This window comes from Lepisma saccharinum, chromosome 15 (genome assembly GCF_977018435.1).
Source record: "Lepisma saccharinum chromosome 15, izLepSacc3.1, whole genome shotgun sequence".
In the NCBI taxonomy this organism is placed as follows: domain Eukaryota; kingdom Metazoa; phylum Arthropoda; class Insecta; order Zygentoma; family Lepismatidae; genus Lepisma; species Lepisma saccharinum.
In genome coordinates this window covers 16,866,137-16,938,225 of record NC_139243.1, presented here as the reverse complement: position 1 = coordinate 16,938,225, position 72,089 = coordinate 16,866,137, and the positions used below count along the sequence as shown (strand labels likewise).

The following is a 72,089-nucleotide window of genomic DNA, read 5'->3' as shown; positions in this document are numbered from 1 at the left end:
TAGAATTGGAAAATGCCCTTTGGACAGTGAAGAAACTTTGAAGAAGAGGGGCCGTGGAAGTCAAGACTGGAAAGTGGAACTGGAAAACAATATTGCTTTGGTGCGGTGGTATGATAAGAAGGCGATCAACTTTATTTCCACCTATGCAGCTATTGAACCAGAAGGTAAAGCTAAGAGGTGGTGCAAATCTGAAAGAGCACATGTGGAAGTAAGTCAACCGTTTGTTGTGAAAGAGTATAACAAATTTATGGGAGGAGTGGACAAAGCGGATATGTTGCTTGAGCTCTACAGAATTGATCTACGGTCAAGAAAATGGTACATGAGGATTGTGTATTGGTGCATTAGTGTAGCTGTGGTGAATGGTTGGCTCATCTATAGGCAACAACGTGCACAATTAGGTCAAAAGAGCGAATACTCACTGTGTCAATTTCAGTCAGAGATTGCAAGTGTCTTAGTGAAAGTAGGTAAAGCAGAAAGGAAGAGAGGCTCCAGTGGCTGAAGTGAGACATGATAACGTTGGTCATTGGCCCGAATATGATGCAAAGCAGGGAAGATGTAAATTCTGTCCAAATGGTTATGCTCACATAATCTGTAGAAAATATAAAGTTAAATTGTGTTTGACAGCGAAGAAGAACTGCTTTCTCAACTTTCATACGAAATAATTGAATGAAACTAATAAAATATTAAGATTGTGATTATGTTTACCTGTTATGTTAAATGCAAATAAATTGTGAATCATTATTAGTGTCACAATAATATTTATACATGATTTGTACTTCATTTTGTAATAAAGAAACAATTTGCTCAAAACAGAACATTAAATCCTGAAGTTGTTTCTGAACAAGTAAATTATTGACAAAATGTACCTTAAGGTCCAATGTTGTTCAGGAACAACATTACGTCACACCCCACCTTTTGATATTTTGGGGGAAAAAATGTTATTTTGCATTAAGGGGACCCAAAGTATAATGAAAATTCAAAAAAATATTTTTTTCACAAATACAATCATTGTTTGGTCCTGAAAGGGTTAATCTGTGTATGACATTAAATTTTAGAATAAATAGCATCGTTTGACTAAGTGTAGTGTATTTCTTTGTATGCAACGCAAGGCCACTACAATAAGTTTCTCGCATAACTTAGCATTGTTGTATTCAGAACTGAGGTAATGTAAGATGACGTCTCGTCGCAGTGTATGTTATTCTCTAATTTGTCCTTGTTTCCAAATAACATGAGGGGTATTCAAAGGAGCCTGAAGTTACGTCAGTAGGTGAGAGTTTTGAACATGGCCATTATACAAAACTATATGTGTGCATGTGGGATGAAATATTTGTTTGTAAAGTAATTTAACACAAGCTTTAATTAACACAACAGAAAATTACTTCTTCGTTAGTGGGGCCGATCTCCGTGACGGAGACGTTAGCACATCATGGCTACGATGCCGGGGGTCGTTGGTTCGAATCCTGGCCTGGATATGGGTGTTTTTCAATGGCGGAAATTTGGTTCCAAAACTGCAGAGACAAGGTGACAAAACTTGGGGGAGGGGGGCAACAGTCTACTTTCCCTTGGTAGGTAAGGTTTTGCATAGTGCGGGGCAAAAGTGGCAAAAAGTGGGGGGGAGGCAACTGCCCCCTCAATCGCTGCCACTGTAAATCTTTGTATTTCTTCATAAATTTAATCATATCATTGCTCTTCCTAATCATCGCAATTGACCAAAAAGGAAGAAAAATGATGGTAAATAACAAAATATGATTTTCCGTATCTAGTAAAACAAGTTCCTGCAGCAATCCATTTTTTAAATTAATACACGTCTTGTCGTCTTGTGCTTTGGCATTTTTAAACACGTGAACACGATATCTCCACAGATAACTATATAATCTCTTTCGCACACACATAACAAAGCAAACGAGTACTGATTGACTCCTACAAGCTTTCAGGTGGAAAAGTAAGGGGTGGGTTGGCGTCGTTTTGTCCAAGTATGAGTCGCCAACAGGTTGTCCACTTTGCTTACCCTGATTACGACATTTCAAAAGTTCTGACATCCCTCAGATCTGGCGAATACCAGATTTCAGTCAGTTAAACATCAACAAAAACTTACCTTCTTCAATGTAAAGAAAACCAAATATGCTTAAAAAAATGGAGGAAAGCAAAAAATTGCAGAACGGGCATTTCTAGGCACGATTAAGCTAAATAGGTGCTAACTCTCAAAATAAGCATTTATAGGTACTAAACGTTTTTGGACTAGACACACCATGAAAGGAACTTAAAACATTTAAGCCTACATTTTACTACCAATGAATAAAAAAGGCAAATAGGCAAAAATGCGCAACCAAATCATAATAACACATCCGAAAACCTGGTAATCGGGAGGGGCAATCGCCCCTGTCGCCCTCCCCATGGATCTGCACCAAAAATAATGTAGAATAACAGCACGTGAAAATTTTGTTGAGAATAATAGGTAGAAGAAAATGACAAAGTATCATGGTCTAGTAGTCGGCTTCCTTGGCTGAGTGGTCAGTGCATCATGCTGCAAAGTCAGAACTCCAGGTTTCGAATCCCAGTTCTGACATGAATGTTTGAGTTTGTCGAAAAATTATAAGACAGAGAATTTTGTAACAATTGGCACATGTGAAAACTGAGGAAAAGTGAATAACGGGGGATATTATCACTTAGGGATATTCCTTAAAAAGCAAGTCTGTATGGCGTCTAAATGCCACACGGGCAGATTCGCGAGGTGTGTGATCTAAGGTCTGAATTTTCCAACCTTGACCTGCATAAAGAAACTCTGGAGCTATCCCAGCCTCAAATCAATAGGTACCTGTCGGCAACCCTGAAGAGTAAAGACGGTTAGAGCATGGTGCCCTACCCCCACATCCCCTTCATGGTAGGGTGCTATATACATAGTGAAATTTACCTATTTATATAACAAATAATAATAATAAAAAAAACGTTAGGAATGAGAACCGGTAGATGTTGATTCTACATTTGTAATGTCTTTTTGGGTTTGTTTCGTTAATTTTTTTAAAATTTCGATTTGCTTTATTTTACTTTGCTTTCGTGCCACTTTTGGCTAATTTGCAAAGATGAGGATGAGTGATGATATGATGAAATTGATGAATAGATGCTCATAAACTTCCATGCCCAGTCGGTATTCGAACCCGGGACCCTTGGCATTGCTAACCACTCCACCACAGGGGAATAAGAGTATTATAGTGGTGCAAATACTTGGATTTACTGCATATAATATTACATTACATTATTGATCTAATGGTCAGATATTGGTCTTAATGCATTCTGTTCTATTCTAGGATGCAGATGCGAGTACATATTTCTCAACACATCTGGTTCCAGGTATTTTCGGAACTGGGTATTTTCGAAACCGGGTAATCTGGATCTGAAAATTGTTGGCCATCTTTAATTTAGCTTTAAATACATTAGTCATTCAGCAGTTCTCCAAACAATTCATGTACCTATCACTACCATTCAACATTTAGCAAACTGTTGGGAATTGTTGATATTTCCCGACGTCGGGATCCCGCACACCCTTAGAAAAATGGATCAAAAGGTTTAAACGATGGGGTAAGAACGATGAAGAGTCTGTGAAATTCCATGTCAAACTGCATCAGAATACGGAAACGATAGAGTTCTCATTGGAAGGAATGTAACACACGTACGTAACAACAGTTAGTCAGCCATGTAGGTAGGATGGGAACACAGCTCCTTTAGAAGTATTGTCAAGTCCTTATGGCTTTTTTAACAATTATGTAATTTTACGTCTTTTAATCCAAAACCTTTTCACCTAATCTTGGATTTGTCCACCTGACGAAGTATTTTATGTGCTGGTAAAAAAGAAACCTGAAGAAGCAGAGCATAGCTTTGCGAAACGTCATTTACAAGATTGCCTTAACAACGATACTCACTCACGTAAGTGTTTATTATATATTTTTTCTTTATTTAGCCAGGTCTCAGTGAATATTAAGCAGTCATATTGTATTAACTGACTTAGGTTTATAGCACAGAGAGCTTGCTTTTATGTTCTGATAACCCTAACCCCAAACCAGGGCAGGATTAAGACGAAATTGGGCCTCATGCGTAAAATTGATAGCATTAACTTCAAATCTTCGGTGAACAATAAACACGACGATGTTATAGTTACGTCACATCGCAAAGAATTAATAGTAACTGTATAATAAGTAACGCTGTCTCTAGGCATCCGAAATTGGGGCTCCATATTTCATTCTAAGATTTATTTTCAGGTTAATACAGCAAAAGGAAACTGTTCACCTTTTGGAAAATTCTCGTCCGTTTTCATCTGGACCTATTTCAGTAAGGGACCTAATGCTGCAGCATCAATATATAGCACCCACCTTAATCCATCACTGCCCCACATTTCCTATATGCCTTCATGGCATGGTGCAAAGCACAGGGGAGCACTTTACTTTACTTTTATGTTCTGATAATATACACAGAATAGTTGTGTTTCGTTTTGAGGGACTGGGATTCAGATGGATATTGCTGCACATGAGCGTGAGGCAGGGCAGGTGAAAGTGGCAGGCGACCGTTGGCTTACCTCATGGTTGGTTCCCTTGAGTCAGTGACCACGACTTGGCTGCAGGTAGTCGAGGAATAATGCAAGCTGCAGGAAAGAAATAGCTCCTATTTCCCAGATTCCATCCATCAAACAGAGAGTCAAAATTCAACACTGCCACACTAGAGAACTATTCTGCAGATATATGGTGTTGAACCACACAAATATAACAAAACACAAGCAGAACAATGACACCGTTCGCAGAGAGAAGAAACATGCTTCTACTACATTCTGCCAACTTGACTTGACATGAACACAGTGACATCTTGTGGCCTCAAATTTGGCAGGGGCTTATTTTTTTAAAGAATTTAAAATATAATGGCAATTCATATGAATTACAAAAAATATATATATTTTTCTTCTAGACTACAAAACTGGACTTATTTTTATGAAAGATTTTAAAATACGTATAATGACAATTCACATGAATTACAGAAAAACAGATATTTATCTTCTTCTAAACTACAAAACTGCACTTATTTTCTTATAGAATTTAAAATATAATGACAATTCACATGAATTACAAAAGAAACAGGTATTGCTGTGAAACATACCTTTATACGAACCCTGACTCTCATCCAAACAAGAACTTACTTTTTCGCTGAAGCCCTCTATGTTTGCAATGTATTCTTTCTCTATTGCCTCTTTCTCATAAGCCAAGGCATTGAGTCTGTCTTGTCCCATTCCACTTCTTAAGCAGGTTTTAACACGCTTCAATGTGCTGAAACATCGCTCAGATTCAGCTGTTGCCACTGGAGTTGTTGAAACTATGTTTGTCATTTTTACTGTTTCTGAAAATGTATCCTCTAAATTATTATCAATGAAAAATAAATGCAATGTACTGATAGAGTTTATGTTTCTAAACTGTTCACTACAATAAAGAACACAAAGTTCACTCTTTAGTTTTCCCTCTTCTATGAAGGGATAATATTTGGCACAATTCTTACACAAATCATCGAGAAAATCAGACTGCTGTTTTGTTAACACTGCTTTTTCTTTTCTTCGAGATGTTATATAGAACAGAACTATTATCTCAAGAGTTGGCCAATTAATTCCTAATATCACTGATAAATAGTTAAACTAAAGTAAAGTAAAAAAAAAAAGTAAAGTGTTCCCCTGTGCTTAGCACCACGCCATGAAGGCGTATAGGGGGTGTGGGGGTAACGCCCCACAGGAAGCGGCCCCGGCGCCCACCCAGCGTCGAATAACATGGGTACCTGGGGAAACCTGGGGGGTAAAGGCAGTCAGGGGCGTGGTGCTGATCACATCACCCCCACTCACGACCGGATCAAGAAAGTGTGGGGCATTACCCCCACACCCCCTATACGCCTTCATGGCGTGGTGCTAAGCACAGGGGAACACTTTACTTTTTTTTTTTACTTTACTTTAGTTTAACTATTTAAATTCATTGAGATTATATAGAGGTGTATCTGTTAAATACAGTTTAATTGCCTTCACTTTCTTGTAAGTTTCTGTAATTTGTTTGATGTGTGTGGGAAGTTTGTTATGGTATTTTATTCCTGCAATATGAGGTGATTTGTCTGAAAAAGCAAGTCTGTGTGCTTGCATGTGGAAGTTCTCTTTTTGATGTGTGTTGTGGTGATGGATGGTCGAATTTTTATCTAATTTACGGTGTTTTAGTACATATTCAATTACTTTATAAATATATAGGGAATATATAGAGAAAATGTTATTTTCTCTAAATAATTATCTACATGAGTTTCTAATTGGTATTTTGAACATATACTGTATTTCTCTTTTGTGTAGAGTAAGCAGTCTTTGAGTGTATTCCTGTGCAGCTCCTCCTCATGCTATTATGCAATATTCTAGGTATGGATATACAAGTCCATAGTATAGATTTGTGCTTATTTCAGACACATGATATTGTGTTAGGAGTTTTAGGAGATATAAGTTTTTCCCTACTTTTTTGCATAACTGGTCAATATGATATGCCCATCTTAATTTGTCATCAATAACTTAACCTAAACATTTTCCTGTATTTTCATAATTGATTTGATTATCATCTATTTGTAAGTTTATATTGTCAAAATTGAGTTTACTTCCAGGATTAAAAATCATATACATTGTTCTTTGATAGTTTATATTCAAGTAATATGAATTTAAGTGCTAAGTTATTATATTTACTGATATGTAGGTTTCTATTTATAATTGTTCTTGTGTTTTTGCACTGCAAGTTATGGTTGTGTCATCTGCGTATGTTAAAATATTTGTATTGTCTGGGGCAGGTAAGTCGTTGGTATATAGTATGAACAGTAGCAGCCTAGTATGGAGCCTTGAGGGACTCTTGTTTTTGTATATTCAGTGTCAGATGTTTCTTTATGCGTACCATTGTTGTAATTTTCTACTGCAAAATATTGTAAAATATTTTGACAAAGGGCATTATCCTGTTAAAGATATCCAAGAGAAAAAGGTATTCCTCATTTTTAAGGAAATATATTGGTCCAGTTGCATCCCTAATTGACACAGAATCCCACGAGCCATCCTGCTGAATAATTTCCAAACACTCTATCATGGCTTCCTTGCACTGGAAAACAGTGGACACTACCCTACTCTGGAAACTCCATTTTGTTTGGCATGTTTGCGGTAACCGTTGATGACGTACCTCCTGCAGTAAATCTGTTCTCTTATTAGATGAAGTGAAGAATGAAGAAAATGCAGATACATTGGCAAAGAAAATTCTAATAGCTGTGATGGTAGAGCATACTTGTTGCATTAGGAGATTGAGTTGGTGTGCATAACAATGCACAAAATAAGCACATGGATAAACATCTCTCACAAGTTTATGGACTCCAAGCCATACCCCTCGGAATTCAGATACACCATCATATGTTTGAGAAACTAAATTATTTTTTAGTTTGCATTGCTCTAATGCATCTAATATACATTGGGATATCCCTGAAGCAGATCCGTCAGTCAGTTGCACGAAACCATGAAAATGCTCTACTACTTGTGAACACTGAACAAAACGAATCACAATAACCAATTGCGTCTTATTGGAAATGTCGCTGGTTTCATCCACTTGTACAGACATAAACATCGCTTTGCATCCTCCTGGAGGGCCTCACTAGAAACCTAGTGCATACAGTCTAACAACTCATTTTGTATCACGGCTGATGTGTATTTATTTACTTTGGATTCCTCTAATTGTTCATGCAAACTGTTATCTGGCTTAGCAATTTCATTTACTAAATCTAGGAAGATACCTCTGTTTAAAGATTCTTCTCTTTCATTATGTCCTCGTAGAGTAAGTTCATGTCGACCACAGAATTTTAAGCAATCGATAATTCTATTTAATATATGCCTATCTTTCCAGACTAATTCATTGTGCCTTGCAATTGACAGCCTATATGCTTCATCAATTTGTGTTCGAACTTCAACCTTTCCAAACAAACTCAATTTTAATGAGTTTCATGTAACTTGATTCTTTGAGAAATATGTTTGAGATCACTTATACCATGAACTGTCCATGAAGCATCACCACCAAATAAAAGGCAATTAAAACAAGAGAGCTTTCTTCTCGCTAGCTGTCAACAACTGTTTCCTGTTGTACCAGTCTGGATTGAAAGAGTGTGATTGTGAATTTTGTTTTTGTATTATTGTAACACTCGAATGGTCAGGACCTAATTGTTTAACAAGAAGTTTTTCTTGGTCACTCAATGTCTGAAATGGCGTTGCCAACAAGAAATCCACTTTGCTCATAGCGAATAAAAGCCACCACAACTCTACAGTAAAATATGAAAGATCAAATGCAACGCGACTGAACTAGCCCCGAATCTGCACTCAAACCCATTGCACTCTCCCCTTCTCTCTCTGGTAGCACGTGACCTTCACTGTAGTGTAGGCCATGCCTTCCATTGCGACGAGCCCCGGAGACCAATAACTGATATCAATGCTGGTAGGAGCGCTGTCATATGCATTGCAGCAGACGATGCACTTATGTGGGTAAAAATCGCCTTTTAAAAGATTGTGTGATAGTTATGCATTATGGTGATTGATAATTACGTCAATATGTCCGTTTTTCTTTAGGGGCTAAGCCCTGGAAGCCCCAAGGGACGAGATGCAACTGCAACAACATATATAACTATTTTGGGTGTGAAAATACAAAATAGTATCACTCAACTTTTTTATCCGTACTATCCTTGGTTGATTATTTACATGCATATACATAGATCCATTAGTAGAATCAGTTGATCAGGCATCTTATATTATTTGCAACTTAATTAAATTATAGTTAGCATTTTTATTAACATTCACTCAGACTACACATTTCATATTATGAGTTCTTGTATGGATATACAGTTATTTTCATTGGTAAAATCTTTGTTCGAAATAGATTATTAAAAATATTCTCATTGTGAGGAATACCTAAATGTATATTTCAACACTAACCTCAAACGTATCCATAATAAAAAATATAACAGTCAGATATAGTGCTTCATTACACAAAAACACAATATTGCATACAGAGAGTAACATATACATACTTTAAGGTTCTTCCAATTCACAGTAGCCAGTGATTTTGAATGATGATTTCTCAGGAATGGAAATGTTCAAAATATAATATTTTCTTTTTTTACAACCTGTACAAATGATACACAAAGAGTATAACTCTACAAGCAAACCAACCTTGAAAACAAAATAAAATTTTCAAAGAAAATAAACTAATCTCAGACATTACACACTGGCCACCATTACTGCGGTAAAATTTGATCAAACTTTATAAATATAATTATTCAGACGAGTAAGGAATTTGGCAGAAATATTGTACTCAAACTGCAGTGGTCTTGTCGGTAGGGCAACTGACTGCCATGTGGGAGACCAGGGTTCGATTCCCCTGGGTGGATTATCTAAGGTTGGAATTTTTCTAGTTTTGTCCCTACATGAAGTGTCTCTGAGGCTCATCCAGCCTCAAATCAATTGGTACCTGAGGGTAAAAGCAGTGGATGCATGATGCTGATCACATCACCTCCAAAATGGCTGAGATAGAGAATGTGTGAGGTTTTACTCACACATCCCCTAAATGAGCCTTCATGACACAGTGCTATATGCAAGGCGAACTTTACCTTTTACCTTCATATTGAACATACTAAAATTTCACTAAAATTAGATACAATCATTCACACTAATATACTTGACTATGAATAGGACATATACTATGAATAGGACAGTGCCAAAAGTACTTATGATATGAATCATCATTCAAAATCATTCCTTTCTCAAAGTTCAGTTTTTGGTAAAATTTAATTCAAAACTTTGGACACACATAAATGTTCAATATTGTACTGAACCATTACAAATTCCTTTATGAAATTTACATGAAAATAATTTCTATGAAATATCTGGATAACAAATGGGTGTCTGGTAATCCTAACTCAAGTCTAATCTATGTTACAGCTGACAATTTTAGTTCCTATCTCACATTTCATTAACTGTTGCAGTTGCAATCAAAAAACATTCTACATGATAGTATGAAGATTTTTGTTAGTAAATATTTTTTGTAAATTATTTTGAGGAAGTGAGCCTTGTTACATCAAGTGTATTGTTGAATTCTCAAATTAACAGGCACACCAATATATATTACTGCAACATACAATTACTTTTGTTGAGTAACTTAATGTGGGTTATATTACAACAGGTGAAATTCACAATAGTCATGCAAGCATTGTGAGATATTTATACACATGCAGGGTGCAGCAATGAATGGGGGGGGGGGGCTTTTGCAACACTGGATAGAGCTAGTTGTTGTGTAAGAGGTACCACGTGATTATGCCATCTTGTAGCAGCCGCTTTAATATCACTTATGATGGAGTCATAGAAAAATGCACTGAGTATATTCCCTATAAAAGTGTATTACAAAAACAACAATGGGGTTAATCCTTGACCAGCCAGATAAACATATCTGTCTGCCTGTGGTTATTTTCTGTGGGGATATTTGATAGAAAAAGTCTTCCAACCAACCCCCATGCACGCACAATGAACTTACAGATCAAATCCAGGAAGAGGTGGCTTAGATCCCTACCCAAAGACTGAAATGGAGGTAATCGAGAAAGCTATTTTCAAATAAATAAAACTGTAAAGATTGTACTTGTATTTTACTTTGGTACTTTTTCTTCAATTAATAAAGTAGTTCATTTTGTCTTAATTATGTATATTATGTTAGGTATTATGCATTTTACTCTCAACTGTGGAGTATTTAAAATTGGCAGATTCATTACCGCACCATGTATGAATAGTTGTATGCTACATAAATTAAATGAAGCCCAAAAATTATGACAGTGCCATAAGAAGTTGTGATATCATTACTCTCAATGGACTCTTAATCCAAATAACAATTAGAAACATAGAGACGATTCCACACAGGTAAAACAGTGACAGCGAAAAATCGGGCAGGCTTGGTAGCTAAGTGGTAGAGCACTGGAACAGTATGCCAGACACCCAGGTTCGAGTCCTGGACAAGCCTTCATTCTTTGCTGGAAGATCTACGTAAGAATGAAATGTCTACAACTTTCCACCTACGACTTAAGCCAATATGGGCACAATTCTAATATGGCTGATATTCACTGTTTCAGGTTATGCACCCTACTCTGCATGAAGTGCTCTATTCCTAATAATTTGGTGCCCATTTATGAATGATGATGAACATCTTCACTTCCATGTGTCAATTACAGTAAATATTTATTGAAGAACACTTTCGATATCACTGAAATGAACATTCCTAAGATGCTAATGATAGTCTGGGTGAGCCCAAGAGCCACTTCATACAGGGACATGTTCAGAACAACTACCACCTGAAACCGTCCATCCTAGGAATTGAATCTTGGTATTTCATATGGCAGTCTAATGCCCTACCAATTACACTGCCATTTGATTCCCCATTACCCAAATATCTCCCATAATTAGCATCTTGCTATGAGTTACACATGTAGAATTTTGAAACTTTTCATTTCATACTTAAAAAGGGTATTGTTTTGGAAGAGGGATAACATATCCTAGCAGAATATTGGTATCACCTCCATCTACTTATCTTGTTTCTTTCCTGTTGTAGTTCATTCATGTGTCATGTAAACATCAAAGAAACAATATGTGTGAATTTGCCAAAGACAGTTCTAACTACTATTAATCAAATGGTTTCCTAAATGGAAAGGCTATATTTTTCAATTGGTAATGTGACAGTGCAAGATTCTTCACAAGGATCTAATCTGGGAAGCAAGGGTATGGCCTGTAGGGAAGCCAATCAAATCTCATTCTCTCTTCATTTGCTACAAAATTATATACGTAAACATCATATTAGCTAAACTTGAAAAAATAAGAGTAAGGAAGCTCTTAAGTTCCTTTGTGCAAATTGTTGACCTCCATGGCAGAGTGGTTAGCACAGCATATGCTATGATGCCAAGGGTCTCAGGTTCAAATATCAGCCTGGGCATGGATGTTCTTTGTGAGTGTCCATCATATCATCAGTCATCACCCATATTCAATGTCCTGATTAGGCAAAAGTGGCAGAAAAGCAACATTAAATTGTGAAAAGAGGAACGTTCTTTTAACATATCTCTTATGTCCAGATCCTGCAACAATTCAACTTACGACCAATCAATAAATGCTACTAATTTGGAAACTAAATAGAATAAACGTGGCAAAATTGATATTATGTACACAATTATTGCTTTCAGATGCCCAAAAAATGTCTAGAAAATAGAAAATACGAGGAATACGTTTTCCCCTTCTCACATTGCTATTGCTTATAAAATAAGTGGCATTTTATTTCAGTCACAGTTTATTGTCGCTATTGACTGAAGAAACAACAATGATTCAAACTCAGAAGCCGATACCTAAGGTTCAATGTTATTTCACACTACTGTTTCAGTGCTCTTAGTTTTGATTGATTGATTGGTTTTATTTTACTTCACTTTTTGTGCCACTTTCGACAAATTTGTGAAGATGAGGATGAGTGATATGATAAAATTGATGAATGGACACTCACAAATATCCATGCCCAGGCTGGGATTCGAACCCAAGACCCTTGCAATTGTAGCACAATGTGCTAACCACTCTGCCACGGAGGCCGGCAATCTTCTATTTGAAGTCAGGGGCCGACTATGGAAGTGAAATAAAGACAATGGCACATCAATACTTTCTAGACCAGGTTCCAATCTCAGTTATTTGATTTCGAAGTGTGTTACGCTAACCAGTTTGTCAAGCAAGTTGGTTTCTTCATGCCTGTCTGCTCATCAAATTAATCTATTCACCATTCAACTTTCAAAGATATCAAAAAAAATATAACAAAACAGAAAACAATTCCATATCAGCTTGACAGATTATCATCACCCAGTAATTACATGCTGCCCAAATCTACACACAAGTCTTTTTTTGACATTCGTTTTACAGAAGAGCCTTGAAGACTCAAGATTGCCCACTTTCTGGTTTAAAATTCAGGTGCCTTATCAAAGCTGCCCTTGGCTCAGGAAAAGGCATAAACAATGGCTTTCCCTGATAAAAAGACAGCATGACACAATGTATGGTTTCTATCTTACAGCTATCACTATCTTACAGCTATCACTTACTAGTGCCATTGAAAGCATGGGAGTAATCTTTATTCTATAACGAAAAAATCAGATCACTTGAAGGAATCTATGGCCGTTTCTCATAATACAAGAATTGGAATTCTATTACAAGTGAAATATGCAGAGACTCACGAGATTTTGAAGCAATTTCTATTTACAAGCATTTCAAAATCCTTCAAGAAATCAATATCTGCTACAACACTATTTCCTATGTTAACGTAGCCTTAATGACTTGTCTTTGAGATGTACCCTCCTCACATACAGAGTAATTTTATTTTTAAGGGCAAAATCTATGTTGCAAATTAAATAATTGAAATGATGCTATTTGGAGTGAAGCCTCATATGTATATTGAGACTCACTTTATGGCTAAAACTTTTGTTACAAATTGAACAATCGAAAGATTTCTCCTTGGTGTGAACCCTCACATGGACAGCAAGATTGCATTTACTGGCAAAATCTTTGTTGCAAATTGAACAATTGAAAGGTTTCTCATTGGTGTGAAGCCTCATATGTATATTGAGACTCCCTTTTTGATTAAAATTTTGTTACAAATTGAACATTCGAAAGGTTTCTCGTTGGTGTGAAGACTCATATGTATATTGAGACTCACTTTATGGTTAAAACTTTTGTTGCAAATTGAACAATTGAAAGGTTTCTCGTTGGTGTGAAGCCTCATATGTATATTGAGACTCCCTTTTTGATTAAAACTTTTGTTACAAATTGAACATTCGAAAGGTTTCTCGTTGGTGTGAAACCTCATATGGACAACAAGATCGCTTTTAATGGCAAAATCTCTGTTGCAAATTAAACAACTGAAAGGCTTCTCTTTGGTGTGATACTTCATATGTATATGAAGACTCCCTTTCTGGTTAAAACTTTTGTTGCAAATTGAACAATTGAAAGGTTTCTCCTCGGTGTGGACCCTCATATGTGCAGTAAGATTGCATTTACTGGCAAAATCTTTGTTGCAAATTGAACAACTGAAAGGCTTCTCTTTAGTGTGAAGCCTCACATGTCTATGAAGATTCCCTTTATCGTTAAAACTTTTGTTGCAAATTGAACAATTGAAAGGTTTCTCATTGGTGTGGACCCTCACATGGACAGTAAGATTGTATTTACTGGCAAAATCTTTGTTGCAAGTTGAACAATTGAAAGGCTTCTCTTTAGTGTGAATTCTCATATGTATTTTGAGACTCTCTTTACGATTAAAACTTTTGTTGCAAATTGAACAGTTAAAAGGCTTCTCTTTGGTGTGAATTCTCATATGTCTACGGAGATTCCCATTATGGTGAAAACGTTTGTTGCAAATTGAACAATTGAAAATTTTGTTGCAAACTGAACAAATGAAAATTGTCTCATTGGTGTTAAATTTCCCATGCACATTAATATCTTTCTTGGAAATTGAACAATTAAGAGTTTTCCTCTTGGTGTGAACACTTGTATGGGTTATGAAATATCCTTTTGATGAGGAAACTTGTTTGCAGATGAAACATGTATATCTTCTTCTCCTGTTTTCATCTTTGGTGTGGCCAATATATTCCTTTTTTTCAACGGATTTTAATGAAGTTTCAGTCTCAAATTTTCCTTCTCCACTGATATGTTCTCTGCTACCATTCCACTGCTCTTGTTCAACTAAATTTCCTGCAGATACTGGCAAATGTATAACTGACCTTGGGGCATCTTGAAGATGTCCTTCCATGTAGTTCTTGTTCAGGTATCTGAAATAATAGATTGACATACAAATGTAGTTCCACTTCCTAAGTAGGTAATTAGTGTTTTGTGAAGATCATTAATAAAGATAAAATAGTACATACATTAGACTGTGCATTTGGACATACATATATATACTTATGCAAATATATTATTTATTAAAGAATAAATATTAATACCTATATTTTTACCATCTAGGCTAAATGTTTAATGTCAATATACACCACAATTTGTTTGTGTACCAGGTACCCACTTTATACGATACTGGGTGGGCACCAGAGCTGCTTGAACAGGTGGATAAAATCCCAAGTCTCTCCCACCGGGAATCGAACCCAGGTCTCTCGCATGGTAGTCAGATGCCCTAATGACTGAGCTACCATGGATCAGTAATACAAAAACAGTAGAATTATTTATTTATTTCCTTTCTTCACACAATTGGGTGATTTATATTTTGCATCACTGTGGAACTTTAATTATTCATTTTCTCAATAACACACAGATTATTATAATTATGTCATTATTTATATTACAAGTATAATATGCATATGGTACATAATACATTTTAAATTTACATATATGTATAATCTCAGTGGGATGCCAAAGGGGGGTTAGTGGGGGTCATAACCCTCAATCAATCATTCTTCATAAAAAGAAGAATGTCAAAGGCAGAAAAATATGGCAAAATCATGGCTGACTAAAAAAGTATACATAACACCCTCTTAAAAATTGATTCCTTCCTGACATTAGCCTTCTCTGTTGCACAGTAATGCAAAAGCAAAATTTATCTTGCTACTTATTGGCCAATACAGCACTTACAAACTTATTATTTATGATAATACAGGTTGAGTCAAAAGTCGGGAACCATAGTGTTATTCACTTGAACATATATTATCTTATTATACAGGTTAATTATAAATGATTCATCAGGTTTGAAAGGGCTGCAATAAAATACATATAACACATACAATAAAGAATGATACATGAAAATAAACAGAAACTGTCCAAACTGTACTTTCACAAATGTTCAATGCAGCATCCTTTCATCAGACAACACACATCTATGTGATAGTCTAGTTAGCCCCATACACGTTCTAGCATATCCCTACTAATGGTCGTAAATGCAGCTGTAATGCGATCCTGCAGCTCAACCGAAGTTGTTCGTAGTTCTGGCACATACACTGTGTCTTTCACATGCCCCCAAAGGAGAAAATCACAAACCGTTAGGTCAGGAGATCTAGGAGACCATGGGAAAAGTTATAAGTCCTCTTCAGCACATTGCCCAATCCAATGGCATGGGAGTTCTTCGTTCAGGTAGCGACGCATCTCAGTGTGTCAATGGGGCACTCGAAGTTATTGGAATCCTTTTCACTTGTGGAAACAACCACAACTGCAACATATCGAGGAATGACACAAACATCACAGTGTTCTCTGTGAAGAAAAAGGAACCGTACACATTTGGTTTAGAATTTGGGGAATTTCGTTCGTGTTGCACTGTAGCATGAGGTTGTTCAGTACCCAGATATGAACATTATGGCGATTAACCTTGCTACTCAAATGGAATGTTACCTCGTCACTAAACAGCAGAAGCTCAAGAAAACCATCATACTCCATAGCATTATGCATGGAACTACAAATTTCATATCGTTGGACGAGGTCGTCTGGTTGTAATATTTGCAATAAGTGTATGCAGTATGGTTTCAGTTGCAAAATCTTCCAGACAGTTGGCTGCAGAATATCAATTACCCGACTGGCACGGTATGTTGACTTCTGTGGGCTACGTACAAAACTCGCCCTAACTCGCTTGACAGCTTCATGAGAAATGATTGGACGTCTTGTGCTTTTACCTTTACACAGGCAAGCAGTTTCCTTAAACTGTCGATGACATCGCAGAATGCTTTGGTGACATGGCGGTGCTGTCTCTGGAATGCATGCTGTACGGTAACAATGCAAAAATACTTCTCATATTCCAAAACACAGAAGGCTTTCTGGAAACTAGGTTAGTGCTGCCTTTTGTTAACAGGTGCCAAGGTTACAAATATGAGAAATTAAGCTTTCAGATGTGTTCTTTCATTTCATGATTAGCACACATAGATCATATTAATAGTTTTGGAAAGATTTCACTTTAAAATCCAATGAATCATTTATAAATACCCTGCATAAAAATACTTGCTATCATCCGTAAATATAACCTGCTTCCAAAACTATTGTGATATATTTCCATGATTTGCAGCGAAGCGCAAGTGTTTTTTACTGTTAGCTGGAATGACTTAAAATTTCTTACGAGCTACTCGAACATGATACACCACGTTCTTGCATACAGTCCTCACGCTTGTTTTCCAAGTTATGCAGCTATTGTCAGAGCACTCGTTTTAGTGTTTTGTTTTCTATGCACTATGGAACAATTGTCATGGTCACCCACTTCTGCATTTGTTCTTCACAGTTTTACTCCTTCCAAAGTGGTGAATTATCGTCTGAATGGTTTACCGGAGTCTGTTGACAAGTCCTGCGATTTTCCCGTACAATTTTACATCCATTATTCAATTTAATAATTAGCTATCGCTCACTTTCAGTTGTCTCTTTAGCTTCGTGACCCATTTTGATTGTGTGTCACATGCTGGCACTCTCCCATTGCATTTCTTCGCGATCGATTTTGCCATCTGTCTGGTGGCTTCGTCAAGTGTGTACTGTCTTGCTGCAGGTGGCATGGTTCCTCCTTCTTCCGACTGTGCTCGTGGTGGTGCTAGTTGAAGTGGTCCTTTCACTTTCTGCCATTTTGGTGTGCGTGTAGTGCTTCCTTGTTTAGTCGAGCATCAAGGTTTTGGCATTGTAAGTATCGGTTCTCGGTCTCGTCGTCTGCTTCAGTGGAATGGCGATTGTTCGCATAGACAGGCTTAAGGCCTTTTTCCTTCCCACTTCCATTATCCAATGGTTTTAAGAACCACAAAATGAAAAGAATACTAAGGAATGCACAGAAAATTATCAACAGAGAGACAAACATAGATAAGAATGAGGAAGCAACGAGGGAGGGGGCAAAAGAAAAAAAGTAGGAAGAAAGTTAGTTTTGCACAGATTCCGTACGTTAAAGGGGTATCAGAAAAAATTGAGAAAACAGTAAGAGAATATGGAATTAGATGTGGGATGGATGCCCCTCGAAATATAGAGAAACATTTCACCGAATATAAAAAAGGAGGAAAAGGAAAAGGAGTTATAGTTGTGATGTGTTTGTGTGTGTCTTGTGTAGTAGTTGTGTGTTTGTGTTCGTCTTGTGTAGTAATTGTGCTGTCTAATATGTTTGTGTTTGTGTTGTATAGTAGTTCCTCCATTCATATTGGGGGTTACGCATAGAGCTGACAACTCTGCACTGTAAAAAGCCATGTCAAGAAACAGCAATATAAGGCCATGGATGTTCCCAAGGTAAAATATTCCGGAGGTAAAATAGTCCCCCGTTCGGATCTCCGGGTGGGGACTACTTTGGGAGGTCCCTGGACTAAGGATAAGATCTACATTAGGAATAAGGATATTAAATTAGGCACCTGGAATGTTCTGAACCTTTACCGGCCTGGGGCATTTCAGTGTACAGTTAATGAGATAGTTAGGTATAAATTAGATGTAGTAGCTGTCCAAGAAGTTAGGTGGCCAGGAGAAGGGAATTGTAAAACTAAAAATTATACTTTTTTCTATGGTGGTACTGAAAATCATAATTTTGGAACAGGCTTTTTCATAAATAATAGAATTATCTCGGCTCTTAAAACAGTAGAATTTATTAATGATAGGATATCATATGCAGTTTTACAGGGTAGGTGGTGTAAAATTATTTTAATAAACATACATGCACCAACGGAAGATAAAGATGATTTTTATACAGAATTAGAACAGGTCTTTTATAATTTTTCTCAGTATGATATGAAAATTCTGTTAGGTGACTGTATGACGGTTATTGTCATATGGTATCATAATATTACAAGAATGTAATGAATGCTGAGAACATTTAAATATTTTACTTACGTCCGTAAACCGGTACATTACGAAGTTCAGAAAATAACGCTAGATGGCACTATTTGTAATTCATTATAAATTGTAAAATTTTAAAATCACATTGTTCGTGAATGTTATTTCGAAGTTAAATTCAAAGTCATGGTATTGCAAGTGCCTTTATAACAAGTTTTAATCTCTGGTTGTTGAAAATCTCATTGTCATAAAATTTACCGCCAAAAACAGTTTGCTTTCGCTATGCACAAGGACATTTTGTTGTGACGGCGGCTGCACGCAAGGACAATTTGCAGTGATGGCGAAAACTTATAAAATTTACAGCGTAATATTCTCCATTATTGTGCTTGAATAAAATAACTATAATCAATTAAGTCTTTATGACAGTCAGATAATTAATACATACATATATGAATATTTGTACTTAATATTATGTTCAGTAAAACTTCTTGTGTCACGCGGAAAACGTGATGTATAAAAAAGATAGTAGGGACTGGATGAGGAAGGATGGAGTGATGTAAAAAGTGGCGGAAAAAAAAAGAGAAATAACGGAACCATGTGGGAAGGAATCCTCATTGTTTAGCTTACGGAAGATAAGTGTTCGACAGTGAAGGAATGTACTGCACTTTGTACAACAGGAGATCGGCCGTTGGATCGAGCAATGAATGGAAGTAAGGTGATGCGATTAGGCAGTTCCATTACAAAGGTAGGGTGTGAAAAGGATCACGTGACCCACCGTTTCAGGAGGTAAGCTGCAGCAGTTTAATCACTTTTCATGAGCTCATGTTTATATACTTCAAAGGTAGATCTATCTAAAGTACGTTTTGAATAAAGCATGCTAGCGTGTGTATCTAGTGTGGAAAATAAATCGAAAATTTAGCGTTCCGTATCTCGTGGTTCACAGCTAATGGCGGGCGATGCCGTTACATGTAAAATGGTGTTTTCTCTAATAATTTGAACATGATCTGATACAATACATCCAGAGAACCTTGAATAAGTGTTTATCCTTATAATTTTAAATCTGGGTAGTAATCAGAGACAAAAGGTATTTTATTGCGTCTGAATATTTCAAGGTCACATGTCGTAATGCAGGTATGTAGTCGGCAGAAAGACGAATTAGTGAAATTTGCACGGTTAGTAAGAAATGTGCAATTGCTTGAAATTGTCTGTGTATAATTATCTGGGTTAATTGTATAAACTTGACGAATTATAACCATGAATGAGGCAATGTTGCCAAATCAGACACACGGTGAAGATATTTAATTCTAATTCAGCTGTTCGTACTAAATTAAGTTACGAGCTGAGTGCAAGTGAATATATCAATAGCTCCTGTTAATGATCAGGGAGAGGTGTAATCTCTTATATGAATAAATGTTAATTATTTCGTAACTCCCATTTCATTCTATATATGCTTACAAAAATCGGTATGTGATAATTGCATGTTAACATATTTTAATATTGTGTGTTTTCTTTCAGAGGGAAGAACTTTGTGTGTCTTGCCAACGTAACTCATATTATTTCTTGCTTGTAATTGGTTTGGCAATCAGCTAGGGAAAGGTTAGGTTGTTGGGTTACTACAAAATTTGATATTCTGTTAGACAAGTTTGAACGGTGTGGAAGTAGACTGCATAAAACATGTAAACTGCATCACATACAATTGTTCTAGCTCTGAATTTGATATCCAAGACTGAATTATATGGTAGCTGACAGGCATATTCTTATTTGAATATTGATCTTATTGAGTAAACTTATATTGTTCACATAAAAGGAATCCCTTTCGAGGTCAGTTGTCCTCCACAGTATATAACAAATCAGCGCTGCCGGCGTTACTAGGTAAGACTCGTGGGAGCTATCTGAAACATAAATTTGAAGTTACTGTAATTTTGGTGTGGAGAGGATTGTTTGGATGCTCTCATGACATGATTGGTGCAGGTGGCCCTCGCCTCTGATTACGGAGACATTAATTGGGTTCTGGACCATCGTAAAAGATCATGTAGACTCAATGGTTTAGTTGTTGCGGTGGGGAACAAACAAATCGGAACAATAAATTTGAACAAATAAAACTGAATAATAAGTTTGAACAATAAAAAAAAATGGGAACAGAACAAGAGCCTGTTACAATTGAATCCTTGTTTGCTTTCATCAAGCAGTGTGATGAGAGAAACAGGGAAAACGCTGATTTGCTGAAGTCAGAACTTACAGCTCATGCAAGCAGTTTGGTGGGTGGACTACAATCTAATATAAATGACACCAACAAATGTATTCTGGACTTGCAGAAAGACATTGTTAAGACGAGTGAGGGTCTTCAAGATCTCACTCTGTCAGTCTCTCAGTATAGGGTCGAATGTATGAGCAGGGCAGAGGGGTTGGAAGAAAAGTTGGAAGTACTGACAGGTAGATTAGATTCGGAAGTTCAGATCATGCAAAAGTCTATGGAACAGATTAAAATTGATAATGAAACTAATATCAGATCTTTGGAAGGGAAAATTGTTGAGAAAGTGTGGGGAAGGTTAGTCTGTAGGAAGGAAGAGTTGTGCCAAGTCACGATCGGGTCTCAGTTAGGAAAAGCAGTTAGTGAAAGTGAGTTGTTGGAAATAAAAAGGGAATCTCCTTCACCCTCTCGGCCGGTGGTTAATATTTCTTCTGAACATAAGGGTAGTAGGACTTCGGTGGTAAATAATGTGCCCGTAGAAGTTATGGTTACGTTGCGATCTCTTGAGGAGTCGATGGATAGGGTTGATCAGGTTCTGGCCAGATGGGAACAGCGAAATACCGGTAATGGTCGTGACTTTGGCGAAAAGCAGAGTAAAGTTCAGATAATTGATCGGGAAGTGCCGGATTTTGTGGGAAGGAAATTTGTAGATAAGGCTACGTACACAGATGATTCCGATACCGTACCTGGTAGGTTGAGTCGTACAGTGAAGCCACTGGCGGGCATCAGTGATTCCTGTGCAGAATCTGCATCTGACACTGACAGACCGTGCAAAAAGAGTTTCGTTTTAAACAGGAAAGGTTATATTAAAACCAGGCATAAAAGGGCTAAGATCAGTAGGTTTCAGGGAACAGGAAATGATCAGGAAAAGTCGAAGTTAGGGAAGGTGGATCAAGTTGATCCTAGCATTAGTCTTGGTTTAGCTCGAGGGAAACAATTTAGTATCAAGCCTCAAGACTTGTTAAAATTTCCCAAATTTAACGGCTTGATCACTGATATAACTCCCACTGAATTCCTTGAAAAGGTAGAGGAACTCTTGGAGTTGTATGGAGTTGACCAAGCTCAATATATAAATTATGTTCCAAAACTCTTAACAGAAAGTGCAAAACTTTGGTTTTCAGAAAAAAAGTCACAACTGATTTCTTATGACCTATTCAAAACTGAGTTTATCGGTCATTACGAAAGCTCAAGGTGGCGAAGTTCCTGTCTAGCTAAGGTTCTGAGCTCACCGTATCAGAAAACATCTGAGGAGAGCGTGTTGCTTTACTTCTCCAGGAACTTCAAGTTATTGCGTTCCATCCAACCTAAGGCTGAGGAGTCCCATATTGTGGCTCAGCTTGGCGCGCTTTTGCCGTACAAGTTAAGGGAACATTTCGTAATGAAAGACATATCGTCTTTTACGGAGGCTGTCCATGTTATTGAAAATTTTGAATCACTTAAGGATGCAGTTGTCAAAAAGGAATGGGTTCTTCCCTCCAAAAGTAAAGGGATAAAAGGGGGAATAAACAAAGTAAGGGTTAAGTCGCCGAGTCCTGAAAATAAGGGTAATCTTGACTCTCGCTTCCCAAAGAGTTCACCCAGGGGTGCATGGAAAGATTCTCAGAATAGTCCGAAGTCCAAACGGCACGTTTCAGGCAGGGGTAGTATGTCTAGCGAATCTTCGTTGGGAAACGAGGAGGAACTCACATCGTAGGAGGTGATGTGGGTTTGTTTGCGGGTAATCCTCCCAAGGATCATAGGCCTTCGACATATACGCGAGTTTGTAGGGAAGTAGAAGACAGTTATCGAGGAATGGAACCGATGTTTGAGGACAAGCTATTGATAGGAGATAGTCTGTCAGTCAGGTTAGCACAAACAGTTGGTAACTACAAAATCACGTTTGACGAAAGGGGCTGCCGAAAAATAGGTTGGGTGGTTAGTGGACAGACCACTGAGCAATTGATCGACAAGCTTCGTTCATGTCCGAGGTTGCCGGACGCAGTGATTGTTTTGATAGGAACAAATGATATTCTTCAATTCAAATCAGTAGAGGCCATCACAGAGAACTTGTTAGAAATTTTGAAACTCTTGGGGGAGCGAACAAAAGAAATTAACTGGTTGACTTTATCACCCTTGGCGCGTATCATGCGGGACAAAGACTCAGGCATCTGGCGGAAATGGCAGGGAGTCAATGAATTTATAAAGTCGTTTCATAATGGTGACTACGTAAAGGTTCATGATATTGCTTCTCTGTTCTTTAATGATCAGGGAGCAATTAAGGTGAATTTGTATGAAGAGTATTTGGGTAATCCTTCTCGTGGTAAGGTAGACAAGGTACATTGGAATAAGGATGGGATAACACAAGTTATGAATTTCCTTCAAAGAAAGGGAGTGTTCAAAAGTCTAGGTAAGGTGAACTCCATCTGTGGTACTCAGTTCGTGGTAGAGGCGGAGGTTCACGCCATTGAGGAGTATCCTAGTGATAGTCGACAAATATATAAGACGGAAAACCGTCAGAGGTCCCTTACCAATGGGCAGGGGGTGAGGGCGTAATGTTTCGGCCTGCCATATTATTTGTAAATATTGTTGGTGGCAGTGAGGAGTGTGATTTAGATGATGACATGAAATTAGTTACCCCCATTAATGCTAGTCCGCAACGTTGTGCATCGGCTTTGATTGACGTTACTATTTTAGGAAAGCCATATGTAGCCCTCTGTGATAGCGGTGCTGAGGTCAGTCTCCTTGAATACAATACGTGGATATCGGTTTCGTCTTTAATTTCTAGGCCCAGGTTGGAGTCCGTCTCCAACATCAAGCTAGTGGACTATTCTGGTACAAAATCGAAATCAGTTGAGGGTATCACCAAGTTAAATATTAATTTGGGGGGTTATGAATTCTATGTTCAATTAATTGTCGTAAAGAAGTTAAGTGTACCAATAATTTTAGGTTTAGATGTTATTTATGGAATTCAAGGGGAATTAAATTTTAATAATGATGCGTTCTTCTATCAAACTCCCAATGGCAGGACACTTCTAAAATTTACTCCACTTGTTGAAGCGGGTAGCATGGAGCAGGATTTGTCAGTTTCCAAGGTTGTATTAAATGATGAGATTTCAGGGTATGTTCGGCCAAATTTTGCGGATAAGGTAAAGGACTCTCTAAATTTGGAGGGTAACCTAAGTTCGCGTTTCGTTGATATGATCCATAATTTTGAACCAATGTTTTCGGAGAAACCAGGTTTATGTTGTGAATATGTTCATCGAATGGAATTGGATTCCAGCGTGCCAATAGTTGCTAGAAATTACCCAATACCTTTTGCATATAGGGATAAGGTTAGGGATCATTTAAGTCAAATGTTAGCATGGGGAATAATTGAACTCTCAGTTTCTGAGTATCGTTCGCCTCTGCTAGTCGTCCCGAAGCCAAATGGGGGAATTAGACTGTGTGTGGATTTGAAGAAAATAAATCAACACGTCAAACCTATGCAACTCACGCCGATGAAAATCAACGATTTGCTGACGTCCTTCATTGGTTGTCAATTTTTCACATCGCTAGATTTGGGAAATGCGTACTGGCAGGTTCCGTTGCATGAAGATAGCAGAAAGTATACGGCATTCGCATTCGAGGGGATCCTCTACCAATTTAAAAGGGTTGTGTTTGGGTCGGTCAATGGTATGGCAGTGTTTGTCGACGTTATGAATCGGGTGCTTGGGTCTTTCCTAGAATTCGTAGTGGTGTACGTGGATGACATCATTATTAAGTCAAAAGATTTTGAATCTCACCTCAGACACGTTAATCTGGTGCTTGAGAGATTGAAACGTGCAGGTTTCACTTTAAAATTAGAGAAATGCAAGTTTGCGGTTACGGAATTTAAGTTCTTGGGGCATGTGGTCACGACAAAAGGGTTTAAAAAGGATCCATCGTATGTTGAGAGCATCGTTAATTTGCGTAGACCGGAAAATTTGAAACAGCTTCAAAGAGTTTTAGGGTGTTTCAACTGGCTATCCAAATATATTCCCAATTACGCTCTTGCAGCACAACCTCTCTATGAATTGTTGAAGCATAAGTCAAAATGGCATTGGTCAGGGGAAGCGGAAAAAGCTTTTAAGCTCCTCAAGACATTAGTCGTTCAAGAGGTAACGTTGAATTATCCGGATTTTGACAACAAATTATATATCCAAACGGATGCATCTTTAATTGGAATTGGTGGTTATTGTTACCAAATTGTGGACGACAACATCAAACCGTTAGGATTTGTAAGTAGATTGTTAAAGACGTACGAGAAGTCTTACACGTCCACAGAAATAGAGGTCCTTGCCATATTGTTTACGATAGAGAAATTCTCTACGTTTCTCAAAGGCAGGCAATTTGTTGTGGTGTCAGACCACAAGTCGCTCACGTGGCTCGAATCGGCTCACTCTTGGAACTCTCGTTTAACGAGATGGTTCATACAAATTCAGCAATACTCCTTTAGTGTGCAATATTGCAAAGGGGCGGATAATGTTTTGGCTGACACAGTTAGTCGAAATTTTCCAAACATTCCGGATTCTCAGTTCTTGGTGAACGTATCTACGGTTATGAATTCTGGTCGAGAGTTGTTTACCAAAAAGGAATTGATAACTTTGCAGCACAAGGATATAAGTTTGTTGGAAATAATCAATCACCTGCAAGGAGTGGTTCAAAAGATAAATGCTCGTTCTAGGTCCTGGAATAAAACTTATTGTTTGAATGATGGCGTACTCTACATCAAAGACTTTCATGACAATTCACGTCACAGAATTTGCATTCCCGTAAACTTAGTAGGAAAGGTCTTAATAGCTTGTCACGATGACTTGGGGCACTTTGGAGTTGCCAAGACTCTTGCAATGATCTATCAGGCATTTTATTGGAAAGGCATGAAATCTGATATTAAGTCGTACATTAAAGATTGTGATATCTGCCAACGCACCAAACCTAATAAGCATCCGGCCAAGTTCGTTGCTAGGTCGCATGTCACAGACAAACCAGGCCAGTTGTTATTTATCGATTTGCAAGGTCCCTTGCACTAGGACCAAGGCGTGAAAGATTTCTTTTTACCGTGTTGGATGCGGCCACGAGATATTTAGTAGCATATCCGGTCGTTAACAGTAATGCGGCCACAATTATAAATAGATTAACCAAAGTATACTTTGTTCATTTAGGTGTACCACAAAAGATAATGTCTGATAACGGACCCCAGTTCAAATCAAAAAATTTTCAGGATGTCATGAAAAGCTGGGGAGTACAACTCCTGTACACTCCTGTGTACCACCCGTGCTCAAATTTAGTGGAACGGTATCACTTGGAATTAAATCGGCTGATGAGGGTACTATGTATATCCAACCATGCCAAATGGCCAGAAAGGATTCCAGAAGCCCTTAACTTCCTCAATGGTTCAATCTCCTCTCAAACGGGTTATTCACCAGCTGAGTTGAGGCTAAACATGCAAAAGAGTTTGACAAAAATACCGTTGTTGGGAGTAGAAACTAATAAGCTCACATGGGATGAAAAATTGGTTATGGCAAGTTTAGGCAGTATCAGTAAAAGGCGGGAAAGGTTGAAAGTACTTAACGCAAGACATGTCACTAATCCTGTAGTTGACGAAGGTAGATTGGTCTTCGTTAAAAATCAAGCGCAGAGTGGTATAGGGGATAAAGTTATACGAAAATATTGCGAGCTCTTTGTCGGTCCTTACCTTTGCGTAAAAAACAACCAAGATTCTACACTGTCTTTGGTAGATTGTATTAATGGGGAGAAAATAGAGAACCAATCTATTGAAAATTGTAAAATATGGAATTGTTCCGAGGACAAGTTGATGGAATGGATGAAAAGGTTATCAGATTTGGGTTTAGAGGATACGGAAAAATGGTTGCAGATGATGAGAGATAGCATCACACAAGGTGTAGCCATTAAGGGCAATCTAGATGAGGTTGGGGGTAGTGAGGACTGAGGTTTGGAACATTCTCCTGTGGGTGAAGTGAAATTTGTACCTGCGGCGGGTAAGGAACCAAGTAGGTGCAGTTCTGCGGCGCACCAGCACAGGAGGTGTGGGCCTGAAATTTTCTTTCTTGGGTTTGCAAGGGATTTCCTGATCTTAAAATTTTGGGCATAAATGGCAAAGAAGGGTTACATCTGGGGCACGCACGGAGTTCTTCCTTCCGGTAAGGAACAATTGTATTGTACATATTGTATTTATATCAAGATTTTATGAATGTAATCATGCGAGTGTATGTTTTAGGTGTATATGTCCTGACGAATGGTTAGGTTATCTGGTGTAAAGGTAAAATATATATATATTTGATGATGTACAATTGTCGAAAAGGGTCGAGCCCCTTGTTGGGCGCCAAATATGACGGTTATTGTCATATGGTATCATAATATTACAAGAATGTAATGAATGCTGAGAACATTTAAATATTTTACTTACGTCCGTAAACCGGTACATTACGAAGTTCAGAAAATAACGCTAGATGGCACTATTTGTAATTCATTATAAATTGTAAAATTTTAAAATCACATTGTTCGTGAATGTTATTTCGAAGTTAAATTCAAAGTCATGGTATTGCAAGTGCCTTTATAACAAGTTTTAATCTCTGGTTGTTGAAAATCTCATTGTCATAAAATTTACCGCCAAAAACAGTTTGCTTTCGCTATGCACAAGGACATTTTGTTGTGACGGCGGCTGCACGCAAGGACAATTTGCAGTGATGGCGAAAACTTATAAAATTTACAGCGTAATATTCTCCATTATTGTGCTTGAATAAAATAACTATAATCAATTAAGTCTTTATGACAGTCAGATAATTAATACATACATATATGAATATTTGTACTTAATATTATGTTCAGTAAAACTTCTTGTGTCACGCGGAAAACGTGATGTATAAAAAAGATAGTAGGGACTGGATGAGGAAGGATGGAGTGATGTAAAAAGTGGCGGAAAAAAAAAGAGAAATAACGGAACCATGTGGGAAGGAATCCTCATTGTTTAGCTTACGGAAGATAAGTGTTCGACAGTGAAGGAATGTACTGCACTTTGTACAACAGGAGATCGGCCGTTGGATCGAGCAATGAATGGAAGTAAGGTGATGCGATTAGGCAGTTCCATTACAAAGGTAGGGTGTGAAAAGGATCACGTGACCCACCGTTTCAGGAGGTAAGCTGCAGCAGTTTAATCACTTTTCATGAGCTCATGTTTATATACTTCAAAGGTAGATCTATCTAAAGTACGTTTCGAATAAAGCATGCTAGCGTGTGTATCTAGTGTGGAAAATAAATCGAAAATTTAGCGTTCCGTATCTCGTGGTTCACAGCTAATGGCGGGCGATGCCGTTACATGTAAAATGGTGTTTTCTCTAATAATTTGAACATGATCTGATACAATACATCCAGAGAACCTTGAATAAGTGTTTATCCTTATAATTTTAAATCTGGGTAGTAATCAGAGACAAAAGGTATTTTATTGCGTCTGAATATTTCAAGGTCACATGTCGTAATGCAGGTATGTAGTCGGCAGAAAGACGAATTAGTGAAATTTGCACGGTTAGTAAGAAATGTGCAATTGCTTGAAATTGTCTGTGTATAATTATCTGGGTTAATTGTATAAACTTGACGAATTATAACCATGAATGAGGCAATGTTGCCAAATCAGACACACGGTGAAGATATTTAATTCTAATTCAGCTGTTCGTACTAAATTAAGTTACGAGCTGAGTGCAAGTGAATATATCAATAGCTCCTGTTAATGATCAGGGAGAGGTGTAATCTCTTATATGAATAAATGTTAATTATTTCGTAACTCCCATTTCATTCTATATATGCTTACAAAAATCGGTATGTGATAATTGCATGTTAACATATTTTAATATTGTGTGTTTTCTTTCAGAGGGAAGAACTTTGTGTGTCTTGCCAACGTAACTCATATTATTTCTTGCTTGTAATTGGTTTGGCAATCAGCTAGGGAAAGGTTAGGTTGTTGGGTTACTACAAAATTTGATATTCTGTTAGACAAGTTTGAACGGTGTGGAAGTAGACTGCATAAAACATGTAAACTGCATCACATACAATTGTTCTAGCTCTGAATTTGATATCCAAGACTGAATTATATGGTAGCTGACAGGCATATTCTTATTTGAATATTGATCTTATTGAGTAAACTTATATTGTTCACATAAAAGGAATCCCTTTCGAGGTCAGTTGTCCTCCACAGTATATAACAAATCAGCGCTGCTGGCGTTACTAGGTAAGACTCGTGGGAGCTATCTGAAACATAAATTTGAAGTTACTGTAATTTTGGTGTGGAGAGGATTGTTTGGATGCTCTCATGACGTGATTGGTGCAGGTGGCCCTCGCCTCTGATTACGGAGACATTAATTGGGTTCTGGACCATCGTAACTGTAATGCACAGATTGGCAAAGAAGAGACATTTAAACCCACGATTGGTAAAGAAAGTCTTCATGAATTAAGTAATGATAATGGTATAAGATTGATTACTTCTGCAACCTCAAAGAATTTAATTGTGAAAAGTACCACTTTTAAATATAAAGATATCCATAAATATACCTGGTCTTCTCCAGATGGTAAAACTCATAATCAGATAGATCATATTCTCATTGATAGGAGAAGGCATACTAGTATAATTGACGTTCGTACACATAGAGGTGCTGACTGTGCCAGTGACCATTATTTAGTAATTGCTAAATTAAGAGAAAGACTCTCAGTGATAAATCATAAGCAACAAAATCTAAAAGTTCTAAAATTTGATACAGGAAAGTTTACTGATGAAAGAATTAAGAGAGATTACCAAATTAAACTGTCAAATAGATTTGATGTTTTGCAGGATTTAAATGATGATGAAAATATAAATGAAATAGACGTAAATAAGAATTGGGAGCACATACGTAATGCAATAGAATCAGCAGCTAAAGAAAGTATAGGATACCATAAACCGAGAAAAAGTAAGCCATGGTTTGATAATGAATGTCATAATCTAATAGAAATAAGAAATCAGGCTAGACTTAGGTGTTAAATAACTCTGATGATATAAATCTAAACAATTATAATAGAATAAAGCGAGAAGTTAACCGCACGTTTAGAAGTAAAAAAAGAGATTACTTGAAAAGCAAAATTAACGAAATTGAAACAAACAGCAAAAATAAAAATATCAGAGATTTATATAAAGGTGTAAATGAATTTAGAAAGGGGTGGCAACCTAAAGTAAACTTGATAAAAGATAAAGACGGTGATTATGTAGCTGACCCAAGCGATATTCTAAATAGATGGAAGAACTACTACTTTAAAGACCTTTTAAATGTCCATGTAGGAGATAAATCAGAAGTAAATGAAGTCCACACAGCAGAACCTGTAGTTCCAGAACCTAACTTCACTGAAGTTAAAGATGCTATTAATAGGCTAAAGAATAACAAAGCACCTGGCATTGATTTAATACAAGCTGAGTTAATTAAATATGGTGGAAATTCATTAATATGTCAAATTCATAAATTAATTTGTTTAATATGGAATAAAGAAGAAATCCCTCAACAGTGGAAAGAATCCATAATTGTTCCTGTGTTTAAAAAAGGTGATAAAATGAACTGCAATAATTACCGTGGAATTTCTCTACTCTCAACAACATATAAAATATTATCTAACATTCTTTTAACAAGACTAACCCCATATGCTAATGAAATTATAGGTGATTATCAATGTGGATTTAAACGTAACAGATCAACTACAGATCAAATTTTTCGCATCAGACAGACACTTGAAAAATAGTGGGAATATAATCAAAATGTCCATCAGCTTCTTCATTGATTTCAAAAAAGCATGATTCGGTCAAAAGAGATAAATTATATAATATATTAGGAGAGTTTGGAATACCTAAGAAGCTTGTAAGTATGATAAAAATATGCACCAGTGAAACAGAAAGTAAAATTCATGTGGGTATTAATATGTCTGAAAAATTTACAATTCATGATGGGTTAAAACAAGGAGATGCATTATCTCCATTGCTCTTTAATTTTGCCTTAGAATATGCTGTTAGGAAGATAAAAGAAACTAAGGAAGGACTAAAATTAAATGGTGTGACTCAGTTGTTAGCATATGCAGATGATGTAGACTTACTGGGGGATGATGTGAATACAATTAAGAATAATGCTAAAATATTTTTCAAAACTGCTAAAGAGATAGGTTTGGAAGTTAACAAAGAGAAAACTAAATATATGCTTACAGGTCGAAACCAAGTGTTGGGTAATAATCAAAATCTAATTATTGATAACAACTCGTTTGAACCAGTTTCCAAATTCAAATACTTAGGAGTAATATTAACAAATGAAAATTATATTAAAGAGGAAATAAAAAGTAGGCTTAATTCAGGAAATGCATGTTACTTCTCTCTTCATAAACTTTTGTCTTCTCGTTTAATATCTAAGAAACTAAAAGTTAAAATATACAAAACAGTAATTTTGCCTGTAGTATTATATGGATGTGAAACTTGGTCCCTTACATTGAAAGAGGAACATAAATTGAGAGTATTTGAAAATAAGATCCTTAGGAAAATATTTGGACCTAAAAGGGATGAGGAGACAGGTGAGTGGAGAAGGTTACATAATTTAGAACTACATAATTTGTATTCATGTCCAGATATTATTAGAACTGAGAAATGTGACCATTTTTTTCTGTGCACTGTTGCCTCCTATTAAATATTAAATGTCTGTGATGTCAAACCGAGGACACATTTCATTGCACACAAAACTGGAGTTAGTTTCTAGACAAAAAACAAAAGGCAACAATTGGGCTGTTTCCAAAGTAAATCAGAACCACAGGCTTTCAGCAGGAAAAAAAATGTGAAGTAAACTTAAGTCCTTTCTTCAAATGCGAATGTTAATAACTTTCAGTAAAAATCAGATAGGAGGAATACGCATTTACCTTGAAATAGATAGCTGTTAGAATTCTTATCCAAATTTGGACTTCACAGGTTTTTACAGTAAACCACTGTAAATTAATACACTTTCAATTAATACACTGTAATGACAAATCAACTTGTAGCAAAATACAAAGGTCATTTAACGTTATCCGAGACATTTGTGAATAAGAAAGTAGAAATAGCTGGAGAATGATGAAACTGACAGGTGTTGTAACTTCATCCTTCGTGAGTATTGCATGTTTGCCCCAATGTATTTGGAGCATGCACAGGAGTGTTTGCAAAATTGGCGGCAAGTAGTATGTCTTTAGCTGTGGAGCAGTGGTGTATGATCAAATTCCTTGTGAAGGAGAACCTGAAGCCAGCTGAAATTTTGAGAAGAAGCACAGCATGGGGAACAAACAATGTCATGGTCAAGAATGCACGAATGACAACAGTTTGGTGAAGAACGCTAAGTCCACTTTATGCACAGTAAGGCTAATTGGGATTGATGGCCAATTTGACAGCAACAACTCTCCGAAAGGGTTTTGCCCCTTGTTCTTACACTCTGGAATTAGCCCTCCGTGATTATCAGATTTGTTTGAGCCACTTAAAAAACACGAGAGGGAAGAAATTAAAGACAGATGAAGCACTCACAAAAGATGTCCTTCAGCATCTACATCCAACATTCTTGGCTTTTTCATTACCTTTATTTCCTTTTTCTTGACCTTTTTTCTGCATTTTCATTAACACTTATTTAATTGCTCCATACTAAGGTATAGTATGAAATTAAGAAACTATTTATTTTTATTCAATGAAAAACGCCTACCACAAGGCTGGTTAAGATGAAAAATGAAGCAGTACTTTAACAAGACTTGCTTTAATTATTAATGCTTCATCTTCGATTAGGGAATGGCCACATTACTTCATTTAAATTTTTTACAAAAATTCATGCATATAAGAACATAATTATAAAGAAACAAAGTGAACAAATCTTATCTTAACCACAACTCAATAATATTTTAGATTTCAAAAATTCAATTTCATCAAATCCCAGTACAGGAATATAACAATGTAAATTCACTATACTGTAAAAAAAAAATAGAAAAAAAAATATTGACCACAAGTTTATTTTTTTACTTTTTCTTGAGTTTCTTGGCCTACCTGCTGACTTCTTGATGTTTTCTTGACTTTCTTGACTGGTAGACACTCTGCAGTGACAGAAATAAATGTGTTACGAGGACTAATAGAGAAGTAATAAGTTTTCTTGCTTCTGTTGTTTCATTGTCCATGTACAAACAGAAGATAGCAAATTGGAAGACACCGATCTCTTAAAGGGATTTGAAATCCCCCCCAGTCAATGTTTCCAAATGAAACTAACTTGGAAATCTGATTTGCAGTAGTATCCTGATCAATATGTTGTAAAAATCAATTGATGGTTTTAATATCCAACAGAGGGTACCCAGGATTCCAAGCAAATAAGAAACCTGTTATACCACTTGTTCTAGCCTGTGTATAATAACTGTTGCAGCTAACAGATTTTATGGCTTTAACCTCAGCGTACAGTCTCCTGACAATCTACTCATTCGATATCTCCTGCGAAGTCAGCTTTAAATGAGTTTTTGTAGAGGCTTGAATGTGCTAAACATTACTTCTTTGTGGGAAACATGTGTTTGCAGAAGTTACTCATGTATGGTTGGTCAATATTAATGGCATTTGAAAAACAGAACAAAAAGTACACTCAAGATGAATGTTACCATGTTTGTGCAAGGAAGCCTTCAAAGTGAATAATATGTCACATAATCAGAATATAAATGGTCTTACTTGAGTATGAACCCTAATATGTACAATGTGAGACAAAAGTCCAGCACCAGCCTTTCAATTTGAAAACAGCTTGATGACCATGTCATACAGTTTTCGTTTAAATTACTATTTAGTTGGTAGGCTCTATAGTGCATTATGAAACTTCGGATATGGATAATGGGGGTGGGGGCATGCCAGATGGGGTCAATATGCATCATGGTGGCCATCTTGAAAGCCGCCATTTTGGAATTGCCTCAAGATTTTCAATTCGGAAAGGGGTCATATGGCATGCAATTTAAGATGTGCATTTTATCATAAACAAGATATGCAGTTATTTTTCCCCAACTTTATTTGGTGAGGATATTTTGACAGTTGAAGTTCACATTTGGCATAATGAAATGGGTTGTTATTTATTCGTTCTAGGTGATGTAACATGGCACTAGCCTTCAAAGAACGGATGAAAATTGTTGTGATAAATGGGGAGCGCAGTGTTAGGGTCATCGCAGAGGATTTCAACACCCGGCATACAGAGAGAGACGACATCTCACATACTACAGTGTTGGGTGTGATGCTGTTGCAGAAGTTTAAAGAGACAGGATCCGTGCATGACAGAGAACGTACTGCATGGCTGAGGACCACTACCGATGAGGAAGCAGCAACAGCAATCGTGGCATCCTTAGTCAAGAGCCCAAAACACAGTACCCAACATTTGGCATCAGTGTCAGGAGTCAGTCAGAGATCCATTCTCCGGGTGTTGCATTCGAACAAGTGGCACCCCCCCTACAAATTGGAAATGTAGCAGAACCCACTGAGTGGCCACCCTCTTTTCTGGACCTTAGGCCCCCTTACACTTGGGGTCATCTTAAAGCCATGATTTATCAAGACGAAATCAATGATCTCCATCTTACAGCACCAGATCCAGCAAGTGTGTGGGTCTGTGGACCCTGCAGTGTTATTGTGTGTTCATGAGGACTGGTGGAAATGTTTTGTATTTTGTGTGGCATAGAAGGGTTGAGTTGAGTTGGTGTTTTAAGTCTACTTTATGCACAGGAAGGCTAATCGGGACTGGACCTACATTTAAAGTGGAATCCGAACCACTATGAGCCTCCACTGGGTATCGAACCTGGGAACCCTTTATAACAAGGCGATGACGGCATAGAAAAGTCAAAACACATAGAGCTTATTTTGTAGGATGCCAAATTTCAACTTCAACTGTCAAAATAACCTCACAAAATAAAGTTAGGGGGAAAATAACTGCATATTATTGTTTGAGAAAATGCACATCTTAAATAATGTGCCACATGACTCCCTTCCCATTTGAAAATCTGGAGGAAATTCCAAAATGGTGGCTTTCAAGATGACTGCCATGATGCATACAGGCCCCATCTGGTGTGCCCCACACCCATTACCCACACCTGAAGTTTCATCGTCCTCCGTCAAGCCGCTTTCAAATTATATCAACTGAGAATTTATGGGAAAAATCTTGGTTGCAAATTGAACAACAAAAAGGTTTCTTTTGATGTGAAACATGTAATATACAATAAAAACCCTTTAGAGGTAAAACTCTTGTTGCAAATCAAAGAATTAAAAAGGATTCTCATAAATGTAAACCCTTGCTTGCACAATTTTTTGGGGGAGGGTGAGGGGGCAAAATCTTTCTTACAAATTGAACAATTAAAACACAATTCTTGCATGTGAACCTTTTATATGCACAATAAGATCTCCTTTATGATTGAAAGTTTTCTTACAAATTTAATAAATAATAGGTTTCTCTTATGTGCTCACTAATATATGCTTTATGATTGCAATATTGTTGCAAATTAAACCATTAAGACTTATCTCCAGTGTGAACCAACATATCCTGATTTCAATTTTGGTGAACCTCTTGTTGGAAATTGATCAATTAAATGGTTCCTCTTAACATACTCTCAGTGACATATTTTTCAACTGAAACTTTTGTTCCAAACCAAACAAAAGGCTCCTCTCTGGTGTGAACATCATATGCACAATAAAATGTCCTATTTGGCAAAACTTTTCTTGCAAATTGAACAATTAAAAAGGCTTCTTTGGCATGTGAACCTTCATCCGTATGGTCCTAAAGATTTCCTTTCCGACGGAAATGTTTGCCGCAAACTGAACAAATAAAAAGATCCTCTTACGTGTGAACCGTCATATGCTAAATAAAATTTCCTTTAAGACTAAATCTTTTGCTGTAATTTGAACAAATAAAAGGCTCCTCTTGCACGTGAATACTCATATGCCTACTAAGATATCCTTTACGATTGAAACCTTTGCTGCAAATTGAACAATTAAAAGGTTTCTCTTGAGTGTGAACCCACATATGTACACTAAGATCTCTTCTATGACTGAAATCTCTGTTGCAAATTGTACAATTAAAAGGCTTCTGTTGTGTGTGAATCCTCACATGCTCACTAAGATATCCTCTAAGATTGAAAGTTTTGGTGCGAATTGCACAATGAAAAGGCTTCTATTGTGTGTGAATCCTCATATGCTCACTATGATTTCCTTAACTATTGAAACCTTTGCTGCAAATAGAAAAATTAAAAGGTTTCATTTAAGTGTGAACCCAAATATGCTTACTAAGATCTCTTTTACGATTGAAACCTCTGTTGCAAATTGAACAATTAAAAGGCTTCTCTTGTGTGTGAATCCTCATATGCCTATTAAGATCTCCTTTATAATTGAAACTTTTGTTGCAAATTGAACAATTAAAAGGCTTCTCTTGTGTGTGAACCATCATGTGCTGACTAAGATATTTTTTGCGAATGAAACTTTTGTTGCAAATTGAACAATTAAAAGGCTTCTCTTGTGTGTGAATCCTCAAATGCACACTAAGATCTCCTTTACGATTGAAACCTTTGCTGCAAATTGAACAATTAAAAGGTTTCTCTTGAGTGTGAACCCACATATGCACACTAAGATCTCCTTTATACTTGAAACTTTTGATGCAAATTGAACAATTAAAAGGCTTCTCTTGTGTGTGAATCCTCATATGCCTATTAAGATCTCCTTTATAATTGAAACTTTTGTTGCAAATTGAACAACTAAAAGGCTTCTCTTGTGTGTGAACAGTCATATGCTTACTAAGATACTGTTTACAATTGAAAATTTTGTTGCAAATTGAACAATTAAAAGGCTTCTCTTGTGTGTGAACCCTCATATGCACACTAAGAATTCCTTTATACTTGAAACTTTTGTTGCAAATTGAACAACTAAAAGGCTTCTCTTGTGTGTGAACAGTCATATGCACACTAAGAGTTCCTTTATAATTGAAACTTTTGTTGCAAATTGAACAACTAAAAGGCTTCTCTTGTGTGTGAACAGTCATATGCGCACTAAGAGTTCGTTTATAATTGAAACTTTTGTTGCAAATTGAACAATTAAAAGGCTTCTCTTGTGTGTGAATCCTCATATGCACACTAATATCTCCTTTATACTTGAAACTTTTGTTGCAAATTGAACAATTAAAAGGCTTCTCTTGTGTGTGAACCCTCCTCATATGCACACTAAGAGTTCCTTTAAACTTGAAACTTTTGTTGCAAATTGAGCAATTAAAAGGCTTCTCTTGCATGTGAACCTTCATATGATAAATAATATTTCCTTTCTGATTGAACCTTTTGTTGCAAATTGAACAACTAAAAATCTCCTCTTGTGTGTGAATACTCATATGCTTACTAAGATACTGTTTACAATTGAAAATTTTGTTGCAAATTGAACAACTAAAAATCTCCTCTTGTGTGTGAATACTCATATGCTTACTAAGATACCGTTTACAATTGAAAATTTTGTTGCAAATTGAACAATTGAAATTCTTCTCTTGTGTGTGGAAATATATATGCTCATCAAGGTATCTTTTACAACTGAAACTTCTTTTGCAAATTGAACAATTAAAAGGCTGTTCTTGCACACTTCCTTGTTCCATCTCGTCCAACAACAATGGCAGATGACTATCTGAACTTGAAATATCTTTCAACTTGAAAAAGTTTTCCATGTCATTTTTGTTCTGGTACCTGTAAAAAAAAATTAGTACACAGTATGAATTATTTGGTGAATAACTAATTTGTCATTACATGCGAAATCACCCAGAGCAGTGTGCTTCATAGTCATGGATTTGTTTCAAATTATTTATACTGATAGATACTTGGTCAAATATGACAAATATGTTATATTAGAAATGTCCAACAAATATCACTGTTCTACAAAAAATAACTTTTTTCTTTTTTCTGGAGGAAAAAGTTTTGATTCCCATTTCAAATTTTGTGCTGATTTCAAAGCATTATTTAGATTTTCTCTGTCAGGGATACTTTATGAGTAATCCTGATTTTAATTTTTTCTAAAATTCTTGCAATTTTGTAACCGATCGATCACATCAAGGAGCAAAAGGAATTGAAACAACCTTTTTTGATAATAAACTGAGTCTGATACACAAAGGGGAAGAAGCACGCGTGCATTTTGGCACAGAAAGGTTACTGTTACAGTAGTTGGCGTGGAGATTTTATACTGAGAGGTAGACATGCAAGTTAGTGCTCAGTCTGTTGAGCTTTGTAGACCTCTGTGGACATTTTCTTCTGGCGAAAGGCTCTCCGGAAGAAAGATTGTGCGGGAGTGAACTCTGTCTGCAGCAGTTTTGCAGATTTTCAGCTAGTGAAGCCAAGGTTGCATAGAAAAATTTTCTCCAGCTACAAGACAGCGATGATCGTCGGAAGAAGAAGATGGAGGATATTAGTGGAAGGGTCACTAGTGTACAGTGCTTTCGCATTTTTAATCCCCTCATGCTTGACCTTCTGAAGAAAAATCCAACTAAAGTTCTAAAAAACGCTAATTATTTCTAAAGGCTGGCCGGAAAGGTAATAGTAAGTAAAAAGGTTAATTTTGTTATTTTTATAAATATATTTATTTTACCAAGATAATCTAAAGTACTGGTGTCAACTCTTGTATTGAGTTAACTCATATAAACCCCAAGAACCATCAGCGAATCAGCGAGAACCTTTAAATGTTTGTCAAATGATTTCTTGGTTTTTTCTTCTGTAATAAAAGAAAGTAAAGGTAATTGGTTATTCTTTCTTTCATACATTGAAAACTATAATAATATTTGCAAGGACACAGTTTTATCATTACATGGTGCCCAAAACTACCAGGAATTGCTTTTGGATTGTCTTGGTTAAAAAAAACAAAAAATAGTGAGATTTCTTTGTAATCTGTCGAAGGTGTTGCTGTGTAAACACTGATTGTTGTATGATGTAAGAAACGCGGTAATGAATTTTGGGTTATTGGTTAAAAGAAAACGTAGACCCGTGCCCAGACATTCTGTTGTCAAGTGAAGTTGAGTTGCTTCAGCTGTTAGGCTTAAAGGAAAAACTGACAACTCTTTGTGTTGTGTTATCGGGAAGGGGAGAAGTAGGTCAGCAGAAACAACAACATGAATCGTATATCAGTGTCACCTTATGAGAAGGACTAGGTCCCCGAAATTCCCTGGGATACCATGTTAGATTGCTGTGGGAAAAGACTGGACATTGATTGCGCTGTTGAATGTTGTGTAAGAAATGGGTGCATAAAAAATGTGAAGATATGAGTGAAGAGGAGTTTAAAAAATTTCAAGATAAGCCTGGGGAAATTTTTTTCTTGTAAGCGTTGTCGAGATCAGCTGGAGAATGAAACGTTCAGAAAGGAAAAAGAGACAAGTTACTCAGGGTGTCTCAAAGGTAGTGGACAAATTTGAAAAAAGTGAAGGAAGATGTAGTTTTTTGATGAGAGCTGTTATTTGAAATCTATTTTGTTAAGCATGAGAAAGGGTCAGCTTAGATTTAGGGAAGAAGATAAGCTAGAGTCGAGTAGAGATAAACAGGAACTACTTAAAATTATGGAGCAAAACAAGTTAGAAAAGGATAAAAGATTTGATTTCCTATATCAGAGTATAGAGCAGACTAAATGCACTTTTTGGGAAATTAGCGACCGATTAGGAGAAAAAGTATAGAAATTAGAAGTTAGGGCACAAGAGGATGATCAGCAGAAAGTCAGTGCTGTAGGATGGTCCGCCAGTCCACGGCATAATGTGGTCATTGTCGATGTCGAACCAACTCAAACAAAATCGAGTTGTTGTGGAAATCAAGAGAATACTGAAAAGATACAAGATCTTAATAAACAGATAGAAAGAAAGATGGCAGATAATCGGCTTGACTACCATGCTCAAGGTCCCGGGTTCGATCCCCGGCCGGTTCAAATCCGGGAACTTTTCTAACGTTGGAAGCGGCCCCGGCGCCTACCAAGCGTCGAATAACATGGGTACCTGGAGGAAACCCTGGGGGGTAAAGGCGGTCAGGGGCGTGATGCTGATCACATCACCCCCACTCATGACTGGATCAAGAAAGTGTGGGGCGTTACTCCCACACCGCCTATACGCCTTCATGACGTGGTGCTAAGCACAGGGGAAGACTTTACCTTTTTTAATACTTAACGTTAGGGACGAACTACCTTCAAATTGCAGTTTAATGGTAATTGTTTGAGCAACAAAAGGGAAAGCACAAGACGACAAAGTAAGAAATGGAAAGAAAAGAAGGAAAGGAAGAAAAATTGATAGGCAGAGACAAGGAAACTGAAACTTCGTCATCAAGCAGTTCCGAAAGAGAGTTTTCACTGAAAAAAAGAAGCTGTACCGAAAGTATGTAGGCAATTTAGATTCTGAAAGTTCTGCAGGTAGGGAGAAGAAAATTTGTGAGAGAGAAAAAGACTTGAAATATCTTCAGGACACAAGTAGTAAACAATAGGTCAGCATTAAGTATAGTGAAATTACTAAATTGAAAAAACTCTCTGTGGAAATGGATGAGCAACTTCCATTAGAATTTCTGCAGGACCTACAGGAAAGTTTAACTTTAATGGCCTTGAGTGAAAAACAGAATTTGAATGAAATCCCCTTTGTTCTTGTGAAGACAGCTAAACTGTGGTTTATGGAAAATAAACACAAATTGAACAACTATGGTACTTTCAAGAGAAAATTTCTAAAGACCTTTGAATCCGAAGATGTTAAATCTACCAGACTGACGCAAATTGTGTCACGTGCCAGTTCCGATGACACAATGAAAAATGCAAGGAAGAAATGTTTCCCGAAAGTGATGATAGATGGCAGCATGCCATATAAAGAAGAGCAGAGTTTATTGTGGAAACTACGAGCGGAGAAGAGTGATTATATATATTATAGTAAATGCAAAATACATAAAGGAAGAGTATAAAAATTATAGGAGTAAATAAAATGTTGTAAATAGCCAATTAAGATAATTAAGAATAAGCTCGTATATGAAACAAGTAGGAAAGTTAATAAGTGAACAAATTAATTCAGAAATGTATCTCCTTTTTGATCCTAGTGATCAAAATTTTATTTAATACCTCTGACGAGGAGAACATCTTCAGCTTTTGTATTTGTCCATCCCTCGGTGGCGCTGTGTTTAATTAGATGCCCCGAAGCACTTAGGTTGTGCTCATTATTAGACGCACTGGGCCATAGGCAGCGTTTGCTGTTAACGATCCTGGGCTATTCCCCTTTTGGTCGTTACATAGGAGGTGGCGCTACTATCAGTTTAGTCGCCATAATCTTTCTATAACTATAGCTTGTGTCGTTTGTATAATGCCAAAGAAGCTGGGAAAACGAGCGCATACATGTAACAAATAAGATTACGCTTTAAAGGCAAGGACAATAAATTAGAAGAAAGAAAAGAAGAATAAGCCTTTTCCAAAAATAAAAAGAAAAGAAGAAGAAGCATTTTACCAAAAATATAAGAAAGAAAAGAAGAAGTCTTTCCCCTAATCAAAGATAGAAAAGAAGAAGAAGCCTTTTACCAAAATAGAAGGAAGAAAAGAAGAAGTAGCCTTTTCACTAATCAACGATAGGAAAAGAAGAAGCCTTTTCCAAAATCAAAGATAGGAAGGAAGAAGAAGTGTTTTACCAAAATAGAAGGAAGAAAATAAGAAGAAGCCTTGTTCCCAAAATTGTGAGAAGAAAAGAAGAAGATTTCCTTTCAATTATACATATATTTATAAGAAGAATATAATCGACGTAAATTTGGAATCAGCATATATATATATTTCAATGTATATACAAGCTTCGCTATATATTTTCTCTGTATTGTGTACAGTTTTCAGAATATAGATCCGCATTTAACTATATCCTTTTGGCTATAAAACACTTTCTTATTTGGAATTCTCGAATAAAGAACCTATCCCCTGAGATTAAGATATATATGTAGCTGTGGTATGTTTATTTTAAGAAGTGCACTAGAGGGACATTGCACAATTGGCACCCATAACATGGAGCCTTACCTTAACTTACCCACAAATGAGACGTTGCACAAGTGGCGACCAATGTTGCAGCTAGCAGAATTGTGAATAAGAAAGCAAAGAGAGAAAGCCAAGATGGAGAAATCAAATAAAGTCGAGGACAAGAACGGAGAAACTACAGTGAAGGAAAAACAAGAGAAAATGGAAGAAATGACCGTGATGGAAATGTGCCAGAAGTTATTGATGAAGATGGAAGAGTACAATAAAACATGCGAAGAGTACAATAGAAAGATGTTCGGATTGTTTGACAAAAGGGAGATAATAATAGAAGGAACAATGTTGTCGATTAAGAGTATGAGCTTAGATATGAATAGAAGAAGCAAAGATGAGGTTTCAGAGATTAGAGAAGAAAATGAACGAAGAAATGAAAGTCCAGAAAGGAAAATTGGGGAAAGCGAGTATCAGATAGAAGTAGCTGTTTCAAGAACAGAAGAAAATTACAACAAGACAGAAGTAAATGTTTCCAGAATAAAAGAAAATGAAGACAAGATAGAAGAAGTGAAGGTCCTTATAGAAGATAGAAGTTGTAAGATGAAGGAGGAAAGTTCCAATGACGAGCATGACAGCAAGATAGAAGAAGTAGCTATAAAGTTACGAGAAGAAAACACTCAGGAACTTAAAGAGGTCAAAGAGGATGATAAGAAAATAGAAGAAGATAAAAGAGGAATAGAAAGGGATGAAAAATTTAGTTGTCAATGTAATGATGAAGAGATCAATGTAGAAATGAAGATAGAAGAAGAAAGTTCCGGTGACGAGTCTCTGGCTGTGGAAGAAAAGAAGTATAAGCCTAGCAGAAGATGTAATCAAAGAAGGAAGAAAAGTAAAATGAAATTTAGATATATTCACGTAAAGACATGGAAGAAGAAGAGAAAGAAATTAAAAATAGAAAATAACCTGAAGAAAGTTAAGAATATGCTAAAAAGGGTCGACGTAGATCAAATGGATTCTGAAGCTACTTCGCCAAAGAGAAGGAAGGAGAAGACGAGACGGAAAAGACAAGGGGAGCATGCATTTGATGAAGATGTAGAACATAAGAAGAAGTCTTGGCAGAAACCAGATTGGAAGAAGAGAGAAATGAAAGTAATTTGTTTACTGGAAGAAAGTTCGAAGAGGAAGAAGAATAGAAAAGAAAATAGAAGAAAGAGAAGAAGAGGAAGGAAAAGAGAAACAAGATAATGACAAGCACTGAGTATTTGAAAGAATCGGAAGAAACAAATAAGACAAACTAGTGCAAAGGAAGGAGATGTTGTGATTTATAAACACAAGCAGACGTTTCTAGAATTAATAAAGTGTCTGAAAGAGTTCCAGTTCACCAGAAGAAAAATTCGTGGAATTATTAGTTTGGGTAAATATTAATGATCTATTTGAAAGAAGAAAACTTTTTTCGGTTCTGTAATGTTAGTTCCTGTAAAACGATATATATATATATATTTATATACAGGGTGTCATTTTAATGGCGCCCACGGACCACGGAAACTTATAGAGGACATTAAAACAAACAACTTTTCTCAGTAACATTTTTCTCGTTGGAGCGTCGTTTCGGCGCTACAGTCGTTCAAAAAAAGCCCGTTTTGCCGCCTGAATGCTGGCAACCACACACAACATTTGATTGCATTTGTGACGTCATATCCCGTCGTGAAGCGATGCGTTACAGGGTTGCCAGGAACACACATATTCTGTGAAAAATGACAGCTACAATCAGCCACATTATGTACCGTAAAACAAAACGAGAAAACACGTTCTGCAACCTAACAGGAAGTAAACAAACGATGCTAAAAATGGTAGAAAGGAAATAGAATTCAAATGGAAATAGTCATATCGAATTTTGTCTCCACTTAGATGTCAAATATTTGCAAATCTAGTTACCAAATTGGCATCTACAATTTAGTCTATCCACTTCGTCCTTCTGATACTAGTTGTCTGTGACACACTGAACAGATGACAAAATAGAAATGAAAGAACTCAAAATTCCAAAGGTAAGCAACACATAATATAATGTATATTCAGGGCATTATGAGGCAAGTGACAAAAATGGTTGAAAATACAGGGATATAAATAGTAGTAAAACAAACTCTCCGACGACTGTGTTTATCTACGTGCCGGAAACACATGCAATAGTTTGCAACTCTGAACAGGGCAGTATATTCGCTACTGATTCATCATTAGATTGTTACTGTGGTTGTACGTGTTTTAGCCATATTGTAACAACGTGAACCTCAGATACTTCCGTTATCACCACAAAGTACCACAAGGCATCTGGACACAAACCTGTAGATTTCAACCTTGCAACGAGATTTGCAAATATTTGACATGTAGCTGGGCGTAAACAGCCACATGTAAGTTGTAAGTACAATAAAAGTTACTGTTGTTGATATTTGACATGTAGGCAAAGACAAAATCCGATATTGACTCTTCATTTTGAATACGTTTCTACCATTTCTCATATCGTTGGTTCACTTCCCCCTTCCCCTGAGAGGACTGCTGATCTTCTGGCTGGTAGACTATGATGTTCGGTCTACTGGACGCGTTTCTCGCTTCGTTTTACAGCTAATAATGTGGTTGGTAGTTTGTCATTTTTCACAAAACTTGTGTGTTCCTTGCAACCCTACCGTGCGCTGTTTCGCCGCAGGAAATGACGTCACAGATACGATCAAATGTTGTGTTGGGTTGCCAGCATCCAGGCGGCAAAACGGTCTTTTTTGAGCGGCTGTAGCGTCGAATTGACGCACAACGTGAAAAATGTTACTGAGAAAAGTTGTTTGTTTTGATGTCCTTTACACGAATCTGTGGTTCGTGGGCGCCATTAAAATGACACCCTGTATATATATGATAGCCATCGTTGGGGGAAAATCGATTCAGCAAATGATATCTAAGGAAAGAATAATAAGTGCTAATTTATGTCACCACTCCATTGAACAATGAGACTGATAGGGAAAGATCAAACCTGTGAAAGGAAAGATGCCACAGAAAGTAATATGGAAATGGAAATAAACTTTTCAATTGTATGAACAGAAGAACGAAGAAGATAGAACAGTTAGGCACAGAAGGAAGTTAATTATGAAGAAGACTCTAAGGAAAAAGGAGAAGACAATATGAAAGAAGATCAAATAGTATCAGTAAAATGAATTCTTTGTAAGCTTAGACGATTAAAAGTAATCGTGTATTTAGAAAAGTGTAAAAGAAATGGGTTGTAATCCCAGAAGATAAAGAAAAATCGGTAGTATTCCGAGAATGGGTTGTAATCCCAGAAGATAAAGAAGAATCAGTTGTATTCCGAGAATTGGGTTGTAATCCCAGAAAATAAATATATTGATTGATTGATTGATTGATTTATTAGCATCCATTCAACTTTACAAAAGTTTGGAACTGTCACATTGTACATGTACATTTGGAATACATTTATAAAATTATAGGCATAATATAATATAAAATACAATAGATAGCATAAGATACAAGATATCGTATAAAGAGAATAAATGCATGCTCAATGTTATTTTCTTGAGACATATTGCCTAAAAATATGTTTTCTATATTCAATGCTTGCATAATTTGCTATGACATTATGTACACACATGTATATATATATATACATACACACAAACATAAATTGAGCATTAAATAGTCACCTATACTTACATCTAGATAAATTAAATCAAACAGCAAAGGAAAAATAAAAAAATAATGATGATAGGGCAGTCCTACTTTGTTATATTATTGTTGCTATTCCTGTCACTTACGGTATCAATGTACTCTTGCACTGTGTAAAAACAATGTTCCTTTAGGAATCTTTTTAGATGTAACTTGTATACTGGCAATGACTTTATATTTTTGAATGCATTTGGTAGCATGTTAAATAAGCGTATACCATTATATGTTACCCCTTTTTGGTAGAATGTGGTATTGTGTAATTCCATATGTAAGTCATTCTTTCCCCTGGTGTTGTAGGTGTGGTAGTCCTTATTTGTTGTGTGTGTATTTTGACAAATTTTCATGCTTGTTAGGATTTCATATAGGTATATGCATGGAACTGGCAATATCTGTAATTCTTGAAATAATGGTTTGCATGGTGAATCTGTCGGAGCATTTGCCAGAATTCTAACAGCTCTCTTTTGTAGTCTGAATAATGTAATGCTTTTGTTCATGTTCCCCCAGAAAATGATGCCGTACTGTAATACAGAGTGAATGATGCCATAGTATAGTGTTTTTGCTGCTTCTAGATTTACTACATTTCTTACTGTTCTTATCGCATAACAAAACCCACTAACCTTGTTTGCTGTAGCTTCAATGTGTAGATCCCACTTTAAATTTTCAGACAGTTGTACGCCAAGAAATTTTATGTTAGATACATATTCTATGTCCTGATCTTGAAAGTTAATTTCTGGAGTTTCACTGCTACAGCTGTTGATTTGAAATCTAATTGCATTTGTTTTTTTAGTGTTTACCACAAGACCATTTTTTTCTATCTACTCTGAGATGTGAGTGATTGTATTCTTTACGTTGTGTTTTAACCATTCTGTGTTTGTTCCTGCTATAAGAACAGTTGTATAATCAGCAAAGAGAGTTGTGTTTGCATCTTTACAGTTTTGTGGAAGGTCATTGATGTAAATTAAAAAAAGTAAGGGTCCTAAAATGGATCCTTGGGGTACACCATATGTAATACTTTGTTTCTTTGATCGATAATTTTCCTTGTTATTATCCTCATCGATGTGAGTTATTTCTACTATCTGATTCCTGTCTGTTAAATATGATTTAAACCATTCTTTTGCTACTCCCCTGATCCCATACTGGTCCATTTTTTTTTACCAAGAGTTTGTGGTTGACAGTGTCAAATGCTTTTGTTAGATCAAGAAAGAGCCCCTACACAGTGTTCTTTTTTATCCAAAATTTCTCTAATTGCTTCTGTGAATGTGTGTATAGCAGATTGTGTAGATTTTCCTTTGCAAAAACCATGTTGTTGTTCAGAAATGATGGAAAATTTGTTAAAAAATGTTATTAATCTATTGTACATAACCCTTTCAAGTATTTTTGAGATGACTGGGAGAAGCGAGATTGGTCTGTAATTACTCATTTCATTTTTTGACCCTTTCTTGTGCAGAGGTTTTATTATGGCAGTTTTTAGCTGTTCTGGATATTTACCGGTAAGGAGACTTAGATTAACTACATGACGTATTGGGCCACATAGGTGTGCGGCACATTTTTTTATTACAATGTCAGGTATCTCATCTATGCCGGCAGAATAATTGTTTTTCAAGCGACTTATTAAGCTAAATATTTCCTTCTCGTCTGCTGGGAGTAAGTATATACTAGAATCTACTTTAGTTATATTACTAGTTTTATGATTTTGTTTTTGGATGTTTTTTGTTATTTTTTCTACTATCCCAGTAAAGTATTTATTGAAAGTTGATGCTACATCTTGGGGATTGACCACGCTTTTGCCTTCGTGTTTTAGTGATATGTTGTCTTTGTATTTTTCTTTCCCTACCATACTTAATTCGGTTTTTGCAATATGCCACAAGGTTTTTTGTTTGTTTTTTGAGTCTAGGATCATATTGCTATTATAGTCTTTTTTTGCTTCCTTGACTGAGTTTTCAAACTCCTTTCTTTTTTCCTTTAGATATGAATTGAATGTTTCACTTTTGAATTTGTGTCTGCATTTATTCATTATGATGAAATCTTTCCAGTTTTCTTTGATGTCGGGTGTTATCCAATTTGATTTTGTTTTAATGTATATTTTTTTTGTTATTTTGGGAAATGCTAAATTAAATGAGTATGAAATGGCAGACTGCAATGTCTCGTATGCTTCATTCACATCAGTTTGGTAGTATAGGCCATCCCACGATTCTCTACTTATTAAGTAGTTCAAGTAACTAAAATTAGCTTCATTAAATTCTCTTTTTGTGGTATTTATGTGTCTATAAGGTGTGTGTGTTTGGTTTGTGTTTTGTGCTGCAGTAAGTTTTATGCATTGTGCCTCATGGTCTGAAAAGCCAGTACTAATTGTATTGACACTGTATACAAATAAGTTGGTGTTTAAGAAAACCTGATCAATTGCTGTTTTTGAAGTTGATGTGATTCGTGTAGGTACTCTCACAACTGCTGTCAGATTGTGAGCTTTCATGAATATTTCTACCTCATGTTCTATTTTTTGACTCAGGAAATCAATGTTAAAATCTCCTATTAGTATGGATTTGATTTTTCTTTTGGAATAAGCATCTAATATTACATCTAGTTTCCTAGTAAAGTTGTTGATATTACTGTCGGGTGTTCTGTATACACAAATTAATACTAGCCTAAGTGGTGGAAATTCAACTATGGAACTTTCAAATTCTTTTTCCTCATTCAGGTAGTTGAATTGTTTGCTCCCTTTTGCCTTAATGTTATTTTTTATGAATATGCATGACCCACCCCTGATTTTATTTTCTCTGGAGAAACTGGTTGCTAGGGTAAAATTTGGAAAGTTTATGTAGTTAAGATCATCTTTTCGCAGCCAGTGTTCTGTCAGACAAATTACATCAATGTTACATAATTCATTTTGCCTAAATATTTCTAAATTAAGCTTTTTTGCTGTGGTAAGGCCTTGTATGTTTTGATGAAATATATTTAATGTGTTTTCTTTTGCATTTACTTTTTTATCATGAGTACCTTTCCCTTCTTTTGTTTTTTTATCATCACTCTTGTCACTAGGTTCTACAATAAAAAATCTTCATGAAATTTTTGTGGTACACGTTTTTCCCTTCTTGACAGTCTTAGAGCTCCGTCACTTGTATTCGCAACTTCAGATGTTTCATTTTTTTCCGGTAGTTTGTCACTCACTTCATCTTTACGGTGGAGCACATTACACAAAGATTCTTCACTCACCTTTTTGGTAGTGTTGTTTGTTACCTTTTCCCTTTCAACTGCATCTTTTTCAGTTATCTTCTCGAGATGATTTTCACTATTCAGCACTTGGACTAGGATTGTTTCCTTCTCCTTTCCAATAGATTGAGGTGCAGGGAGGACTATGGTAACATTGCTGTTTTATGGAGATGACTTGTTCAGCAGTAAGCAGAGTTTATTACACAGAACGTCTTTGCCTCTTCTGTTCAGATGCTGACCATGAGTAGTATGCCCATCTCTACCAATGTCGTTTACACTCAACATTTTTACTGTGGGGAAGAATTTGCACACTTTCGAGATTTTTGAGTTAACCATTTCAATTTCCATGTTTACACAAGAGGTTGGAATGAGATCATACCTATGTGGGATTCCTGTAACAATGACGTTTGTGTTTTGTACACTTTCGAGGCACTTTTTTAGTACTGGTATCACATTTTTTGCCTCGTTTTTGGCGACATCATTTGATCCACCCATTATGATTACACAGTCTTTGCTTCCGTAGTTTTTGCACATGGAAGCCGCTGATTTCACTACTTCATTCAGTGGAGCTCCTGGTTTAGTGTATCCAGTTATTTCGTACTTATTGCATTTTTCTGACATTTTTGATGCAATATCACGACTATGGCTATCGCCTAAAATTAAGACCTTGCATTTGAACTTTTTATTTGGGTTAAATTTGTTTTGATTTTTGAGTTTACCAGTTTCGTTACCATTTTCTTTTTTGCTTGGCCCCGTTAAGTTGACAGATTTTGTTGTTGAAGGGTTAGCTTCTGCATTGTATAGTACCTCATATGGATTTCGATGTATAAATTGGTTTGATACCTTGTAGTTTTGTCCGTTTGTGCTGGTACGCATTAGTGGTTTTTTGCTTACATTACCCTTGACTACTTCTGTCCACACATTTTCCCCTTTTTGTCCTTTTTTCGTTTTTAGCAGTTCAAGTTTGTCTGTTTCAAGCAGTTTTATGATTTCGTCTTTAGACTACAGCTCCAGTTTCAGTCTTTCCATTTCTCGTATCATTCTGTTGCAATCACAGCAGCCCGGCATTTTTCTTATATCACGTTTCACTCACTCTCACGTTATTTTACCTGTTATTTCAGCTCTGTAGTATCTTTATATGTTCGCAACGAGTATGTAGTATCCCAGACGGACTTTTAGTGTGTATTTCGATGAAGATTTGGATTTTTTTTTACATCTAGATACATGCTGATATGAAATTAAGGCTGATGTGAAAAATTATTGTAGCTGATGGAAACACTTAGATGGTCAACTTAGACAAGAGAGAGAGTTCTTTGAAACGGAAAAATCTGAGCTAACTGATAATCTGTAGAGAGATTGCTGAAACAACAAAAGGGTGAAACGAAAATTACTATTTTGGCAGGACATCGTCAGGTAAAGACCATCTTGGAGAGATTATACGAGCAGACTTGCAGGAGATGAACTATTGAAGAATTATATTTTTTATCTAAAAATAACTTAAGAGGTCACTAATATTTCTGGAACGTGGTGTTAAGATATCCAGAAACGAAAATAGAGAGAAGAGAATAATAGAGAGATGAGGGAAAATGCTGCATGCCAGGAGATATAATTGCACAGAGAAAATGAAAAGGAATGTAAGCAGTAGAAATGAGAGCCAATGAGAAGAGTCCAATGAGATGTAGTGGAAGTGGAAAAATTTATCTATTTCCGAAAGAATTTTCCAATAGAGAAATTTTTCATCCTCAAGGAGGGGGATATTGTGTCACGTGCCAGTTCCAATGACACAATGAAAAATGCAAGGAAGAAATGTTTCCCGAAAGTGATGATAGATGGCAGCACGCCATATAAAGAAGAGCAGAGTTTATTGTAGAAACTAGGAGTGGAGAAGAGCGATTATATATATATTATAGTAAATGCTAAATACATAAAGGAAGAGTATAAAAATTATAGGAGTAAATAAAATGTTGTAAATAGCCAATTAAGATAATTAAGAATATGCTCGTATATGAAACAATTAAGAAAGTTAATAAGTGAGCAAATTAATTCAGAAATGTATCTCCTTTTTGATCCCAGTGACCAAAATTGTATTTAATACCTCTGACGAGGAGAACATCGTCAGCTTTTGTATTTGTCCATCCCTCGGTGGCACTGTATTCAATTAGATGCCCCGAAGCACTTAGGTTGCACTCATTATTAGACACACTGGGCCATAGGCAGCGTTTGCTGTTAGCGATCCTGGGCTATTCCCCTTTTGGTCGTTACATAGGAGGTGGCGCTACTGTCCGTTTAGTCGCCCTAATCTTTCTATAAGCATAGCTTGTATCGTTTGTATAATGCCAAAGAAGCTGGGAAAACGAGCGCATACATGTAATAAATAAGATTACGCTTTAAAGGCAAGGACAATAAATTAGAAGAAAGAAAAGAAGAATAAGCCTTTTCCAAAAATAGAAAGAAAAGAAGAAGCCTTTTCCCTAATCAAAGATAGAAAAGAAGAAGAAGCCTTTTACCAAAAGTATAAGGAAGAAAAGAAGAAGTCTTTTCCCTAATCAAAGATAGAAAAGAAGAAGAAGCCATTTACCAAAATAGAAGGAAGAAAAGAAGAAGAAGCCTTTTCCCAAATCAAAGATAGGAAGGAAGAAGCCTTTTCCCAAATCAAAGATAGGAAGGAAGAAGCCTTTTTCCAAATCAAAGATAGGAAGGAAGAAGCCGCCTTTTACCAAAACAGAGTATAGAAAAGAAGAAGAAGCCTTTTCACTAATCAACGATAAAAAAAGAAGAAGAAGCCTTTTCCCAAATCAAAGATAGGAAGGAAGAAGAAGCGTTTTACCAAAATAGAAGGAAGAAAATAAGAAGAAGCATTTTTCCCAAAATTGTGAGAAGAAAAGAAGAAGATTTCCTTTCAATTATACATATATTTATAAGAAGAATATAAACGATGTAAATTTGGAATCAGCATATATTGTCAATGTATATACAAGCTTCGCTATATATTTTCTCTGTATTGTGTACAGTTTTCAGAATATAGATCCGCATTTAACTATATTCTCTTGGCTATAAAACGCTTTGTTATTTGGAATTCTCGAATAAAGAACCTATCCCCTGAGATTAAGATATATCTGTAGCTGTGGTATGTTTATTTTAAGAAGTGCACTAGAGGGACGTTGCACAAGTGGCACCCATAACATGGAGCCTTACCTTAACTTACCCACGAATGAGACATTGCAATTCTTGTGAAAAAATTTGTGCCAGGTAAATGGAAAAGCTTAGAGGAATTCGTCGTTGCCTTGTAATCAAGGGGTCCCGGGTTCGATACCCGGTGGAGGCACATAGTGGTTCGGATCCCACTTTAAACTGTAGGTCCAGTCCTGATTAGCCTTACTGTGCATAAAGTGGACTTAAAACACCAAATCAATCAATCAATCAAACTTAGAGGAATTTTTCTGGGACAATGCCCGACTGCTCAGACTCCTACAACCATCTTTATCCGAGGACAAATGTATAAGCTTGATTGCTAACCAACTCCCATTCAGATTGAGAGAAATACTCTTAACAGTTAGATGCAAATCTCTATCTGCTTCTGCTGACTTGTTACGCAGACATGAATTGCTCTGGTTGGAGCAGAAGAATCAGTCTTCCTATCGGAGTAAGAAGAATAATGAAAGAAGCAACAGAGGGAGGGAAGAACAGAGCTACAATGTTAGAAATGTTAATGTAGTTTCAAATTCTCCTCGTAGGGATGATTTTACAAATTAACAGAGTGGAAACAGAAATGGATTTTGGCAACGGAGATAAGAGCCTGAGCTAAATAGAAACCAATTTCAATATGGAAGAGAACATAACTAAGGAAGAAATTCCAGATTTCAGTGGCGGTCAAGAAATGGTACCGACCAATGATCCTCACCAAGAGTTCACCAAATGTTCATATTTTGAAGTAAATAGAATGACTGTGAAAGGATATACTATAATAGTATATAAATTGTTGAAAGGTTTGTGTACAATGAAAATATACATATATACTAGGATGTTAAATGTTGTAAAGGTGTTCATTAATAATAAATGATATCTGGTGTATGAAGGTATACGATGTGATGGCAAGTTTTCATAATCTGTTTATATTATGCTTGAGTGTTTACTAATTATGATTATGTTTGCTTGGTTAAGAATATTCTTACTAGACTATGGTATATATTATGTTAAAGAAATATGAAAATAGTAGTCCGAATTAAAAAAAATGTATATATGAGGATAGGATAAAAATTCAGAGAAGGAAAGAAATTTAGAAATTCTTGAAGAGATCCATAAAAGAGAAAATGGAAGTGTGAGAAATGCACACGAATACAGAGGTTGTTCGCTTTATATCGGACCATTTTTGACAGGTACTCACCTTAAGAGATACCGCGTGCCACCACCAATCATGTTCTATTGGACCCCCAGCATTGTGGACTATCGCCCAGCATCGCAGTTTCCATTGCAGTAAGCTCTGGCGCAGGACAGGCATAGGAATTCTGTCCCACTCCTCCCTGCAAGCTTTCCATAGACCATCCAGGGTGTGTGGGTGGCGATGTTGAAGACGTCGTTTCAACAGTACAAATGCGCAAAAATCCATTGGACTGGCATCTGGGCTTTTCACAGGAATGTCTTCAAATGGAATGACACGAATTCCTAATTCCTCTGCCATTTCCTGATAAAAACGTAGTGATGTTCTGGCGGTATGACTCGAAGCCTTATCCATATGGATCATCACCTGGTTTGCGTCCATTCCATACAATTGTGGGATGTCTCTCCGATAGATAGGTGTCAGAATGGAGTCTTGGAAGTATCTGGCATTCACGTTCATGTTTTCGTGCACCTTGCGTGCACTTACCCTCATATCCGAATCCTGTCACAACCATAAAGCCACGAAGGAAACTTTCCCTGCACTGACGAACAAAGTTGCTGCGCCCCTTGCCATCAATGTCAGGATATGTGATCGAGCGAATGTAACCATCAGCAGTGACACTTTGCTTGCAGCCCTTCTCCTGGTGGTTTTTGTAAGTGAATCTTTCGCAAGGAGAGCCTGTTGTGTGTAATGGGCCACAATAGCTTTCGCAGTAGTCACCCAGAGTGTTAACCCATTCTCCCGACACTGTTTCACAATGGGTACATATGAAAACTTAGCATGTAAAGGGCCATTACGTAACCCTCCCAATACCGGTTGATTTACAGCGCCATTTCATAACATTCACTACCAACACTCACACACCTACAAGGTCAGACACAACACTGCTCCCGCCAGCAGACCCATAGTTACAGCATGATACGCCAGGTGGCAGCACCGAATCGAAAATGGTCGGATATAAAGCAAACAACCTTCTGTATAATGTCGAGTACGGACCAGAACTCCTTGAAAAATAGTAGGTCGAAGGCGGGCCAAAATTATGGTATTTACTTAATGAGTACATGCTGATATTGAAGCAAACGTTTATGTCTCGAATTCTGTTGCAAGTATGAAAATTATATGGTGAAAGAGTAGCTAGGAATTGTAAGAGGTAATTTCCTGACATTATTTAAATGAGCAAGTTGATAATTCTGTAAAAAGGGCACTGGGTATAGAAGAATCTCCGCAGGAATGGAATGAAAAGCTGTTAATGGTAAAAGTAAGGACCAAGGAGTTAAGAGGAAAATAAATGAAAAGGTTGGCCGAAAAGGAAGTAGGAAGGAGGGAAATCAAGGAACGTGACCTTTTGTTTTTAAAGACAAGAAACTAGAGTTCATTAGTAGATAAGAGGATTTCTAAATATTGTCTATTATACAAAGGTCCATATCTGTGCCAACAGCGATGCTGCGCTGGGTCGGTTAATTTAGTTGATTGTTGTTCAGGTGAAATGTTCGAATCTCAACATGTAGAGAATTTAAAATTGTGGAATTGCAGTGCACATAAAAGAAACTTTTATTTAAACAAGATGAAAGATCGATAAATTTGAAATATCTATGTAAAATTTAAAACTAGTGATGTAAGTTTATATGTGAGAGGATAAAAATATTATTTGAATAAATTCTGGGAACAAACTGGTCTGAACAATGTTCATATTTTGAAGTAAATAGAATGACAGATAAAAAGATGTAGTATAATAGTATATAAATTGTTGAAAGGTTTGTGTACAATGAAAATATACATATACTAGAATGTTAAATGTTGTAAAGGTGTTCATTAACAATAAATGATATCTGGTGTATGAAGGTATATGATGTGATGGCAAGTTTTCATAATCTGTTTATATTATGCTTGAGTGTTTACTAATTATGATTATGTTTGCTTCATTAAGAATATTCTTACTAGACTATGGTATATATTATGTTAAAAGAAATATGGAAATAGTAATCCAAATTTTTAAAAAAATGTATATACGGGGATAGGATAAAAATTCAGAGAAGGAAAGAACTTTAAAGGACATTATCTCTCCTTGCAGTCTATATAATGTCTCTCATCTCTGTAACCGACTGTTTACATCAAGGAGCAAAAGGAATCGAAACAACCCTTTTTGAGATAATAGACTGAGTCCGATACACAATGGGGAAGAAGCACGCGTGCATTTTGGCACAGAAAGGTTACCGTTACAGTAGTTGGCGTGGAGATTTTATACTGAGAGCTAGACGCACAAGTTAGTGCTCGGTCTGTTGAGCATTGTAGACCTCCATGGACATTTTCCTCTGGCGAAAGGATAGTAGAGTCTTCAGTTGGAAGACCATGCTAGTATGCCATTGTTTGCAGAAGCACTAGAAACTTAAAATTGGCATTAAGGCTCTCCGGAAGAGAGATCGTGCGGGAGTCAACTCTGTCAGCAGCGAGTTTGCAGATTTTCAGTTAGTGAAGCTGAGGTTGCAAGGAGAAATTTTCTCCAGCTACAAGACACCGAGGATCGTCGGAAAAAGAAGATGGAGCAAAGAGGATTTTTAATGAAGTGGTAACCAGTGTACAGTGTTCTCGTGTATTTAATCCCCTCAAGCTTGACCTTCTGAAGAAAAATCCAACTAAAGTTCTAAAAAGGCTAATTATTTCTAAAGGCTGGCCAGCAAGGTAATAGTAAGCAAAAAGGTTAATTTTGTTATTTTTATAAATATATTTATTTTACCAAGATAATCTAAAGTACTGGTGTCAACTCTTGTATTAAGTTAACTCATATAAACCCCAAGAACCACCATCGAATCAGCGAGAATCTTTAAATGTTTGTCAAATGATTTCTTGTTTTTTTTATTTTCTTCTGTAATAAAATAAAGTAAAGGTAATTGGTTATTCTTTCCTTCATACACTAAAAACTATAATAATATTTGAAACAACACAGTTTTATCCTTACAATTTTAAGGTGAATACTGAGTGAACTCATGGAATAATTTAATCATCCTTTCTTGAAACTTAGTATATTATGTTTAAAAGTTATAACTGTGATATGTGACACAATATTCGCACACAGAATTGTTATATAATACTTATTTTCAAAAAATATAATAAAATTTTTGCAATTTACATTGTATATAACATTATATACATGCTCCTTTACCTTTGTTTGTTGGACATGCTTCAAACTCTGGATGTGCTGAAATTCTCTAATTTGAGGTCCCACAAAATACCTTCCTTTCGCTTTGATGGTGCAAGACGAGGCAATTTGTTTGAAATAAACTTAAATCTTCTTAAAGTTGTGTCCATAGCCTTTACAAATTGTTTCGTAAGGCCTAGCTTCATGTGAAGAGGGGGAAGAGGAACATCACATGCTGTATAATTTTTCTCCCACTTGTTAATTTCGTTGAGACCAATTATTTTTTGTATAGTGGTTCTTCTGTCACTGGTATACCACTTGCAGAGGAAGCAGGTATATTTTGTGTAGCCATGTTGCATTCCCAATATCACTTCAACTATCTTGAAGTCACCCATTATCTTCCACTTATGCTTATTATATTCCATGGATTTCTTCTAATATCTCTGGACCGAAAGGAAATCGGTAAGGATGGAAAATATTGGATAGATCTTGCCTACGATAGGAACAGATGGAAGGCTTGTGTTGCTGCCTTTGGGCTTAAGAAGCTAGAGTAAGTTAGTTAGCTTCTAATATCTTACAGGTTTCTTTGTGACATCATACGAACATATGAACATTCATTAAAACACTAACGTCGTTGCAATCAGTCAGTAGGTGGTCAGTTTCAAAATACGCACATTTGCCTAAATTTAGTAATGTTTCTGCTGGGGTGGAGATTATATTGGTCGATTCCAAGGTAATATTTGTAGTACTTCTTCATTATAGATCGAATCCTCTTCTGCCTTTGCAACTCTCCACAGATGTAGCAGAAGCTACCTGGTTGATTTCGACAGGCAAAGTATATCAACTTAAACAAAAGCTGCAAACACAATGCTTAGTATTTTGACAATAACTTGCAGGATCATCATGTAGCTTAGTAACAGAACTGCCAACATCTGAAACAGAAGCTCAGAAGCAGACGTTGAAAATGGCTCATCTGACAATTTCCTGCATTTATCACGAACGGTGAATCTCAGTCAAATGAGACTCTTATTTCCTAATAACTAAAAAACTGTCCCTGATAGAGAAATTTGAATTGCGGTTTTGAATTTTCCATACCAAATTTCTTCAGAAAAACTTATTTTCATGAAAGAAAAAAAAACTTTGTAGAACAGTGATTTTGAAAGTTACGAATTCTTGAAAAGCTGAAGATTTTTAGAAATTGGGTGGATAAATGAATGGATTAAAACAAGGAGATGCATTATCTCCATTGCTCTTTAATTTTGCCTTAGAATATGCTGTTAGGAAGATAAAAGAAACTAAGGAAGGACTAAAATTAAATGGTGTGACTCAGTTGTTAGCATATGCAGATGATGTAGACTTACTGGGGGACGATGTGAATACAATTAAGAATAATGCTAAAATATTTTTCAAAACTGCTAAAGAGATAGGTTTGGAATTTAACAAAGAGAAAACTAAATATATGCTTACAGGCCGAAACCAAGTGTTAGGTAATAATCAAAATCTAATTATTGATAACAACTCGTTTGAACCAGTTTCCAAATTCAAATACTTAGGAGTAATATTAACAAATGAAAATTATATTAAAGAGGAAATAAAAAGTAGGCTTAATTCAGGAAATGCATGTTACTTCTCTCTTCATAAACTTTTGTCTTCTCGTTTAATATCTAAGAAACTAAAAGTTAAAATATACAAAACTGTAATTTTGCCTGTAGTATTATATGGATGTGAAACTTGGTCCCTTACATTGAAAGAGGAACATAAATTGAGAGTATTTGAAAATAAGATCCTTAGGAAAATATTTGGACCTAAAAGGGATGAGGAGACAGGTGAGTGGAGAATTACATAATTCAGAACTACATAATTTGTATTCATGTCTAGATATTATTAGAATAATTAAATCAAGAAGACTTAGGTGGGCAGGCCATGTGGCACGAATGGGAAAAGAAAGAGGAGTTTACAAGATTCTTGTTGGGAAACCTGATGGTAAGAGACCTGTAGGAAGGCCAAGACGAAGATGGAGGGACAACGTTGATATGGACCTAAAGGAAATTGGTAGGGATGGAAAAGAGTATATAGAACTTGCTCAAGATAGGGAAAGATGGAAGGCCTGTGTTGATGCAGGCATGAACCTTTGGGTTTAAGAAGGCTAGAGAGTTAGTTAGTTAGTAAATGAATGCACCATGTGACACAAACATGTCATAGCCTGGAAACTATGTGGGGTATTTTGATGATTTAGGTATGGTTGGAGAGGAGAAGGACAGTCCTAAGAGAAAAAAATCTATATTACCACTCTTACCTACACAAGAAGTAAAAAAATCTTTAAATAAATTAAAATGTTGTGATGAACAAAACACTCCACTTTGGGTAATTGTTTGATAGGTAGTCCCAGATTTTACCACAATGTAAATTGTTACACAGCATAATCAATACATGTCAAATATAATATTAAAAAATCAGAAAAGTAATATTTTTCATAGTAAAAATATCACAGGTTTCAGTATGGGGTGTATGAACCAATTTTCCACTGGCTACATTTTTGACAAATATCCCTAAAACACTCACTAATTACCACTACTTAATACGAGTACACATGATATTGTCAGAAATGTTGAAGAAGTGGGAGAAGCATTACTATGATGTTCATCCACTTTTACTATGTTGTTCATCCACTTTTAGTTCATAGAAATTGTACTAAGACCAGAATTTTTGTCCAGAATGCATATGGGTCAATTCATACAGAATGTTTTGACACTGGTTGCTTGACCACTTTTAAAATTTTCAATATTTTTGTTGTTTTAACACATATGCAGGGGTAATTCAAAGCAGGCATTATTTTTCTAAAACTTGACATTGTTTTAAAATATTGGTCATTTTCTTTGTTTCATGACTTCGGCAATTTTTGGCCTTTGCAGACAGTTGCGATAAATATGATAGGTCAGCTAAGAAAATGATATAAAGCTGTGGTAAACAACATTGTTTTCAGTACATTTTAAGCATTATTTTATGTTCTGTGCATTTTTGCACCATCTCTAATGAAAATGGCTGAAATTTAAGACCAAAAATTATATTCAATTTTGAACAAAAGTCAAAGTTTAGGATTTTTTTTAGTAGGGAAGTAATATATAAGAGCTATACTTTTTTAGATAAAACATACACATCCAAAATTTTGGCATAAGATATTTGAGCTCTGCTATTAGTATCTTCTAGTTAAAGCTCTTTGAAAATGCTAGATTTCCATTTTTTTTTTAATTTCAGCCCCTATACCTCTGAAGGAGGAGCAAAAAATATTATATTTGGAGTGTAAAGTGTACTCTGAGAAGTACCTGTAAGAAAATCTAAATTGATATTCCGTGGATAATGGGGAAATTGAGCAAAAAAGGTAAATTTACGTTATTGGTTACAAATAAGCAAAGAATTTGTTTGAAATTTTATGTTTCCAACAGACTGTCATGTGCTGAAACGTTGAAAATGCTACAAAAGGCCTTTGGTGATTCATGTCTGTCGAAAACACAAGCGTATGCATGGTCCAAGGGTTTCAAAGAAGGCAGAGGATGTTGCTGATTTTCCCCGTTCTGGTCGACCTTCCACGTTGACGACTGACGAAAACGTCGGAAAAATTCAGGACAAGGGTGTTTGAAAACCGGCGTGTGAGTGTGAGAGAAGTGGCTCGTGAGCTTGTCATATCACACATGTCCGTTCACAACATTTTGACTGATGTGTTAGGCATGAAATGCATCGCAGCATGACTTGTTCCAAAGGAGCTGAATTTCCTGCAAAAAGCACATCGCAGGGATGTTGCTGAAGACATGATTTTGCAAGCCTCTAGTGACTCAACCTTCATGAAATACATCATAACTGGTGATGAGACATGGGTGTATGAGTATGACATGCAAACAGATCAACAATCTTCGGAATGGTGCTTCGAAAATGAACCAAAACCCAAAAAAAAAAACATGCCAAAGTCGCTCAACAATTAAGGTCATGCTCATTGTTTTCTTTGATTATTGTGGTGTTGTACACTCAGAATTCCTTCCAGTGGGACAAACTGTGAATAAAGAGTTTTATGTGACTGTTATGAGGCATCTATGTGAGAATGTTCGCCGGAAAAGACCAGAGTTATGGAAAAACAATTCTTGGATTTTGCACCACGATAATGCGTCATAGCATACGTCGACTCTTGTTCGCAAGTTTTTGGCCAAAAACTCAAAACATGTCCTCGCACAAGCCCCATATTCTCCAGATATGATTGTCTTCTCTTTTCGTGACTCAAGTTACCACTTCGGGGAAGGCATTTTGAATCAATTGAATCCATTAAATGAAATTCGCAAAAGGAACTCAGGGTGATACAGTCTTCTGCGTTTGAAAAGTGTTTTGAAGACTGGGTTAAGCATTGGCATATGTGTGTTGCATCTCATGAGGGCTATTTTGAAGGCGACACAATAAATGTTGATGATTAACCACATATTTTGTGTTTTATTCACAAATTTCGGGTACTTTTTGTACGTAGTAGTATGAATGAAAAGATGTGAAAGGCAGAAGTTTGTCTGGACAGGTTGACTTGCATTCATAATACCATTAGTGCTTCATTCCCTCCCTCTTGTGCTGGCTTCCTTCCTCTCTTATAAATCTTTTTTTTTACATTAGAAAAGTCATATTTAAAAAAAAGAAAGCAATTTGTATGTTTTATTGCAATAATTTTCTTATAAAATGATTCCATTAAGTATTAAAACAAGCAATTTGTACAACTGAAGAGAGAATCCCTTTCTTTCACAACTAGAAATACCACAGGCATCTGTATCAGCATAGTAGTTTCTTAGTAGATACTGGAAACTAAATCACGATGGTCTTAATCTATGAGAAATATTTTCTATTACTTCAATGCAGTGGTGCAACCAGGCTCCTTTCTTGGAAGAGGGAGGATGCATGCAAATATGTAGTGTATTATATTTCATATTTTTTCATGCAATTTAAGAACACAATTAAGTTACATAGTCAATACATAATCAGATATTGAAAAAAAATACTGTTATCTGTGTCATTTTTTGCTTGTTAATTGGTTACTTTGCAGCGGGTGCAGCTTCAGCTCCAAAATCCATCCTCTTAGCTGCGCTAGATTCAAGGTATAAGTTGTTCACATTTGCCTGTTAATAATGTATTAATTGTGACTATTAAAAAAAATATATTTTTATTATATATTTTTATAATATATTCAAGCAAACTCAATGTATCAGCTGTGGAGGTTTAACTAGACCTCTAGATTGTCGGTGTATTTCAAGAACGCAAGGTCAATTAGAATTTTGAGATATAGGTAATAAAGTGGTGAAGTCGATAAGGTTCTATTCACTGAAAATCTGTCACTCACCGAAAGGCAGATCGCAAGAACTGGAACCCCCCAAAAAGGTTGTTGGCATCGCATAAGCATTCCCTACCCACGTCCCTTTATCTCATGGTGCTATATTCATGAGAAACTTCATCTTTACTTACCCCCCACCTTCTGAATTGTCTCCATGTTGATCCATACAAGGATCCTCTCTTCTACCTTGAAACTCAAAAATTAAACTAGGAAAAAATTCAGCTAGGAATTTCCACATCGAGCACTGTATACCACAAAATCATAACACATTAGCAAGGAAGAACTGGTTAGACAAAAATGTCTACAAATGTCAATAGGTAAGAAAAAATTAACTTCACAAAATTCCTCAAATAGGTGGAATTTAACTCATACCGTAAACCCACTTGATAAAAGAGGTGGGTACTTATGACAAATGTGAAAAAAAAAAAAATATCTTAGCTTATGGGCAGATATAGAATACAAGATTCTAATGAAAAAAATTATAATAACTTATTTTCTAAATTACTAATATCACAAATAAAACTTTTTATGTGTTACAAATAAAGATACTTTTCTCCCACGAAGATATGAACATTTTGGCAACATAATATGGTAGTTTTGAACAGAAAATATCAAATAGCAGCATAGCACTGTGCCATGAAGACACATTTAGGGGATGTGGCAGTAGGGTACCACACATTCTCGATCTTGGCTATTTTGGAAGTGATGTGATTAGCACCATGCTCCCACTGCAACCCATTGATCAGCACCATGCTCCAGCCACCCTTACCCCCAGGTACCCATTGGTTGGAAGCTGGCTGAGCTTCCGAGCCACTTTATACGCGACAAGACCAGAAAAATTATGACATTTGATCACTGACTCCCGTGTGGCAGTCAGAAACTCTACCACAGCTCTTACCCATACATGTTTATACAATATATTTCAAAGACCATCATTGACAATTTTCACAAAAATTGGTGTGCACATCTACATAACATCAAGCAATTACAATAGCGACTGCTAAACGTTGTCCACCTCTTTCTCTGAATTTATGCAACAAGATATGATTAGTATATTTAGGACTAACCATTAGATTTGTAATTTGTCATTTTCATAAACCGAGATATATATATATGTGACAGAAATAAATTGAAAAAAGAAAAAAAATCGATTAATATATCCTTTCTACAACTCTGTTTATGAGTAGCGTATAAAATATCACGTGGAATGAGGATACAAATGTAAATATTGTGAAAATGTTATAAATACATATAAATGAATCAAATAGGCTATAGGCCAATTATCCTGTTTATATTCAAGGTGATGTACAATCAGCGGCAAATGTAATAGTAGGCCAAATGCCTCCTATTGTGTTCAAGCAAATTGTAATATATCGCCAAGAAAGCAGAGGTTGCTGTTTGCCTCAATATCAGAACAATTCCTTCACTTGCAGACAGGTCTAGTGACAGTCATGAAAACAAGTAGCCTACTATTGCATTTGCTGCCGGCTACTAGTTGTCTGTTACAAAAGAAGCTAATTAATGTTGGTAGACACTGAAATTCTGATTTCTATTTACCAGGTAGGCAAATCGGGACTGGACCTACAGGTTGAAATAGGATAGGAAGCACCATGTCACGTGCCTCCTGCAGGCACTGAACCTGGAGCTGGGTCCCTGTCACTGTCATGCTTAGCTAGGCCATTGTTCCTGAAGGAATCACCTGTTATGATGATGTTCAAGTGGCTACCTACAATCAGTGCATTTTATTTCTTTAAAAGCACAATGTAAAATACATTAAAAATTGCGAAAAAATTTTGTGCACATATATCTTTGTAGGCCAGTGTCTGAATCTGGTTGTGCAATTATTACCTGTTACGAAGAAAAAATAATCATTGTATTTCAAGAACCCCGATAATTTCCATGATGGAAAATAAATTTTGCAGAATAGTGGTATGCTTGATAGTAGGAAATGTAAAGAAAATTATTGAATGGTATAATGAAATTCACCTTCATTAACAGCAAAATAAGTATTCAATACACAAAAATCCATCCATTTGTCATCCTAAATCAGAGGGCATCAAAGATTAATCCAAATAATTTGTTCAGAAAATTTTTAAAGAACCCTTTTAACAAAATAATACGATTTGATTTCTCACCCCAGTACCATCATTCTTTTGAAGGCAGAGGTGTCCTTAAGATTAATATGTATTGTACAGAAATGGACAATTGCAATGATGAGAAAAACAATTTAAATAAGAACATAAGTTAGTTTTCAATTTGCAATAGTTAAACAATGGTAGATCAAATAAATGTGGAGCATAATGTAAATATGTATTTGTGCAATTTAAGGTCTGTCCCAAAGACATTTTGTGATCAAATCGATGAAGAATTACATAATTATTATAGTAACTCCATGCCTTTCCTGTATTTTGCCCATAATTTTCCAGGCTTCTTCAAGTATGTTGCAGCATATTACAAGAAACTATATATTATGTTTAGTGTACTGCGAATTAATTTGCTTTATTATTTCAAATCTAGTCCCTTCTGTGGGCTTTAGTTTATCTTCCCTATCTGCTTTCCAGAACTTCTTGGTCCACCTTGACCTGGGCTCACGAATCCCACCTTTATTATAGCAAGGACTTGCGGCCCTTGTTTATTCTGGTAGACATCGCCGGACCCTCTGAAAGGAACATGTGGTTCTTCTCAGATTACCAGTAGACAGGCCTCTTCTCGCCCCTCCCCACAACTCTCCACCACAAGCTGCTAAGGGGGAAAGAGGTCTGTGGCATGATGACTGAAGGAGATGGGGAGAAATTGAACATTACACTTATGGGAGAATTATTTTATTCGTTCTCTTGGGAAAATATAACTTCCAATTGCCTTAAAATAAATATCAACAGAAAAAGGACACTTTGAAGTGGTAAATACTAGATGGAAAAGTAAAAAAACTCAAACTTTAAGTTGTTTTTTTCATGCATAAGGAATACATGGGATTTTAAAAATTCTTATTCATCATTATTTTTGAAATATCGTGGCTAGCTTAATAATCAACTTGAAAAACTATTTCCACTTGCAACACATGGGGAGAGATTCATGGTCTCTTGCATACTACACCCTTTTTTTAATAGCAGTGCCTATTCCGGCGATATTGAAATAAATGCACAATTGGTGCATAATTGTCCCTCATCGCCTTAATCTAGCTTTAACTTATGCATGTTTGTTTCTTTATATATGTTGTTATATTGCTCTTATCACACTGCATTAAAGACTTTGTATCTATGAGTAAAAAGGAAAAAGAAGAAAAATTATTGTAACCATAGCAATGAAAATCAATAAGTACTCAAATGGTAATGGAAGTGGTAAGATTTCCTGTGCCTGTAATGTATTTGTTTTAAATATAAGGATTAACGTTAATTACCGCAATACTATTTGCACTGGTAATCATTCTGCAAGTTCAACTGTAGCGGTGGTTATCAACTGCAAACACATTTATCAAAATAGTTTACCTGTAGTCAACGGAGCTGATAGGAATGCCAATGAAGAAGGGGGGAGGGTGAGTTCAAAAAGTCCCTGCAAGGCTACGGTCCTGCTTCCATGTTTTTAAATCTTTACTGTGCACTAGTGCTTTGCAATAACAAGTTGTAACTGTATCAAGGGTAAGATTGAAAAAGTTCTGGGAAACCAGGACAAAATGTCGCAGATAAAATAGAAACCACTAAAAATAACTGTGTTAGATTATTTTGCAATAACTTCTAGGTTAAACACGTTCTGATATTTGTAAGGAACAAATAATATTTTTATTAATGTTGCTATACTATGCTCTTCATTCTTCAAATGTTTCTGATAAATGCAAACAAAAATTCATAACTAATATTGCAGCTCAACGTTGTGCTTTCAAAAGCTATTTTCAAATGGTTTGAAATTATAGTGAAAACAACAGGGCAATTTTAATATACATACATTATAAACCACTATCCACCACATCATGAAAACTTTTGGCTTAGTGGAGACTAACATGAGATCACAATTTTAGTATGAGTTTATCACTAATATGACCTAACCAACTACTTACACTCTCTCTCACTCACTCACTCACTCATTCACTCACTCTCTCTCTTCCTCCTTAAGGTGCTCTTCTGGGCTTGGTTGATACTGCATGACATGTTTTGTCTGGCTATTTCTTGCGACTCTACATTTCAAAAGGCCAGGGTTGGCATTTTGCCCAGCCGGGTGGATTTTTTCGTTTTTTTTTTTCAGATAAAACCCAATTAAACCCAGACAAAACTGGGTTTTATTGGGTTTTTTTTCAGGCTATGTTAAAAAATATATATTTTAATTGTCAAATACTTTTTTCCCCTATTAGTAGTGTATCGTAACATTCAATTTGTATTCCTTTATACCCTGTCCCTAATATCTCTTCAGCAAGTGAATGAAAGCAAGTCTCTGCGCAAGCAGTGATGCGAGACAGCACCACCAATAAACATGTGAAAAGGAACTGGATTGCATGGAGAGGGGAGGGGGCAACTGCAATTACCAGCCTTCGCAGCAGCGTGTACTGCTTTCCTCCGCAAATTTGATTTCCTCCTTGTGTTGACATTTCTGTTCCAAAATATTTGTCCAACATTTTGATTCTACTCTTCCTTGAGGGTGTAATAGGTAATGCTGTATCAGTTTCCAGGGTTGTATTCCCTGAGGAGGCACATACTTTGGTGTATCCAATGATGAGGCTACCGGGGAGGACCAACCATGCTAGAGGCCTGTTGATATATTCCCCCCATAAATTCTAGTTTTGTTTGTGGCCACGAATATTTTTATATCCATTGTGTATAATTGTTGTGGGAATGTAAGTAGCTTCAACAAGCCAAATGCTGAGTCAGGAAAACTGCTACGATGATCGACAGTGTTGCTGCAGTTTCATTGCCGACATGGTAAGGCACATATATATTTGTGTGTGTATTTTTTCCAAAATTCATATTATTGCAAAAAAAGTTATCTGCAGCAATAGCAATGTTGATGAATGAAGCAGGAGCAAAACATGTATCGTGTAATGCATCAATTGTTGAATTATTTGTAATTATTCATGACAAATAAGCAAATATATCAATTACATATCTGCAATAACATCACCAAGACTTCAATGTACTGGCAATGCTACTTTCTCGTACGTGAGGTTTGCCATACTATCCTGCCTTGTCACATCCTGCAGATTTGGAATTTGCAATTTTCGAGGGTGGGCAGTTTTCTTCACTCAAGGGCTTACAAGTGCACAATAGCCAGCCATTCTCACGAACAAGCAATTCAAAGTTTTGAACCTTTACAAGTATGCCTCGTGAGGTGAAGATACTGTCAGACTGACAAGTGGTGCAGTGGTAGGATATCTGTTTCACATTCCGAAGGTTCTGGGTTCAATTAGAATTCAAATGTCCCTACTTTTTTTTTCTTTTCAATTAACTCAAGCAAGTATAGTAGCTTCAGTTCCTATTGTATATTTATTTAATAATTTATGGAAATAACAATGAAATAAGATTCTATTAAAATTTTTGGGGTGGAAAGTATCACAAAAAAAATATTTTCAAAATAAAATTGAAAAAAAAAACATGAAAAGTTAATTCCCTCTTAAGAAAAATCAATAAAATACATTAGAACCCTCAAATGTGACTAGAAATGAGCATGACAGTAAGAATTTACAATTTGTTTTATATTCCAGAAAGCTCTACTAACTTATAAATGGAAACTGGCTGTTACAATGTAGAATTTCACAAAATTTTGCCTTCCTGATTTGTTTATGAAAGAATAATATCGAAAGTTTCTCAGTAATTTTCACAGAGCAAGAATTCACAGACTTTGAACAAGAAAGGAAATCAACCTGGGATAATTGTTAAAAGGTACTGCCATGCTCATTTTCAATCCTTGTATTAAAGTTTCCTTCACCTACCTTTCTGCAGGATCTGCCACTTCTCCTTCCACCTCATCAGGATTCTCTACACTATACTTCATGTCTTTATCTTCACTTAAAATTAATTCACCATTGTCACTGTCCTCAGCTGGCATCTCTTCAACAAGTTGTCCATGATCACATGGATAAAATTCTTCACTTTTGGGAACATTTTGTCCAGAAGGAATTTCCTGAGTTGTGCCTTCAAAATGCATCAAATCTTCATCACACTCAATTTTCACTTTACCAACTGAAGTTTCTTTCATGTACTGACTAGATAACTTGTTGTCAACAGAAGCATCTTCAATGTGCTGATTAGATGGTTTGATTTCAACAGAGTTATCAACACTAGGCACAAGGGATAGTGTGATTTCGGTCTTGACATAATGTTGATTCTGAGGCCACATATTTTCCAGGGATGTTTGTTCACAAACTAATGGATCAGCAGTTTCTGCTTCAGACTTTGAGAGCACTTCCAGAGGAGAGAAACCTGTATCAGACACTGGAGTAGCAACAGTTTCTCTACTATAAGTTTCTTGAGACCAGAATTCAGAAGACATCTGAAATATAATCATATAATAAATATAAATTTATCGTACTCTCTTCGCCTTTTCAAAACAACCCTTCCATCTTCCTACAGAAACCAATGTTCTAATTGTGCAGTTTAGATGCCACCACAAAGCAGGGCTATCTCGGAGTTGTCAAGCATATTCCCTTTAACCTCTTAACTAGGTATGAAGCAGTAATCGGAATGATGCATTTTAAATGTAGCTTCGCTACAGCTACTCTTCCAAAATGTAGCTTCGCTACAGCTACATTTAACAAAAGTAGCTCGTTATGCTACTCCTGTTCGCTAGTTTTGCATGAACAAAAAATTAACAATCGGGTGGATGTTTAAAACAAACTCTTACCAGCTGTACTAACTGCAGATAATATATTTGGCTATTTATAATCATTATACCCCTCATTCGATATATATTTTGACAGCAGTATTACCTTTGTGGATTATTTTTATTACCGTACAGTGTTTGAGAATCATTCTCAAATGTGCCTACTACGTAAGAGGTATATCAATTCAAATTTGATATTTGAATACTGATATCTGAGTATTTGTTTTTATTGAGAATAATTATTTCATTTTTAATAGAATATGAATGATTACATGAGGGTGGATCAAATGAAAATGGAACAGTGGATGTATTGGGTTATATTTATGTATGTGTGTGGCGACAACCCTGTGTAGAGGTAGGGCAGGAGGTAAGGAACGAGACCCCTGCTTCATAATGGACTCACACTAGATAGTCGCGTGTGAGCATGTGATATGTGTAAGTGGTTGGGCAGCAGTATTGTCCGAGAAGGGGAGCAGGCAGGCAGGCAGGCAGGCAGTCAGTGCTTCACCTGCAGCGGTGGAATGTTTGCCAGCAAAGAAGACCAATATGGTGTTATTCAATGCCGACATGTTTTATTTTCGATCATGAAGGATCCCTTCTCCTTGAGTTCCTGGATCAACACTGCTTGTTACTGAAGTACCCTCCACCGCTTGCGCACAGCAATCAAGGCCAAATGGCCCAGCCTGTTAGCCTCTGAAGTGGTTTTGCTGCATGACAACATGCATCCATATGTGTCAGCTGTTACAAAGAACACGCTGGCGACGTTTGGGTCAACAATGTTGAAACTCACCACATAGCCCTGATCTATCGCCACACGACTTCCATCTCTGGTCCAATGAAAAAGGCATTGAAGGGTCGGTGCTTTCACTCAGACAATGAAGTCATGGACAATGTTCAAAACTGGTTCGGAACTCAGACAAAGGAGTTCTACGAGCAGGGTATTCACCATTTGGTGAAACAGTGGGACAAGTGCTTTTGTAACTTTGGAGATTATGTTTGAAATAAACCTTGACAATTTCATTCTGTGGCCCCTGTTCCATTTTCATTTGATCCAACCTAATATTTTGAAGGAAAATGTATCAATGCCATCTTTTCTTACTGACTCATTCTAGAATGAGATTTTCAAAATATCCTGATAATGAATGATAACTGATATCCAGATTTCACAATTGCTTAGATATCCACCACTAAGATAAAATAATTCTTAGATTATGGTCATTTCCACAAAAAAATGATACAACAATTTTAAAAACTACACCATAGAAAAAATACCCATTGTCGTTCTCACGTTACTGTGCTTTTAGTTTAAGTCAAAAAAGAGAGTTCAAAGTTAAGAGGCCAAAAGGGGTCCCAAAACAGGCATGTTGATACATCACTAGGTTCGTGACTGTTTTGTTGTCTGGTCTCCATTATATACTACGAAGTCTATGGAGAAACGTGTGTGGCAGTTTTACCATCTGTACAGATTTAAAAAATGAAACAATGGAAGAAGAAGCACTAGTCCCTGTTGCTCACGTGGCAGAAGATAAATTAAACCAGTTTTACATGTGTGCATGTTCTCATCAAGTCATATTAAAAAAAATTATTTAATAACCATTGACTAATTATCTTAAAAAAATAAGAAATTGTCATGTATCGAAATTAAATACAGGGTGGCTCAAAAGTCACTTAACACCCTCGGTACAAGGCCACTGCAGCACGCAACATGGAAATGGTGATGATCAATCGTTGCCAGGCCAAGGGGGAACCACATTGACACAAACCGCGCAGTCGGTGGCCATCTTGATGTCCGCCATCTTGAATTCAACTTCAGAATTTTAAATGGGAAGGGGGTGATATGAAATATCAAATTAGGCTAGAAATTCACGAGAAATGCAATGGTGAAGGTTTTTTTTATGTATCTTTAACCAGTAAAAAGTTGACTGAATTTTTCTACCAATTTGCTCCTATTTGAGGTGTTAGAAAAATGCCTTAAAATTTGTTTAGCGCATCGAGATCAAAGTGACGTCTAGGGAGAGAAGTTTGCATGCCATTGCACAAGATTTTAATCGGATACATCCATGAAGAGCTGCACATTATGAATGGTTGTCGCGAACAATTACCAGTGTGACGCTTAATTAATTTCGTCTAACGAGCACTTGAAAGTAATTGTTAAGTAGGGGATGCTTGTTCAAAACTTGGAGATAGCTGTGGAGGTGAATATGCTTCTGCGCTTAAAATGGTGTAAATGAGAGACAGGTGGAACCATAGGAGCGGACTCCATGGGGCTTGGGGGGGTCGAGCCCCCCAATGTTAACGATGTGGGGGCAGAGCCCCCCCCCAAATAATTTTGCTTAAGAGGATCTAATGTATTATTTTGCTCCTCTTGTGAAGTTTACTCTGAATTGTGCTACATGAACTTAACTTTAAATACACATTTGAAATGTTCTAGAATCCAGACCATCAACTTTGGGGGGCTGAGACTGCTAAACCATCAACTTGGGGGGAGGGGGGGGGTCTGACCACAGACAGCAAAACACATGACTTATTACTGTAATTATGAGTATTGTTAAAAGTTTTACTAAAAAGAGTTTCAAAAGACGATGTGCACGAACTAGGAGAGTGGATCCCAGATAGCACATAAGCTTGTGGCAAGCTTACGATAGCTTCCTTATAGCTTGTCAAAGCAAGCTTGGTATGGCAACTTTAATTGTATTTAGTGAAAAAATGTGTTTTATTATCCTTCAAAAGATGTGTGAATATTAAAGTTGCAAGGAAGATTAGGAAATGAAATGTGATGAATAAACGTGAAACTCTCATGATAAATATATTTATCCCAGTCTATATAATCAGGAGATAAGTACTGTGAAGAGAAATTATAGTAATTAACATCTCTCTTAACTGATCAGTGATTGGTTAGTTTGTATGAACTTTCCAGCCTGATCATTACCTGTGCGTAATTAGAAATCGGTTAATTCATTGAACTCTCCAGCCTAATTATTGCCTATTTTTGCGGGAGCAGGAAAAGGTTTATTATCCATTGTGCCTTGACTCATCTCACTCAACAGGTCGTTAGGTGCCGTGGCTTGCCTCGAGTTGATAGCTTCCTGGAGATGAGGCCTTGCTCGAAAAGGTTTATTATCCATGTGAAGAGAAATTAATTACCAGCATATAGTTCGAGATTGGTTAGTTCATCGAACTCTCCAGCCTAATAATTGCCTATTTTCGTGATATCAGGAAAGTTTTTTTTATCAGCTTCAGCTGCAAAGAGAAACTGTGACATTACAAACAATGGGTGCTTACAGTTAATTTGCTCCAATTGTTTTTAGTTTTGCTGTTATGCATGTATGATGTATATTACAGCCATATTTATTGTTTCTACAGGTATATACAAATTTAGATGAAGATACACATTGTGGCTTACTTCGAGCATTGCCTTCTGTAAGCTTACAGCTAGTTAT

At 36.4% G+C, this 72,089-nt stretch overlaps 1 protein-coding gene across 1 annotated transcript; it reads right to left on the bottom strand.

The window, feature by feature from the left end:
* Nucleotides 1-36,279: 36,279 nt before the first annotated feature.
* Nucleotides 36,280-70,445, bottom strand: LOC145999140 (uncharacterized). Its single transcript, XM_083136073.1, has 4 exons — nt 70,413-70,445; nt 67,760-68,319; nt 36,880-37,805; nt 36,280-36,320 (listed from the first exon to the last, which is right to left on the bottom strand). The coding sequence occupies exons 1-4, from the start codon at nt 70,443-70,445 to the stop codon at nt 36,280-36,282; spliced, it is 1,560 nt and encodes a 519-aa protein (XP_082992199.1).
* Between the last annotated feature and the right edge of the window lie 1,644 nt (nt 70,446-72,089).

Excerpts from the sequence above, each read along its gene's own strand:
- LOC145999140 (XM_083136073.1), bottom strand. The coding sequence starts at position 70,445 with ATGGCGGACATCAAGATGGCCACCGACTGCGCG. Across the intron at positions 37,806-67,759 it reads GTGGCAGATCCTGCAGAAAG|GTACCAGAACAAAAATGACA; the intron begins GTAGGTGAAGGA and ends TTTTTTTTACAG. Across the intron at positions 36,321-36,879 it reads CAATTGTAAACAGTATCTTA|CAAAGGTTTCAATAGTTAAG; the intron begins GTAAGCATATGA and ends TTCTATTTGCAG.